This window comes from Nicotiana tomentosiformis, chromosome 4 (assembly GCF_000390325.3).
Source record: "Nicotiana tomentosiformis chromosome 4, ASM39032v3, whole genome shotgun sequence".
Classification (NCBI taxonomy): Eukaryota; Viridiplantae; Streptophyta; class Magnoliopsida; order Solanales; family Solanaceae; genus Nicotiana; species Nicotiana tomentosiformis.
In genome coordinates, this window is record NC_090815.1 from 105180175 (window position 1) to 105252263 (window position 72089).

The 72089-nt window shown below is 38.5% G+C and overlaps 2 protein-coding genes across 2 annotated transcripts; both read right to left on the bottom strand.

Moving 5' to 3' along the window:
- Positions 1 to 15936: 15936 nt before the first annotated feature.
- On the bottom strand, positions 15937 to 17840 carry LOC104097665 (serine/threonine-protein kinase-like protein At3g51990). The gene has a single exon (XM_009604269.4). It carries the CDS (start codon positions 17589 to 17591, stop codon positions 16098 to 16100), a length of 1494 nt encoding a protein of 497 aa, XP_009602564.1. The 5' UTR covers positions 17592 to 17840; the 3' UTR covers positions 15937 to 16097.
- A 14122-nt stretch (positions 17841 to 31962) lies between these two features.
- On the bottom strand, positions 31963 to 59449 carry LOC138910289 (uncharacterized). Its single transcript, XM_070201519.1, has 4 exons — positions 59393 to 59449; positions 58751 to 59275; positions 32808 to 32984; positions 31963 to 31983 (listed from the first exon to the last, which is right to left on the bottom strand). The coding sequence occupies exons 1-4, from the start codon at positions 59447 to 59449 to the stop codon at positions 31963 to 31965; spliced, it is 780 nt and encodes a 259-aa protein (XP_070057620.1).
- Positions 59450 to 72089: the final 12640 nt, after the last annotated feature.

The following is a 72089-nucleotide window of genomic DNA, read 5'->3' on the forward strand; positions in this document are numbered from 1 at the left end:
ATATATATTATAAAATAAAGACGGTAAAGTAAATAAATCGAAGACAAGTATAGAGAGAGATTGATATATTATTCAACTTCAAACTGATGTACATAATGAACTGAAAATTTCTCTATTTATAGAAGAAAGGAAGCAGTATATATATATGTCATTTGTGGAGCCTTGTAATAAATGAATGCATCCAAATGCATATTTTCCTCCTCCGAATTATATCAAATACGTGTTCCTCATAGAGTTGTGCAATGATTTGACATCTTTGGTCAAAATTAACTACTTGCCTTTGGTCAAAACTACTTGATGTAAGTGTTAATTGATGCGCTCAGTTACAATTTGTGTGAACCTGTTTGATTAGGTACAAAGTAAAAAAAAAAAAAAAAGATTTTTGAAATTTGTGATCATAAATAAATTAAAAAGGGACCCAGAGTATTTGTGTGATTATTAAAACTTTTCATTAAGGATATATTTGTAAGTTTAAGCTAAATTGTTTCCAAATTTAAAAATAGGTCATTTTTTTTAGAACGAACCAAAAAAAATAAATTCTAGAATGGAGGGAGTAGTATACTAGAAGAAATCAAGCAACTAGCAACTAGTTACATTTCTATAGTATGTAATGAAAACCTTTCAAAGGGCAAGAACCAGAGAGAAGCTTTGCTGGCCTTTTCTATCTGTGTGTTGCAATATATATATTTCTATACGTACCTGTTTTGCATTTTCCCGTATATATAACCTTTTATAAGTTTGATTAAATATAAATCTTTTAGATAGTAAGGCCACTCTACTTTTAGGATAATAAAACTAGGTATTTCAACAGAATCTCCCTAGGAACAAATTCATTAAACATACTTTTCATGACTAAATAAAAATTAATCAAGTACAAGAATTTGAGAGTTCGTCATAATTTAGTTAAATCTATTAAAAATTTAGCGGCTATTGTTGGAAATGAAAGAAGTAAAATACGAGTACACAACCAAGACGAAAAAACGGGTCAATTGGTTTTGTGGCTCTTTACAAACTTGTGTTTAGTTTTATGATCCTACATCTTTTTCTTTTTTATACATGAGAGATTTACTTTTATACGTAATAGATCTGTCTTTTACACATAAAAGATCTAAAAATGTCACTTTCTCAATTTTCAAATTGTAAAGGGGTGTGATGTACAAATAACACCTAAGAACTCCTACACAAGAAACCTCATGGAATAAATTGCATGAGAGAAGGGCGGCCATCTCTTATAAGGGTTTTAGGCCTTCATGGTTTTTTACAATGCTAAATTTAAGAAAATATCTTTTTAGATCTTTTACGTATAAAAGAAAGATCTCTTATGTGTAAAAGCAAATCTCTCATGTATAAAAAAAGAGATGGGGTCATAAAACTAAATACAAGTTTGTAATGGGCCACAAAATCAATTGATCCCTCTTATAATTTGGACAAATTATGCGTCGCTTTTTAAAAAATACAATCTTAAAATTTGGGGGGAGGGGAGGGGGGGGCGGTGTCTAAAGTTTTTAAAATAAAATTGAAGCTGTAAATGATTTCCACCCTTATATTTTAAGGTTATAAACCAAATGGGAAAATTAAACTGCAACATGAAATAATACTAAAAATTGGATAGTATAATAAAGTAATATACAGAACAAAAAAGTTATTCGATGATATATAAGTCTCTTCAATTTATTAGAGATTTTATTAATTAAAATTCAGACAATTTAATTGAGAACAATAGAATAAACTTCAAAATAAAAAAATATTTCAAGAGTAACAAAATATATGATAAAATATTAAACAAAATAATATGTTAATAAAAATTTATATTAACGATGAATAATACTAAACATTGGATAATATAATAAAGACAAATATAGAACAAAAATGTTATTCAATGACTATGTAAGTCCCTTTAATTTAATAGAGATTTTATTATTGGTATATCATATTGGCAAATAAAATGACAATTGAAACTTATTAAAGCAATACGATCTAATGTTCAAACAAGCCCGATCATTATTTAATTTAATTAATATTTTTTAATATTGACGGCGCATCGCGCGAGTATGACTACTAGTTAACATTAAATATTGTGGGGAACACAGAGAGAGAGAAAGGAGCATCTATTGCCTCCCATTCCTCAACTGGGAATCCATTCCAAATTTACTAATTTTGCTATTTCTTCCAGTCCAAAGAAATTAAACATCAGACAGACTTGTCCACAATTGAATATAGCCCTAGTAATATGTTTAACGACAAACTGCAGATAAACAAATAAAAAAAAAAAATAGTATTTCTAGTGGTTGTACAAACACATAAACAACAACAATCCAGTATAATCTTACTAGTGGGTCTAGGGAGGATAGTGTGTACGCAGACATTACCCCTATCCTGGAGTAGAGAGGCTGTTTCCGATAGACCCTCGGCTCCCTCCCTTAAAAAATTCCCCACCTTGCTCTTGGGGTGACTCGAACTCACAACCTCTTGGTTGGAAGTAGAGGGTGCTCACCACTAGAGCAACTGGTTGTACAAACACATATTGGTCAAATTTTGTTAAGTATGCTACTTGCATATAAACACCACATGTTGTAGGATTTTAGTGCAGGTAAGTCAAGAAGAATTAATAGCGGTCTTGGCTGATCTCTGATTTAGTATTAAAAGAAGTTTCTGGATTTCAGTAATAATATATGAATAAGGACATCCAATGATCCAAACTTCCTTCAATAACCACAGGCTCGTGATTCTTTCATGCCAGCTTATATATACACAAATTATGGATGTAAACAACACTAGGACAATCTGGCTAGCCTAAAGTTTTGAATATCAGGTCTACGAGGCACGATTATTCGTCAGTGGCGAAACCAGAAAATTTAATAAGAATATTCAAATTTTGAACATTCTTTACTATTGGGCTATGCAAGAGTATTCAAAGTCTAATTTCTAATCAATAACAAGTAATATTTTACCCTATATGTAGTAAAAAATTTCGGCGAAGGGTGTTCAATACAAAGCTTCGCCCCTGGTATTCGTCAATCAGTACGATATAGTATTTAAACATTTCGGTTCTACATTTTTCGGTATTTGATTACTTAAAATGTTATACCAATACCATACCTAATTAAATTCGATATGGTTCGATTTTTCTCCTTTCGATTTCGATTTATTCGGCTCGAATACTAACTAGAGAATAGAGCCATGAACTGTAATATTCTTAATTAAGATACTCACAAATACAAACATAAAAATGTTATAAGCTCACCTGACTGTTGACAAAAATTTTGTTCGAAACCAGCAAGTATTAACCCATAAAGAGAAAAGAGGTATATAAAGGAATAAATTTGATCAGTAAAAATTTGTCTAGTTATTTAGAGTTAATTTCTGAACTTTAGAGAATCCAACAGGGACTAATCCAATAGATGCAACAACAATACATGAGTAAGAAAACACCCTGAAATCGCAAAATTATTACGTTAACCTGCTTAGCAACCTAGAGAATAAGACTTAAATATGTAGCTTACCTTATTCCTCAATTTTCCAAAAAAGGTACCTGAGCTTCATTGTAAGCCTTTACATGAATGCTAACGATAATGGCAGTTCAAAGACCAAGAAACTCTGCATAAGGATCTCACAAATGAGCAAGGATCGAGTCATATAACTTACTCAAGCTTTCAAACCAAGTTGAACAAAACTAAGAGAAGCAAATGCCTTGCCCAAACTTTACATTCTCTTGAGCATTTTCTCAAGCACATCGCACTCACAGATCTCATTTATGGTCTCACATAACATCTTTTACATGTGCAATAGGGAGCATATATAATATACCATAAATAAAATTTGTATTATATTGTATACGGGTAAAATTGGGGACAATATTTTCCTCGATTCCCCAATAAGGAAACAAGAGGGAAGCATGGCTCAACGCAACTACAAGCAAGGCCGAAGGATCCCTCATATAGGAACTCGGGAGGAGTGAACGATGTATGTGGGATCGGGCACAATAAAATAACGGTCCCGGACCAAGTAAAGTTTCGTGATCAGGGAAAAGGAGGAACGGTTGGACATGGCAAGTAGGGAGCCGTAATATTCGTGCTCAATCGGATATTACGGCGCGAGTCCCGTCTGATATCAATTGTAGATCGACATTTATCGAAAAAGAAGATTTTTACCTTATTTAGACTTATATTAGGGATCAAATTCTCCTACTATATAAAGGAAAGATTTTTTTTTATTTTAACACACTGTTGACACGCATATCAAAGAAATAAAAGTTTATTTTTTTCTTCTAGATATTATTCAAAGTGTTCTTCAGTTATTCTCTTCTTTAATCGCAACCGAGTTTATATCGAGGGTCCGATCGAGGCCGAATTTCAGTGTTCAACTTAAGATCATGCTTGATAGTCACATTACGATTGGTTTGATTGTTCATTCTTTCTTTAATTAAATAACTTTCTTTCCTTAGATCATTCGTATTGATGTAAATCACGTATTCTTTAAACCGCATACAAATTTAATTGTTACTCATTTTTAAGAATAAACAGTTTGGTGCACACCATGGGGCTAAGGATAATAGTGGTGATTTGATACGAATCTCCATAACACACCCTATTTTACGTTTATTCTTTGAAGTTTTGATTTCAGGTTATCCTAAGGGTGTCAAATTCTCAGTCTGCTCACTTAAACATTGACGATGAGTAAGGCCACCACGGCGAGAACAATAACGTGATACCTAGCAATTATGTGCCCCCTGTTGATCCTAATGGTGTCCCAACCGCCGACCCAGCCGATGCTAACTCACATGTTACCATCAACATCAATCTACCAACTGACCCCGCAAATAGTGTTCGCGGGTCATCCTGACAAACCGCTCGACAAGCGCCGAAGGTGAAGGTGATGGGGTGAGCTTGCGGTTGATTTTCGAAATATTTCAAGCTCAGCAAGCAGCAATAACGTAGTTATAAACCTAAAGCCACGCCCCTAACAGGGTCGAGCCCGGGCGGACCAGAAAAAATACTCGAAGGAATGGACAAGCTGCCATGGAGCCGGGTGAATTTGGGCCCGGAGAAACTTTCGAGGTGATGAAGATGCTCGAAGCATTGATAAAACAAGTGGAGTCTAGCGAGAAAAAGATAGAGGCCAACGATAAGAAGGTGAAAACTTATAACTCTAGGGTCGATCAGATCTCGGGAGAACCCCCGATATTGAAGGGGCTGGACTCCAAAAATTTCATTCAGAATCCTTTCCCCCCCGAGCGCGGCACCTAAGCCGATCCCGAAGAGATTTCTAATGCCTGACATTCCCAAGTATAATGGGACCACGGATCCAAACTAGCATGTAACCTCCTATACATGCACAATCAAGGGGAATGACCTTGAAGACGACGAGATTGAGTCAGTGTTGCTGAAAAAATAAGGGGAAACCTTGTCCAAGGGAGCAATGATATGGTATCATAACTTGCCTCCAAATTCTATTGACTCATTTACTATACTTGCAGATACTTTCGTAAAGGCTATTGCCGGCGCCATCAAGGTCGAGACGAGGAAGTCAGATCTTTTCAACGTCAATCAGAGGGATAAGGAGATGCTTAGGGAGTTCGTATCGAGGTTCCGGATGAAACAGATAGATCTGCCCCCCTCCCCCGGCCGCGGATGATTGGGCCGTTCGGGCATTTACTCAAGGGTCCGACCCCCGATGTTCCGTGGCTTCTCAGCAATTAAAGCAAAACTTGGTGGAATACCCGCCAGTCATATGGGCTGATGTCCATAACAGGTATCAATCGAAGATCAGAGTCAAGGACGAACAGCTCGGGGGCCCTTTGGGTTTGTTTACCCTAACATAACAAATGACAGATCTAAGAGAATGATAGATCAGGAGCCAAGGCCAGTCCGAGATCGATACCAGCCATACGGTGCAGATCTAAGGGGAAATAGATTCAGGCACCACCCGACAAGGAACGACAAGAAAAATGATCAAGGACCGAGCAGCAAGAGCCTGATGAGCAAAAGCGATTTTGATAGGTCGCTCAGGAATAGGGAAGCACCAAGATTATCGGAGTATAATTTCAACGTAGATGTTGCAATTATAGTGTCGACCATAGGATGAATCAAAGAGACCAAGTGGCCTATGCCATTAAAGTCTGACCACACCTAGAGGGGTCATAACTTGGTGTGTAAATACCTCGGTACTCACAGTCATACTAAGAGAAGAAATGGCTAGTTTGTTCAACCATGGGCATCTTCGAGAATTCCTAAGCAAATGGTCCAAAAACCATTTCAAAAATAATGACGCCAACAAACAGGTCGAACAGGAGGAGCCCCAACACATTATCAATATGATCATTGGGGTAGTGGATGTCCCCAAAAGGCCAATGATAAAACGCACCAAAGTTTCGATCACGAGGGAAAAATGCACCCTGGATTACGTCCCGGAAGGAGCCATCTCGTTCATTGATGAAGACGCCGAGGGCATCATCCAATCCCATAATGACACGCTGGTGATATCCGTACTTATTAATAAATCTCGGGTTAAACTTGTGTTGATTGATCCATGTAGCTCGTCCAATATCATCCAATTGAGGGCCGTATAACAACTTGGATTGCTGGACCAAATCATACCGGCGGTCCAGGTATTGAACGGATTCAACATGGCATGCGAGACCACGAAGGGTGAGATACATTTATTGGTAAACACTGGTGGGACCACCCAAAAGGCCATGGATTCACAACATGAGAGCGGAGCCTTCGACCTTACATCAGGCGCTGAATATTCCCACTCCGGGAGGAGTCAAAATAATCTACGGGAAACAGCTAGCCGTAGAGGAAATGTTCACTGTCGATGAAGTAGTCCCGGTGCCCGTGGTTGCGACATCAAAAAGCAGGGAACTGACCGAAGAAAAAGAAACTAAATAGCAATCAATGATCTCGGCCTCAACTGGGCCGAAAAAATAGAAGGAGCATGGAACGGACGATGAAAATGATTATGGCATCCCGAGATCTTTCATAGAACCTGATGACACCGACGCCACCAAGTCGACGATCGAGGAGTTGGAGCAGGTTATACTGATAGAGCACCTACCGGATCGAAAGTTATACATGGGCATGAGATTAACCCCCGAGCTCAGAAGTTTCGCCTGGTCCCATCTAGACATGACAGGGAACCCACCGGAGGTAACAACTCACAAATTGAGCTTGGATCCAAAGTTCTATCCGGTTAAGAAAAAGTAAAGTCCACAGTCCGAGATCAAACACGCATTCATCAAGGACGAGGTATCTAAACTTCTAAAAATAGGATCCATCGAGGAAGTTAAATACCTGGATTGGTTAGTTAACGTAATAGTCGTAATTAAAAAAGGAAATAAACTTAGGATGTGTGTAGATTATAAGGATCTAAACAAGGCGTGTCCGAAGGACTCTTTCCCTTTGCCTAACATCGATCGAATGATCGACGCAATGGCCGGACACGAGATACTGAGTTTTCTCAATGCTTATTTCGGGTACAACCAAATTCGTATGGACCCGGGCGATCAATAAAAGACTTCTTTCATAATCGAATTCGACACCTACTGTTATAACATAATGTCGTTCGGACAAAAAGAATGTCGGTGCCACGTACTAACGCCTACTTAACCGGATGTTCGAAGAACAAAAAGGGAAATCAATGAAAGTTTATATTAACTATATGTTGGTTACGTCCCTGCGAGCAAAGGACCATTTGAACATTTGCAGGAAACCTTCGACATACTGAGGAAGTACAATATGAAGCTAAACCCGGAGAAGTGTGCCTTCGGGGTCAGCTCGGGCAAGTTGCTCGGGTTTATGGTATCTAATCGGGGAGTAGAGATCAACCCGAATAAAACAAAAGCCATCGAAGACATCAGAATAGTTGACAACGGTAAGACAGTATAAAGACTGACCGGGCAGATAGCCGCGTTGGGCCATATTTTTGATCGTCGGATAAGAGCCGTCATTTTTTCTCACTATTGAAAAAGAAGAACGACTTCTCTTGGACCTCGGAATGCCAGCAAGCTTTAGAAGAACTCAAGCGATACCTGTCGAGCCCTCCCTTGCCGCACACTCTGAAGGCGGACGAACAACTATACCTCTACTTGGCGGTTTTCGAGGTGACGATAAGTGGTGTCCAGGTCCGGGAAGAAGAAGGTACGCAATTTTCTATTTTTTATGTTAGTCGAACCCTAGGCGAAGCCGAAGCAAGGTATCTGCACTTAGAAATTAGCACTTACCTTTTTTCTAATGTTTTGTATATGTATTTAAAAAAATCACTAAATATATATATGAATTTGAGGACATTATAAAAACTTATAATCTTTAAATCCTTATTTCGCATGAGAGTTGATCGTATGAGTAGCGCAAGACACTGAACATTCTAACAAGTTAATGCACGACAATTATGATAAATGAAAAGCAAAATACATAAGTTGCCACCTGACCTATGGCCCAAATCCCCCTTACACACTTTCTGTGGACGATAATAATATTACACACGCAACCTTTCTAAAGTATATCTAGTACACACCTCCTTTGACCAGGTCTAAGCATGTGTAGCACAAAATGGTAGAAGCGCGTGAAAAGTAGAAGTAGACAATTTCTGACTTAAATGAACGGCCAGAAACAAATCCCTACAGCCATTTTCAAACAAATAAAAAGGCCCTCAACCCATCTCTTCTCAAATTGGATCCCTCTTCTCGTTATTCTTCCTCCTTGAAAGCTCGAAAGTTGCAGAAAATTTCTTCTTCTTGACATCTTCTTATGCGATTTTCTGTTGCCAATATTACCATCTTCTTCTACTTTTTCCTTCTCTTTTTCGACATTATAATTTCTAGGGTTAGAGGAAATGCATAATCTGAGAAAATATTATAATCGATTTTATATTCCTTAATAATTTTTCTCTTCGATTTTCAGAGGGACAGTCGCTCGGGATGTAATTTCTTTGTGTGGTTTGATCCCCAAACTCCAGAGCACTTGAAAATTATGATTTTGGGGATGCTTAAGAAGAAGTGGGAGTTCGATGCATTATTGAAGGAAAATAGGAATCAAAGAAATTGGAGGAGATTTTGTGTGTTGATTTTAATTATAATTGTATTGAAGTTGATTGTGTTTGGTAGTTCTAAAGATTGTTATATAATGCAAGACAATGAATGAAGCTTTTTGGTGGATTTTGTTTCCCTTTGTTAGAAATGAATGACATTTTTTGCAACTGTTAATGTTGTTTGGTTTGTGGTTGTTGCTATATGAGCTGAAAATGCAGATAATACAATGCTTATACAGTTAAATAGTGGCTGAAATTGCTGCCTGAAATACAGCTCAAATTCTTAAATACTGAAGTGGTAATACTAAAGAGATGAATCTGTCTAGGAATTTTCAGGGCAAAATGCAGATAATACATTGCTTACATAGTTAAATAGTGGTTGAAATTGCTGCCTAAAATACAGCTCAAATATTGAAATACTAAAGTGGTAACACTAAAGAGATGAATTTGCCTAGAAATTTTCAATTTAAAACACATAGCATCATAGAGTAAAGGTGTTCATTACAGTCACCTAATAGCAGACTGCCTTAACAAAAATATAGGTTGACATCTTAACATCATACCAAAATAACAGCAGCCTGCCTTAACAAAATAGCAACATTCAATACACCACTTAACAGCAGTTCCAAAATAACCTAACAGCGGTTCCAAAATAACTTAACATTGTTTTACAATAACAACATTCAATACCAACTACATATATTTGTTCTTGGATGGCTGGGATGATGAACTTGCTTGACTTAGATTGGAATGGGATGCAACAGTTCTGAAATGGAATGCAACAGTTATTTCAAGTTGTCTTCTAGTAATGGCTGGTCTACCATTTCATTTTACTCCACTTGTTGGCTTGAAGGCACATTCATGAATATCTACCGAGGACCTCTTTTCACCACCATGAGAAACAACTCTTAGTTTATCTCTACCAGACTACCAAAACAGTAAAGTATTTAGTAAAGTAGTTAAACAAAACAAGACATAAACTTAAGTTTGAAATACTTACAGAAAAACTTATGAACCCACTGCTTGATTAAAACAGTCCAAACCCAGAACTTCTAGTTCCTCTTCCACTGCCTCTACCAGTTCATCTTCCTCTTCCAGGGGCAGAAGTAGTTGAAGCTGAAGGTGTATTACTTCCTTTACCTCTACCAGTTCCTCTTCCTCTGCCAGCAGCAGTAAAGGAAGAAGTAGTTAAAGCTGAAGGTGTTGGAGCAGTTGTTCCTGTTCCTGTTCCTGTTCTTGTTCCTCTTCCTCCACTTCTTTCTCTATAAGAAGCATTTGCGGGAGTAGAATCTGCAGGCCTTGGTTTCTTGGGGAAGCTCATTTTGTTGTGTCCATAGCTACCTCAGTTTGAACATGTCATCTCTATACCCCTTCTTTAAAGCTTTCTAGACTTAGGATGTTCAGTTTCTTCTCTTCTTATTTTCTTCTTTGGTCTGCCAGGCATCTTTTTAATTGGTGGGGGTTTAATTAGTGGATTGGTAGATGTTGGCCACATTTGCATGTTTGGCACATGCTGGATAAATGTTGAATATGCCTTTAGATTAGTGGATTTGTGGTACCAGTAGGATATGTAGTTAATTGGCTCAATGTTCTTGAAGTGCATAGCGGCAATTGCATGAGCACAAGGGATACCCATTAGCTTCCATGACCTACAGGTACAAGTCTAGGTTAGCATATTCACACTGTTCTTCAATACCAATCTTAATAAGGTATCCTAAACCTCATAGCCATATTCACCATTCCATTTGATTGTACGCCTCATAGACTGGGCCATGTTATTCTGGTACACTTTCATAGCAATTGGGGATATATCACATATCCATGTATCTGCAAACTCCCTCAACTTTCCTATTCTCTTCATCATCTTCACTCTGATTTCGTCCAATATTGTGATCAATATCTTGTGTCTGGCAATAAGTATCCAAGCATTAAAGGTCTCACACATATTGTTGTCAATTATATCACATTTTCTGTCACAGTTGAGGTATGCTCTGCACCAAGTTTCCTTGTTATACCTCAATAGGTTTTCACATATCTCATTCCCAAGCATATTCAAGTTGTCCAGGTGAAATTTTAATTCTTTCACACATGTTGCTCTAGCACACCTCCAGAAGTTGTTTCTTCTCTCTAATCCTCTCCAATCTTTGGATCAGTTTGCTAATACATGTCTGGCACACCACCTATGTTCACTTTTAGACAACACTTCTGATACAACTTTAAGCAATCCCTGTAACATAAGAAGAATATATTAGTTGCCAACAGAAATAGAAATAAAAAAAATTAAATATTGACAGCAATGAAATCACCTTTTGCGTATCAGACATGATAGTGAGATCCTTTCCATCTTGAAGCTCTAAGTCATGAGTCACACATTTCAGAAACTATGTCCAAGTGAAACTGTTCTCACAATCTACAATGGCCCAAAAAATAGGGAACATCTGATTGTTGCCATCATTTGATAATGCTACAAGCAGTTGACCCTTACAAATGTCTTTCAAAAAGTATCCATCAAAGCCAATTATCCTTTTGTAACCTTCATACCATCATTTTTTCGTAGCATAGAAGCACACATAAAATGAATTGAACATAAGCTTTCCTTCACCTTGATCATCTACCTTCACAACACAAGTTGTACCTGGATTTGTCTGTAACAGAATATCTCTATAATCATAGAGTCTCTTGAACTCAGCATGCGCATCAACTATTATCTCTTTCAGAATTTTTACTCTAGCTCTATGGATAGTAGACCTAACAACATACATGTCCAGTTCATCCTTAATGAGTTTCTTCAGCTCTCAAACTTTCATATTTAGTTGAGACACAATCTTATCCATGTAATGCTTTGCAAGGTATCTGGAGTTACAAAGCTTGTTTTTATTTATTCTGTAACACTTGTGGACATGACAATACTTTTTTACCTTAAAATTATTGGATCTGCCATCTTTGCTTGCAGCCAACAACCATGGACATTTTGGATGCATGCATTTTACCCTCACCTTTTCCAGGTTCATTAATATACTTTTCAATTTGAACTCCTTTTTGAATTGTATATATAGTAACAGCCAACCTAAAATCATCAACACTCTAAAAAATCAGCACCAACTCCTAGGTTATTTTCTTGACAGTTGGATCAAATATCAGAGATTTTTTTCTCCTCTTGGCAGCCACTCTCTCCTTATGTTCTTCATCAAATTCATCTTCAGCATCTGAAGGAAAGCTTTCAGCATCAGAAGACCCAAAATAAGGCTCATCTATCCCTACTAAGCTTGTGTACCTATTTTTCTTGCTACCAGTTCTTAATTCATAAAAACCAATATCAACTCTTACATCACCTAGGTTAATATCACCCCTATATTTTGGCCTTTCACTCATTTTCCTTCTATACTTCCTCAGTTCATCCCTACACTCTGCAAATTCTTCATGAACATCAGATCCATAATCATTATCATCAGGAACATGTAAGTCTACTCTATCACTCTCATCACTATCAAGATTATCAAAGTCTGAATCATTTTCATTGCCATCCTCACTCTCATCATTATCTGATTCACTATCTACTTCACTCTCTTGTTCTCTTGAAGGTGCATGAGCAGGTATAGGGGCAGGGACAAGTTCATTATCTTCCTCTAAGATTAATGTGTTATTAAAATCTCCACTATTACTCCCACTAACCCCTTTACTAGCCTCATTTATGTCAACAACATTGAAATGGACAACATGAGTCACATAAATATCTAAGGTATCCCCATTTTCCAATTCATTACAAATGTCTAATATAACCTTGTCTGTGAGAATATTTATCAATTTATTTATCCTATCCATTGGAAAAATATACAGCTCAACCACATTTTTAAATTCCATTAACTTAGTGTAGTTCATCAGTTCAATAAAAAATAATAAATCCACATCTACATCTAAAGTCAAAGTTTGACTACCCTCACATAACGAGCAAAGTTACCAGGAACTAAGACCACATCATGGTACCACTTGAGTGTAATCAATTTAAAAGACATTTTTCTACAAACAAACAAGGGGACATATAAATCGACTGCCACATGCAACAATTGAAAATAAAAAAATATAAAAGTGGAGACAAAGACAAGAGTATATCACAAATTGTTCAAAGCAATGGTATTACAATAATTACTTAAACCCTAACTTTACACACGGTTTACAAACACAAAGTAAATCTTTTTATAAAAAACTCTCTGTAAAGGCAACAACACGACAACTTCACAGTAATATCGATAATGACAAAAGATTCCCCTTTTAAAAAGTCCGAAAACCCTAAAGCAAATAGAAGAAATTTCAAAAAAACCCTAGGTTCAACCCACCCACTGCTAAAACAAACGGGTAATGCAAAGGGAAGAAAATTACTAACCTAAAATCGCATAAATCCACCTCCCATACAAGATGAAAGTCGCGCTTGAGATAGTCGCCGGAATCGCCTTCACCAGAGCTACTTCGAGATGTATCGAGAAATGAGAGTTAATTTGGGATAAATTAGCTCTAACCCTTTTTAGCGATGAGTCGGGTAAGGTCGGGTTGGATCAGGTTAATTAATAAATATAAGGGGTTAAAAATAAGTGGGTCAAGTTTATAAACTATAGTTAAACGCGTGAAATACACGGATGAACTTTTTACGGGACCTAGTCAAAAGAGGTGTGTAGTAGATACACTTTAGAGAGATTGCGTGTGTAATATTATTATTGTCCAAGAAAGTGTATAAGGGGGATTTGGGCCATAGGTTAGGTAACTTATGTATTTTGCATAAATGAAAATAAATATGGGCGGGCTAGTGCCGCTATACATAAATGCTCTTAATTTCCATCACTCTTGAAGGGGTTGAAGCATTTATCAATAGTTACGCCTCGATCATTAAACATTTCTAGCATTCATCCATGTTCAGTTTTACCTTTATTGTTTTTAATCTTCTAATATTGCTATCTTTAATTTTCGATTTCCTTGCGAACATGACATAGATGGTGCCGTTTTGATACATCATAGTTCATACCATGTTCAACTGTATCTCAATCGTCACTTTTTAAAAGGACAGAAAAGGAGAAGCAAAACTCCAAAAGTATGTGACCTTAGCCATTGTTTATATTTCTATTTAACAATTCTAATGAATAAAAGAATGTTAAAGAGATGAGTTCTAATGTTGGGCGAAAATAAGAAAAGCCAAATACTTTAAATGAAAATTTTATATATCATAGAATCAGGACAAAATACATAGTTTACCCATTGATCTTGCACCAAAATTCATATTACACACCTCTCCATCACGGGTAAACTTTTACACACTCAACATTTATAGAGTGTGTCTAAGACACACCACTTTGCCCACGTGATCAGTGCATATCTTTACCATCAAATGAAGCGCGTGAACAGGAGAATTTTTGTATCATATGTCAAATTTTTAGTTTAAAAAAAAAAAATTAAATAGGGTCAACTTTTTCCATGTTTAAAAATCACCAAACCTACCATAACTGCTCCTTGACACTTAGACTCACTTCTCTCCATCAGATCTACTCTTCTCGAATAGATCTACCAAGAATTTTCATCTCTCTCCTTGTTGATCATTAGTCTTTAATTTTATAGATTTTTTTGTTAAGAAATTATAATTAGAATTCAACAATTTAAACTCTTTGTAGCTCCACCAACTATTAAAGCTTGGCTCAAGCGTATGTACAGAAAATTCTTTTCTTTTCTAGAAAGCTTAGCGCGAGCTTTTGTCATGGCTAAGTTAAAACTTTTGAAAGGATGGATTTTTCAAAAATATCCCCAGCCATTAAATCTTACCTCAAGCTTTTGCAGATTAACATATTCTTTAAATTTGTTAATGGATAAATTTACAAATAATTAAATTGTAAAATTCTTAATCTTCTTCGCTAAGAAATGCACATTCCTCTTTATTATTACTAGTTACTACCTCGCTATTTCAATTGTGAAAATCGAAAGAGCACGAATTGAAATTGAAAGCATGGCGATGGCCGTTATGGTGGACATGATGAAGAAGATATGGATAAAATTATAATTTTATGTGTTATCTTTTTATTATTAGTCAGTGACACGTGTCACGACTTTATTGGTGTGTGACAAAACACATGCTTTGAAAATTCGGAGAAGAAAAAAATAGTGTGTCTTAGACACTCAAAAAAGATTGGGCGTGTAAAAGGTTGCCCATGATGGAAAGGTATATAACATGAATTTGGATGCAAGGTCATTGCAATTATTCCACCATACGGATCACTTTATCCGAATGTAACAGTGTAGTAGCAACTGCAAACGAGGTCGGCATGAGACGTCGGTTCTTGATTAACCTCCTTTTGCCACTATCTTTCTTTCCGAAAAATGCAGCCCCTACCATTAGTCGTCTATGAAGATCTGGGATTCGATATTGAATCAATACAACATTTCGTTCGGTTACCTCAGCAGTCAAAAAAAAAAAAAAACGGGTAAACATTGTATTTTACGAATCAGCTAACACAATGGGAATAGTAGAGGCATGACTCATGAGTACATGGTATTGCAACTTTTCAGAGAAAGTGACCTGCATTTTTTGCTTCTTTTGGAATATGTCTTGTCTACATTAAATAGTTTGGGGGAACTGTAGCGACTTCCAATCCTATCTAAAAGTTTACTGATATTTGTAAAGTTTATGGATAAATTTTATATTTACTTAGTTACATTAGATATAAAAACATGCTCTCATGTGTGGATTTGATTCATTTTAACACGTGAATTTTTTCTTGCCGATAGATAACACGACTTGATGTATACTCTAATTCACACCATATTAAATTAAATGACCACTCTTCTATAAGATTAATATTTAATCGTCCTAACACTGCTTATTGTAATCTCAACAAATATATATTAGATTTTCAATTCCATAAGCAAACAAAATTTCTCTTTCAAGTTATAAATGAGTTTAATCATAGAGATCTCTTCCAACAAAAAAATCCTTCTCAAGACACAAGAAAATCTTAATGGTGAGAAAAGAAGTACAAACTAAAAATAGAAGGAAATGAATAAACAAGAAGCAAAAGTTTTATAATGCAAATCAATTACTCTCCCCTTTGGGATTCTTTTCCTACATTAACTAGCAATTTAGACTCCTCTAATTCTTTTCCATTTGGTTTCTTTACAAACTTTACCACAACCCCATTACTACTATTGTTCTTGTTCATTAACCTTGTACTACTTTGTATCATGCCCATTGATCTTGACTTGCTCAACCTCACTGTAGACATCTTCACAGCCAATCCACCTATCCTCCTAACCGTTTGATTATTGTTACCTACTTCTAACGGTTCAGATTCAATCTCATCAAGACAACCAATAGATTTTGACCTAATAACGGGTTGGATTTCTTGCTTTCTATTTCCACCAATCACAACATTTCTTAATTCTACGCTCGTCACATTGGATACTTTCCTGTTTCTTCTACTTCCTACTCTCGAGATCTTGACAATTTCCATACTATCATCCAGGGGCTCGTACTTAACCACGCGCGTTGATTCTCTCACGCGCCCCACGCGCCGCCCTATGTTATTCCATATCGGCGAGCTCATCCGTTTATGCACCAATTTCAACCACTCCACTACTTCCGCCATCGCTGGCCGTTTTGCCGCCGTCTTTCTAACACAGCGCGCCGCCACCACTGCCAGCTGCCGTAAAACTCCTTCGTCCTCCGGCGAACCGATTCTCGGATCACAAATCTCTGCATACTCGCCAGATTTAATCAGTGGTACCGCCCAATCCACCACCGACGGCGGACTATAATTAACATCAATTGCATTCCGGCCACTAATAATCTCCAGCAGCAAAATCCCAAAGCTAAAAACATCGGACTTTGTGCTGAGATCGCCCGGTGCAAGATAAGCAGGATCCAAATATCCTAACGTACCCGCCGGCGGCGTACTTTTTACTATAACGTCTTCTACGTGTCCTCTCAAAGACAAACCAAAATCACCAAGACGAGCACTGAAATTCCCATCGATTAAAATATTCGACGATTTAATATCTCTGTGAATCACCGGCGGATTCGAACAATGCAAAAAATGAACTCCCTTTGCAATTCGCAGAGCAAAACGGACTCGTCGGGCCCAATTAGGAGGTTTAGAAGAAGAATGAAGCAATTCATATAAAGACCCATTAGGCATAAACTCAACGACGATTAATTTATTCTGGTTGTCGTCCACTGCGTAGCCCAGTAAGTTAACGAGCCCAGGGTGGTGAACGCGGGAAAGAATTTCGATCTCATTTTCAGCTGGGGAGTTGGCAGAACTGTTACGTGGTTCAGTTTGTTTGGTTTTTTTAACGGCTACGGTATTGAGTTTATTTTGATGAAGATGAGCTTTGTAGACATATCCATGGCTGCCTTTGCCGAGAAGATTGTCTTGAGAGAATGCATTGGTAGCTGAGTGAAGATCAGAGTAAGAAAATTCTCTGATTTTGAATGGTTTTTTATGGGTGTGATTCTTTTTTGTTAAGTTGGGCCAGTTGTAAGAATCGCAGGTGGAAATTGCAGATTCTGCATTGCATGAAAAATAACCCATAAGTTAATAAGAGGAATTATAAAAGTGTTGTAATGTCGGATCTGAAAATGAAGAAATATTGGCGAGGAGAGAAAGGGAGAATAGTGTAGTGGGAAAAGAGAGAAGGCAGAGGCCATAACTGAGGGAAGAAGGAAGAGTGAGTGGGTGAAAGTTTGAGGTGGTCGTAAAGACATAAAAAGCGGTGGTAAAAGGACGGATCTTTCTCTTTCTTTTATTTTTACAGCTTTTTTGAGAATACCGAATTGAATGGAAACTTGTGAAATGTGTTACGGATTACAAATTTAAATTGAAAATAAAAACAGAGGGAGAATATCGAATTGCTGAATACGTCCTTCAAAACAATATTCTTTGTAACAATTCGTCAATGAGTAAGTTTTATGTATTATAATACAGTAAAAATATATCCAATTAGATCAGTTAAAAATAAATTTTACATAACTATATTACTAGTAATATTAATTGATAACTTAAAGTTACATTGATGGTATAAAGAAATCGTCAAACTGTCACTTAATTCTTTTGTCAATATTTGATAGAAATTTCATGCAATTATCTTTTGACTATGTTAATATCAAAAATGTCTTTTGACACTGCGCCTACAACTCGTTTTACTTTCCGTCCTTGGAAAATAAGAAATGCTTTCCGCATTTCACACTTCCAGTTTGATCTCCATATTCATGTGTTGTACGGTTTAAATTGAATATATATATATATACTTCCTCCGTTTCAATTTATATAAACTTATTTGACTGAGCACGGAGTTTAAGAAAAAATTAAGACTTTTTAAATTTGTGGTCCTAAACAATTCAAAAAGGAGCTAGAGTATTTGTGTGGTTATAAAAGTTTCGAATTGTAAGTTTAAGCAAAATTGTTTTCAAATTTAGAAATGAGTCATTCTTTTTAGAACGGACCAAAAAGAAATAGATTCACAAAAATTGAAACGGAGGTAGTATATATATATATATATATATATATATATATATATATATATATATATATATATATATATAAATGACAGTCTTTCGTTGAAAAATTATACTGTTTAGATAGATAAAAATATATATTTTTATGTATATATAATATATATTGTATTCCCTTGCTTTATTCCCGTATTTACTTCCTTAAATTTTGACACCCCCGAATGACAATTTTGTCTCCGCTACTGGTTCTGTCGAATCTAATAGTTTTGGTTCAAATTTTGTATTTGTTTTAAGAAATCTATTAAATATGTACAAATTTACAGTAACTTAAAAAGATTAAAATCTCGAACTCATAAGCTTTAAATTTTGCCTTTGACTCTAGTTGGAAAGAATTATTTTCTCAAATATCACCTAGCACATATAAAAAGTATATATTTAGAAAGAAAAATAAGAGGTATGTAAGCTACTTTCAGGGAGGCAGTGCTACAGCCAGGATTTATATGAGGAAACGGGGAAAATAATTCTGCTAGAATAAAGAGAAAGGAATAAAGAATTTTAGAACAGTTTTCCCATAAAATTTTCAAACTCTTAAGGGTTAAAGTTTAAATTACGGAAACTAAGGGGACGATTAGCTTGCATTCTCTTTTGGTCTCCGCCGAAAGATTTTATGAGATTAATTTATTTAAGAAAGAAGAGAAAGAGTAGCTCTTGAAATTTGCACCACGCATAAGTTACTTTTCCTTTTAGTAACGTTGACGTTATTTGAGAGGAAACGAAAGTTGCATGTCGATTACGTGATAGAAGAACATGTAAATGTAATTGCATTAATTAATGAGATAAGAAAATTTTAATTAAGAAATAGAGGATCCAAGATGTGCACGTTTCTCTGTACAATAGAAACAACCACATTACACGCTTTGAAGTATCTTGCTTCAAAGAGTGTAATGTAAACATTTTACCTATATTAGTGGATGATTTCACGAGTCTGAATTCATGACCTACACATCATAAAGAGATAAATAAATTAATTAAAATTTCTTCATTTTTAACAAAGATAGGATCGCATTTTATAAATGAAGAATCTTTTGATACATGATGTTTCATTCTAAAAGCACAAGAAAAAAATCAAAAGGTAGAAAGTTGTACAGTACTTTAAATATTATAGTAGCATTGTATTCAAAAGTTTAGTTTAGAGATGCGAAGCAGTGGCGTGAAATGGCTTAGAAAAAGGGGAAGAGGGGAATATCTCGGGGACGTGATCTTAATACAGTAGGGTCAAAATGTCCCCATTCCCTTATGCTTTTCATATTCATTTACTCATTTCATCTACTTTAATTATTTGGTTCTCTTCTGCTTTTTAGTCTCCTTTTTTAAATACTGTCAGTAGTGTTTCATTTTTATTATTAAAGTATTAAGTATCATATACTTTAACCATTTGCGACATAGTTTTATGCAACCCAGATGGCCAAAGAGAAGAAAATATGGTACAGTACTACTCTTTCTTTTGTATTTTCAATATTCCTTTTGAAGAGAGAATCATCAATTGGCTAACTCCAGCTTTAGGGCTTACTAAGATCTAGGTTTAATGCACTAAAGGAGTTAACCTTGTTTACCCTAAAAAAATAAAATGATAACAATTAAATTTGTTTTTCATTTTAAGGGTATGTAGATTAATTCAATACAAACGATAAATTGCGTAAGATTAAACGTATAAAGGGGGTAATAAATTATCAAACTACTTGCGGAAGGTGATACTGGACTTGACAACAACCTCACTAAAATATTCGCCCTTGATCAAGGACTCACAATGCCCAAGTACTGGTGAACAAGAACTAGAACTTTGAATAACAGATATAATAATAATATATTCCTTTGATATGCGTGTTACATTGTCTCTAATAAATAATCAGACTCACCTTTATATAATAGGGGAGTTTTACCCCAAGTACAATTCTATGAAAGGTAAAAATCCTTCGTTTAACCAATCATTCGTTCTGTGCGAATAAGTACCGAGATCCACGTCGTGATATCCGGCTGGTCACGGATATCACGGTCTTTTGTTGGTCATGCTAAGTTACCTAGTAGTGTTTTCCGAGGCCTTTGGGATTCGAACCAAACTCGGGGTTATGGCCCCAATACTTCTTGAGCTCGGGCATTTTGCCCGGACCCCGGCTCGAGGGGCTCCTAGTCTCGATTCTGGTTCCCTGTCGTCGCGTCTCTTGCTCCGTTTGCTTCATTGGAAGACGAGGCATCTCATGGGCTCGGTTTTACCCGTATACAGATAGTCTCCTCGTTTTTCGGAGAGTAAGTTTACGAAAACGATGGGAAACGACATGAGCACCTCGATTCATTCCCCAATACGCCGTAGAAGAAACGACAAAAGATTTGAAATGTCGTGTCAGATTCGTCATAATGACTTCAAATGCGTGTCAACCGTCGGCGGAATGTCCTTGGATATGAAACAGCGCGAAGCCCCTATAAATACTCCCCTCTTTCATTCATTTTTTACTTTTTGACCGAGCTTCTACCCTCGCAGCTTCAGAATATCACTGCCACTCTTCTTACCTTAACATTTTTACCTTCGTTCTTCAAGAGTTTTCAGCAAATTGCAAGTTTTCGTTTATCTTTTACCCAAACCAGCACGTTTGATTTTTTCAGCAAGCTTTTATCCTTCATCTCCTAATCTTTCTTTTCACTTATTCTAAATTAGATAACAATGGCGAAGACTTATAAGATTGTTCCCCAAATTACTTCCTCTTCAAGGCCGACCGCTGAAGTTGAGGAGAACTCTCCCGATATGGTTGACCTTGGAATGTCATCTCCGGGCACGGCTACCGATGAACTGGCAGCCGAACCTCCCTTGAAAATGTTCGTCCCCGGGTGGTGCTCGGTCGCTGCTGACTTTAAGGTCGAAAAACCTTCATCGGTGCAAGGCCGATGCGACGCGGTATCCCGGTACATCTACTCCATCACCGGGGTTGTTCTCCCTACGGTTCGCAAAGACTGTGGCTGGGCGGGTAAGGACATAGTAATCCCCGGGCCCGGCGATAACATTATTACCCATGTGGAGGGGAATCTGAGTGTTTACACTTACCCCTTCACACTAGGCTTGGTGGACTCAGTTGTTCTGGATTTCTATAAGAGGTATGCAGTGTTCCTCGGTCAGATCCACCCATCATTGTGGAGGATCGCAATCCTCCTCCGATTCTTCGTGAAAAAAAATCGATTCATGCTCGTTCACCATCGACCATCTACTCCGCCTGTACAGTCCCCGAATCTTTCAGGGGGTGATAAAGCTCGTACGACGGGCCAGCAAAGCCCCATTTTTAAGCATCAACGAGGATCGGGATCGGGGTTGGCAGGGACGCTTCGTTCGGGTGAAGACCGCCGACCTGATACCTGCCGAATTTAGGCCATTCCCTGAGAAGTGGAATGTAGCACGTAAGTGTCCTTTTCTTTTAGATGTCGATTTTACGTTTTACCTCCCTTTTTCTCATCGGTATTTGCTGCGGTGCAGCCCTTGCTCGAGCTCCAAATGCCATTACCAGGCTCAAGAAGTGGATCAGGGGCAGTTTTTCGCAGATGCCTTATGCCGAGCATTCGTGGCGCGAGCTCTCGAAAGGCCGCTGGGAGGCCCGTTTCCACGGTAAGGTTTCTCTTCCTGAATAAGTAGCAGTAGGCTTTCTTTTTCAGCATTACGTTTTCCTTCCTTCTCTTTTCTTTTTGCAGGCTTTCCTAAGACCATTGAGCTCAGGCCCTAAGTAGGAGGCGAAGATCTGCCCATTGATCCTTCTGTTTCGGGGCAGCCCGGGGCCGCAGCAGAAGAGAAGAAAATAAGGAGGGCTCCGAGTTCCTCGAGCACGGAGAAGAAGAATCCAAGGAGAAGGTTAGCTCGTAAGTCAAAGAAAAGTTCCAGCTCTCGAATTCCTTACTCGGACTCGCTTTACCGGCTCAGGGAAGATCCCGAGGAGGATGATTTTTTCATGTTCTGTGAGTCGTATGTCCCCAAGGTGAGGGTGGAAACTGAGTGGGGAAAATGGATGTTAATCCCCCTCACGTTTAGGAGGCTGGTGTAGAAGCGAGAGCCGAGACTTCTCGAGAAGTCAGCTCCGCCCCGCCCGGTGTTATAGAAATTTCGGGGTCGCCTTCCTTTACAGAGTCCATGTTAGATGAAGCCCGAGCGACGAAGGATTAATCGAACAAAGGGGCTCATGGCGCGGACGATCCCCTCTGTTGCTTTTTTTATGGTGTGGAATCAACCGCTATAGAAGACTTCTCCGGATTGGGTGATTTAGAGTTACCGGGGAAAAGCTCATCATCGGAGGTCGGTGGGCCGAACTCGAGCCCATAGTTGATCAACCGATTCCCTGCCCGAGCATTGATCCTAATCGGAAGCGGTCAATTATCATTACTGTCCTAGAGGACGCCCGGGTTCTTTCCGCCCCTATCGAAGTAGCTAGCAACCTCCGGTGCCTGGTAACTAAAGATGACCAGGAAACAATGAACGAGGTGGATGTGCCGTGTTTGTTCAACGAAGCACAGCAGGCGCTGAACCGGGTAAGGCATCATTACACTCTTTTTTCTTTGAATTTAAATTTTGATTGCTCTCATGCCTTTTCCTTTTCATATTTTTGCAGGGCTCGGTACTCCATCGTGAAGTCTTTCTCAAGTACCGGGCTGAGGTTAACTAGTTCGAGGATAAGTTCAAGTACCTTGCTGAGAAGAGGGACATATATAAGCTTCTCAGCGAGCAACGCGAAGAAGCAGTCAAGAACCTCCAGGCTGAGTTGGACGTAGCTCGGAAGGAACATGCCAACCTGGTAGAACAGGTAAAGATCTTTGAAGTTAGCAATGACGAGTTAGACATTGAGACTAACGATCAAAACCCACAGGTTCAGCAGAAGGTTGATATGATCGACCAACTTCGAGCCGAGATGGACGAGGTCAAGACCATGACCGAAGAGAGGAAGGGAAAAATGGACTGATTAGCTTTAGAGAAGGAGACTGCCCGGGAGCAGCTGGCCTCCGTGGAGGTCCAACTTTGGGTGGCTAGGGAGAAAGCCGAGGCTCATGCCTAAAAATTCGAAGACCTCCAGTCTCAACTAGGCTCGACCATCGCTGAACGGGATGCCCTTGGCTAGGAGCTAGAAATAGCCAAGTGAGTGACGAAAACAACCAGGGATGATACTGAAGAGATGGTGGCTCAGTACAGAGCTGATGCTAAGGCGGTCTAGGAGCGCTTGAAACTCACTGTTGAATACGTGAAGTGGCAGTCTCGAAGAGATGCTTTTGAGGACGTCCATGTTTGGGGTTTCGACCTGTCGATCGAGATCGAATTTGCTAAAAAGCTCGAGGCTGAGGCCAAGAAGCTATTTGACCCCGAGGACGAGGAAGGCTGTGAGGACTCCAGCGAATTCGAGGGTGGAGAAGACTCTGATGGCCCCAGTGACGTGGCTGGCTCCGGTAGAGATTAGGCCTAGGTGCCTTAGAGATTTTTCTTTTGTTTTTTTATTTTTGTTCATTTTGTTGAGGTTGTTTGGCCTTTGTAAATATCTTTATTGGATTGTGTATATATATAAGGCTCTCCTTTGGCAATTTCGAGTTAGTTATTTCGGTTTCCTCTTTATGATTGCAAAGATTTTCAATGCCTTAGCACGAAATAAAACTGTAACGATCCGACCGGCCGTTTTGAGTATTACAACTATGTTCCCCCATTTACTGCTCAATTTATGATTTAAAGTTATTATATGACTTGCCAGGGTAATTGGTTTAGGCCCGGTGAGGATTTGAAATGAATTGAGATACTTCGTCTCCAAGATGAAACTTAAGTTGAAAAGGTTGACCAGATATTTACTTATGTGTAAATAACCCCTGAATAGAATTTTGATGATTTCAATAGCTCTGTATGGTGATTGTGGACTTAGGAGCGTGTCCGGAAAATTATTTGAAAGTTCGTAGTTAAATTAGGCTTGAAATAGCGAAAGTAAGAAATTTAAGTTTGAAAGTTTGACCAGGGAGTTGACTTTTTGATATCGGGGTCTAAATCCAGTCTTGGAAATTTTCTTAGGTCCGTTATGTCATTTATGACTTGTGTGCAAAATTTGAGGTCAATCGGACTTGATTTGATAGGTTTTGGCATCGAATGTAGAATGTTCTGACAAGATTAAGTGGTATAACATTAAGAAAATGAGTTCAAAATTCAGTTTTTATTGAAGCATTAGATCCGTATTGAAATTTCGGAGCCATAGCAAAAAGAAACATCGAATTCGGACATCGTATGAGAGAGTTATGCCAATTTCCGTGTCGGAAAATATTTCGCGTCGTCGTCAGTGTCCAGGGTAGCGTGGGGCGCTATCCCTGGCGCTGGGACTGCTGGAGGTACTGGAAAGGGCGCCACAAGCAGTGCCCCATGCCACTTGTGGCGCCACAGACATAAAAAAAACCCCTAAAACGGGTAGTTTTGCCATTTTTACTTATTTTTGAGTTTGGGGAGCTCGGTTCAGGCGATATTTGGGCGATTTTCACGGAAAAATATTGGGTAAGTGTTCCTTATCCTATATTGATTCTATTTCATGATTCCATACTCATTTACATCATGAATCCGTGAATTTATGGGAGAAAAAAAAATCAGATTTTTATAAAATCTTCCAAAAATGTAAAATGAAGATTTGAAGGTCAATCCGATGTTGGAATTTAGTAATTTTTGTATTGTTGGACTCGTGGTTGAATGGGCGCTCATACTTTGTAAATTTTATTGAATTCCAAGACGTGGCCCCCACTGTTAAGTTTTTGAGTTAATTTCGGATTTTATTGTGAAATTTAGCATTTTTATATGGAATTGATTCCTATACCTCGTGCTAATTGTATCAAATTCTTTTGACTAATATTCGAGGCGCTCGGAGACCGAATCGCGATGAAAAGTCTTATTGGAATAAAGAATTGCTCGGATTGAGGTGATGCACATGCTAGGTGACGGGCGCGTGGGAGTGCACCGTAAGAATTGTGACTTGATCAAATTCCATGAAACCCTGTAGTTGAATAATCTGTCGTTATCTGTACATTCCCCATGTAGTAGGGAAATTGAACCACAAATCTTGTTTAGACTATGTGTTGGCACTGTAGGGACCCACAGAGGTCGCGTACATGTTGAATTATATGCTAAATTATTGTTTTGTACTAAGTCACAGTTTTACTTATTTATTTTATCTCACTCTCTATTGTTCATTATTGATGCATCATATTATTATTGTTTGAGCTGATTTTCATGATTATTGAGAGTCCGAGAGACCGGAGAGATTTATGTCTGAGTGAGGCCGAGGGCCTGATTGTAAGATATTATACTATAACACGTAAGTTGTCCGTGCAGCACGTGAGTTGTCCGTACGGATCCAGATATTATACTATAGCACGTGAGTTGTCCGTGCAGCACGAGAGTTGTCCGTGCGGATCCAGATATTATACTATAGCACGTGAGTGTTCCGTGCAGATCCATATATTATAATATAGCACGTGAGTTGTCCGTGCAACATTTGAGTTGTCCGTGCGGATCCAGATATTAATACTATAGCACGTGAATTTTTCGTGCAGCACGTGAGTTGTTCGTGCGGATTATAGCGCTTGGGCTGAAGAAGCCCCTCCGGAGTCTGTACACACCCCCAGTGAGCGCAGGTACCTACTGAGTGCGAGTGTTGGGTGAATGAAATGGCTGAGTGACTGTGGTCTTGAGAGGATACATATGATTTCATTCTTATTGCACTACAGTTGTCATATATTATTGTGTTGGAAATTTCTGAAAGATATTATCTTCTTCTTTTTTCCAATCGAACTTGATATGAAATTACTGTTGAGTGTTAAATGTTGAACATGAAAGCATGCCCTAAATCTTATGTTGGAAATTACTGTAATTGGACTCACCTATGAAGCTCGTCACTATCTTCAGCTCTTTATTTAGTATTGTTACTTGCTGAGTTGGTTGTACTCATACTACACCCTGCACTTCCTGTGCAGATTCAGGTGTTTCCGGACATGGAGGGTGTTAATTTCATTGCACTGTTGATCTTTTGGGAGATTCCAAGGTAGCTGCCCGGCGTTTCGCAGACCTTGTTTCTCCTTTTCTATCGTTTCATTTGTTGTATTTTGTATCAGACTATCATAGACAGTATCTTCTAGACTTATGATATATAGAAGCTCATGCACTCTGTGACACCCCGATAGTTGGGAACTTCCGCGTTATGTTTTGGGTTTTATCCCTGTTTATGAAAATTATTTTATTTTAACTACTTTAATTCATTTTCGGTTAAAAGAGTTGGGATTATTTTGTAATGTCGGCTTGCCTAATACTACGATAGGCACCATCACGACAGGTTAGGATTTTGGGCCGTGACAAAAACGTAGTAATAGGGTCTTGTTCGGAGGTTCGAACAAGGCTCGTTCTCGATGTAATTTTGTTTAAAACTTGTGGGGGATCGGTATGACCGGAAGCCTTTCCCGAAGTGCGTACTTAAACGTTTTTAGATTATAGTTTTGTCGAGGGTAGCCTTTGAACCGGTTTGAAATTTTTGAAGGCCTTATGTTTTGATTACTGGCCTCAGACGTCTCCGAGCCGTTTCTAGGATGGTCATAGCCTTTTAAGTTCGGGTATTTTCTAATAGGATTTGTACCCCTGGCCTTCGATACCCGAGTCATTCGGTCTTGCCTAGGACGACAATCCCCGAGTGGGGGTGATCTCTTGGATCCTGATAGAGGCGTCCCTTAGGCTCAATATCCATCCTTAAGGAATAAAATGTAATAGTCTTAAGGGACAAAATATGTATATGGAAGGTAAAAACTTTCTTTTAATTCTGTGCGCAACATACTAGATCGCAAATTTGAACAAGCTTCGTGTTATGGCTTAAGTGGTCTATGTGGGCACTGTTCATTTGATTGTTTGGCCCTTACAAGAAATCCTATCCACCGAGCCCAGACTGTTGAAGTGCAAAGTTTCCTTCCTTGCCAAAATCATTATCCGAAGGTGATACCCCCCAGTAATCGAGGTCGATCGTTGAGAGGGCTCGAATACTATTGATGTGACCCTCGACTCTAGTTCGCAACCAGTCTTCAATTCTAAGTTAGCAAGCTCTACTGTTGTCTCATTAAAAACTCTGCCAGAAAACTCATTTGGGACAAAATTGGTTCAAGGAAGAAAGAGTGCAGCGTGTGCTTTCGGGCCTAATTGCTGCATCATTTTTTGACTGTTGCCTGTAAGTGTTAGTCCAATTCGTAATATATGTAAAGAAAAGAATGGATGGAGTCATACCTTTGCAGTAGTATCATTTTAAGTGGGTTACGTTTTAGTTGTTCGGTAGTCGCTCTCCATTCCCTGCTTCGCGTTTGTATGATCCTTTGCCGGTAATCTCAATAATCCGATATGGACCTTCCCAATTCGATCCCAGCTTTCCCTCGTTCGGGTTTCAGGTGTTCAGTGTCACCTTTCTTAACACTAAGTCCCTGATATTTAAGTGTCGGAGGTTGGCTCTCCGGTTGTAATACCTTTCGATTTGTTGCTTCTGGGCGGCCAATCGGACGAGGGCTTCCTCTCGCCTATCGTATAATAATTCCAGGCTCGTGCTCATAGCCTTATCGTTTGATTCTTCGGTCGCATATCGGAACCTGAAACTCGGTTCTCCTACTTTGACCGGTATTAGAGCTTCGACATTGTAGACCAGCGAGAACGGGGTGGCCCCAGTACTAGATTTTGAGGTCGTACGATACGCCTACAAGACTTCGGAAAAAATTTCCTTCCATTTTCATTTGGCATCGGTCAATCTCTTTTTATGGTTCTGGAGTATGGTCTTGTTCGTAGACTCTGCCTGCCCGTTCCCACTAGGGTGATAGGATATTGATAGGATCATTTTGATCTTATGGTCCTCGAAAACTTTGCTCACCTTACTGCCGACGAACTGCTTCCCATTGTCGCATATGATCTCGGCTGATATTCAGAACTGGCATATTATGTGGTCCCATATAAAATCAATAACTTCTTTCTCCCTGACTTTCTCGAATGCCTAGGCTTCGACCCATTTAGTAAAATAGTCACTCATAAATAATATAAATTAAGATTTACCGGGTGCCATGGTAGGGTACCGACGATGTATATCCCCCATTTCATGAATAGCCAAGGTGACAGGACCGAATGCAGTAGCTCCCCGGGCTAATGGATCATCGGTGTGTGCCTCTGACAACCGTCGCACTTTCGTAAGAACTCCTTCGCATCTTTTTCCATATCTATCCAGTAGTAACCAACTCTGATTATCTTACGAACCAGTGATTCGGCACCCGAATGGTTCACGCAAGTTCCTTTATTAACTTCCTTCAAGACATATTCGGTATCTCCCGGTCCTAGATATATGGCGAGTGGGTCATCGAACGTTCTCCTGAATAGGGTGTTATCTTTTGGACAAACTGAACTTGGCCGCCTTTGTGCACAAGGCTCTTGATTCTTTAGGATCCGAGGGCAGCTTCCCAGTCTTTAGGTAATCTATATACTTATTTCTCCAGTCCCAGGTTAAGCTTGTCGAATTTATCTCAGCATGGCCTTCTTCTACTACCGATTTCATAAGTTGTACGACCGTTCTCGAGCTGAATTCAACGTCATCAACCGATGATCCCAAGTTAGCGAGAGCATCGGCTTCACTATTTTGATCTCGAGGTACATGTTGCAGGGTCCATTCCTTGAACCGATGTAGTGTTACCTGTAGTTTATCCAGGTACCTTCGCATTTGTTTCTCTTTGACTTCGAATGTCCCATTGACTTGGTTTACCACAATGAGGGAATCACATTTAGCTTCGATAACATCGGCCCCTAGGATTTTAGCCAGTTCGAGACTTGCAATCATGGCGTCATACTCGGCCTCGTTGTTAGTCAATTTTACAGTTCTAATAGATTGCCTAACTACACTACCCGTCGGTGGTTTCAACACGATGCCAAGCCCGAACCCCTTTGCATTCAAGGCACCGTCCGTAAGGAGGGTCCAGATCCACGAGGAAGTCCCCGAGTTCAACAACAATTCCTTTTTGACCTCGGGTATTAGCGCCGGCATGAAGCCGACCACGAAGTCCGCCAAAATTTAAGATTTGATGGCGGTTCTGGGTCGATATTCCATATCGTATCTACTGATTTCCATGGCCCATTTGGCCAATCGCCCCGACAACTCGGGTTTATGCATTATGTTTCTCAACGGGTAAGTATTTATGATACATATGGGATGACATTGAAAATACGGTTTTAAGTTCCTAGAGGCGCTTAGCAAAGTGAGCACCAAATTTTCCAGGTGAGGATACCTAGTTTCGGTCTCGCCTAGAGTCTTGCTAATATAATAGATAGGAAATTACGTACTTTCCTCTTCCCGGATCAGGACTCCACTTACCACTATCTCGGATACTGCCAAGTACAGGTATAACTGCTCATCCGATTTCGGAGTATAAAGCAAAGTCGGGCTCGAAAGGTACCACTTGAGTTCTTCCAGGGCTTATTGGCACTCCGGGGTCAATGAGAAGTTATTCTTCTTCTTCAATAACGAGAAGAACCGATGGCTCTTGTAGGAGGACCTTGAAGTAAGTCGACCCAAGGCGGCTATTCGCCTAGTTAACCTTTGGACGACCTTGACATTGTCCACCACGATAATGTCCTCAATGGTCTTGATCTTATCGGGATTTATCTCGATACCTCGGTTGGACACCATGAATTCGAGAATTTTTCCGGACCCGACTCCGAATACGTATTTCTCTGGGTTCAGCTTCATATTGTATTTCTTTAATATGTTGAAGGTCTCCTGCAAATGTTTCAAATGGTCCTCTGCTCGTAGGGACTTAACTAACATGTCATCAATATAAACCTTCATTCATTTTACTATTTGCTCTTTGAACATCCGATTTACTAGGCGCTGGTAAGTGGCACCGGCGGTTTTTAGTCCGAATGACATTACGTTATAATAGTAGGTATCGTATTTAGTGATGAAGCATGTTTTTCCTGGTCACCCGGGTCCATCCGAATTTGGTTATACCCGGAATAGGCATCGAGAAAAATGAGGATCTCGGGGTCAGCCGTCGCATCGATCATGCGATCGATTTTTGGCAAAGGGAAAAAGTCCTTGGGAAATGCCTTGTTCAAGTCTTTATAGTCTACACACATTCTTAATTTATTCCCCTTTTTAGGGACTACTACTACGTTTGCTAACCAATCTGGGTATTTAACTTCCCGAATTGATCCTATTTTTTGGAGTTTAGATACCTCGTCTTTGTTGAACGCATGTTTGACTTCGGACTAAGGCCTCCTCTTCTGTTTGACCGGGTGGAAATTCGGCTCCAGACTCAGCTTGTGAGCAGTTATTTTCGACGGGATCCCTATCATGTCAAGGTGGGACCGCGCAAAACAATCTATGTTAGCTAAAAGGAATTCAATGAGTTTTTTCTTGAGCTCGGGACTTAACCTCGTGCCCAGGTATACCTTCCGATCGGGCAGGTGTTCGATCAATATGACTTGCTCCAACTCCTCGACCGTTGATTTGGTGGCATCAGTATCATCGGGGGCTATGAAAGACTTGGGAACTCCGTAGTCTTCTTCCTCGCCCGTTCTCTGCTTTTCCGGCTCGGTCGGGACCAGTATCGGTGATTGCTATTTGGTTCCTTCCTTGGTGATCGGACTCAGATTCTTTGATGTCGAGAGTGCGGATATCAGGACCACCTCGTCGACTGTGAATATTTTCTTTGCGGTCGGTTGTTCATCATAAATTGTTTTAATCCCTCCCGGTGTCAGGAATTTCAACACCTGGTGTAGTGTCGAACGCACTGCCCTCGTATTGTGAATCCACGGTCTCCCAAACAGAGCATTGTATCTCATATCTCCTTCGATCACGTAGAACTTTGTTTACTGAACGGTTCCGGCGGTGATCACTGGTAGGGTTATCTCTCCTTTAGTGATCTCATATGCCATGTTGAATCCATTTAGAACTCAGACTGCTGGCACAATTTGGTCTCGTAGATCCAATTGTTCTACGACCCTCAATCTGATGATATTGGCCCAACTAACTGGATCAATTAACACACGCTTAACTCGAGATTTATTTATGAATACAGATATTACCAGTGCATCATTGTGCGGCTGCACGATGCCTTTAACGTCCTTATCGTTAAAAGATACAGTTCCTTCATGCACGTAATCTCGAGTCCGTTTATCCCTTGTGATGGTGTCACGACCCAAAATCTAACCATGGTCGTGATGACGCCTATCATGTTACAAGGCAAGCCTATTTCCCAAAATATTACTACTAAATTGATTATAAGAATTTAATAAAACATTTCCAACATTTGAATTTTTCATAAACTAAATCAACTCTAAATATAATTATAGAAAATACGGAAACGAGCCCCAAACATCGGGGTTTCACTAAGTCATGAGCGTCTAAATCTATGAACTAAGAAATTAAACTATCTAACTGTCAATATAGTCCAAAAGAATAAATGATAAAAGGAGTAACAAGGTCCTGCGGAATCTAGCAGCTACCTTGCAGTCTCCAACGATAGCCGGCCTGAACTCAACGATCGTCGCGCTCTAACTCACCTGGATCTGCACATAAAGTGCAGGGTGTAGCATGAGTGCAACCAACTCAGTAGTAACAGAAATAACTAAGCAACTGAGTAGTAGTGACGAGCTAACCGAATCATAAAAATCCAAGTCCGAACTCCTTTACTCATAAGTCAACTTCCGGTTGACTTTTCTAACTTAACTTTCTAACTAAGAGACTTAGTGTCTCCTTTCACTCCAAAACTACTCCGGACCCAAACCTACCAACTCGATACAACTCAACAACACATAAATAAGCAGAAATGGGGAAAATAAGGCTACAACTCTCGGAACAATCGACCAGGTCGTTATATCCTCCCCCTCTTAAACAAACGTTCGTCCTCGAACGAGTCTAACAGAAGTACATACCTGAAATCACAGCATCTGAAGCAATAGAGTCTGGCTTGGCTGGGAGGGCATAGAAATGGGCCTGACCACCCCCTAATCTGCCTCCCCCTATCGGGCGACTCATAGGTGACTGGGCCCTGCCCTTAGCTGGCTGAACTCCACCCCTAGGTGGCTGGGCGGGTGGTGGACGAACTGGTGCTGGTGCCGTTGGTCGAGTACTCCGCTGTGGAGTCCCACCCAACAGCCTAGGGCAATATCTCCAATGTGACCAAAATCCCCGGACTCAAAACAACCCCTCCTCTGACGAAACTGCTGCTCCTGATGCCCAAAAGAATTACCCGATGATACCTGAGCAGGCGGGGCATAATGAGAAGCCTGCGCTGGCAATGCACTAAATGATGACTGACTCTGCTGAAACTGGCCCTGCTGAAACTGACCTCCCTGAGGAGCACCACTGAAACCACCCTGACCACGAGGCTTATTAGCCTCCCTCTCAGCCCTCTCCTGACCTCGAACCATCTCAATCTGTCAAGCAATGTCGACAACCTCATCAAAGGTAACCCCATATACTCTCTCCCTCTTAACCGGTAACACGAGTCCTCACCATCTGTGAGAGAATGAAATAACAGATGTTTAGTTACTAGAATACACATAACTCACGATAAGAAACCAAGAATGTGAAATTTTTCTAAAGGTTCTGTAGCCTTTCGAAGATAAGTACAGACGTCTCCGTACCGATCCGCAAGACTCTACTAAACCCGCTCATGACTCGTGAAACCTATGTAACCTAGGCTCTGATACCAACTTATCACGACCCAAAATCTAACCATGGTCGTGATGGCGCCTATTGTGTTACAAGGCAAGCCTATTTCCCAAAATATTACTACTAAATCGATTATAAGAATTTAATAAAACATTTCCAACATTTGAATTTTTCATAAACTAAATCAACTCTAAATATAATTATAGAAAATACGAAAATGAGCCCCAAACATCGGGGTGTCACTAAGTCATGAGCGTCTAAATCTATGAACTAAGAAATAAAAATGTCTAACTGTCAATACAGTCCAAAAGAAGAAATGATAAAAGGAGTAACAAGGTCCTGCAGACGCTAGCAGCTACCTTGCAGTCTCCAACGATAGCCGGCCTGAACTCAACGATCGCTGCACTCTAACTAACCTGGATCTGCACATAAAGTGCAGGGTGTAGCATGATTACAACCAACTCAGTAGTAACAGAAATAACTAAGGAACTGAGTAGTAGTGACGAGCTAAGTAGAACAATTCAATTATTTCTTTATCACAATTTAAAATAAACATGAATAAACAGGTAAATTCCATAAAACCAACAAATGCCACAAAGAAATTAACAGGTAAATGCAGCAACAACAAACGTAAATGCAACCTCACAGCAATGTCACTCCATCACTCAGCACTCGACACTCGACACTCGCACTCATCACTCAATAGGTATATGCGCTTACTGGGGGTATGTACAGACTCCGAAGGGGCTCCCAAAGCCCAAGCGCTAAGTACGGACAACTCACATGTTTCATGGACAACTCACGTGCCATAATATAAATCCATGGATCTGCACGGTCAACTCACGTGCTATGCGGACAACTCACGTGCTACACGGACAACTCACGCGCTATGGTATCAATACCTGGATCCGCACGGACAACTCACGTGCCTCAATCAAATACCTCACAACAAGCCCTCGACCTCACTCAGTCATGTACCTCTCTAGCCTCACCATCATCAACAAATAAGGGAAACACAACCCACGTCAAGTATCATTGCATATTAGCAAAATAATAGAGACTAAGGTAAACATGTATAATAATATCTATGACTGAGTGTAAATAATATGAGCATGAATAAAGCCTAAGCATGATCTCTAACATGAAGGCAAACAAGTTCAATAACAAATAAATACATAACCACAGATAATAGCCATTAGGCCTCACAGCTTCACGGGACGGACTGTGATGACCTAAAATGTCATCTTTAAATTTAATAAGTAATTCTATATTCTAAGACCTCGAAAAGCACCATTTATTATTCCTCGACTTGCGTGCGCAGTCCATAAAATTTTCCGGAAAGTTTTTATGTGAAAAATAGATTAAAATGTGAAATAGAGCCTTAAAACTCAACTGAGTTGACTTTGGTCAACATTTTGAGAAAACGGTCCCGGATCAGTATTTTGACAGTTCCGGTAGCTCCGTATTGTGATTTGGGACTTAGGCGTATGCCGAAATTTAATTTGGAGGTCCCTAGCTCAAGTTATGACCATTTAACAGAACTAGCAATTTAAAGGCAAAAGACTTCCAAGATTGACCACGGGGTTGACTTTTTGATATCGGAGCCGGAATCCGATTCTGGAAATTTGAATAGCTCTATTATGTCATTTATGACTTCTGTGCCAAATTTAAAGTCATTCCGGATTCATTTAATATGTTTTGGCACAAAATTTGCAAATTAAAAAGTTTAAAACTCAAAGTTCAAATCGAGGTGTGAATTATAATTTTGATATTATTTGATGTGATTTGAGACCCCGAGTAAGTCTGTATTATGTTACGGGATTGTTGGGATATTTGGATAAGATCTTGAGGGGCTCGGGTGAGTTTCGGATAGGCCACATGATGTTTTGAACTTAAAAAATTTTGCTGGTATAACTGAACCTGTTGTAGGCCTCTAATCTCGCAATTGCGAGATCAGGCATCGCAAATGCGAACCAAGCAGGTATGGCAATTGCGAGATTTTTATCGCAATTGCAAAGAAAGCCTAGGCCAGTAGTTCTCGCAATTGCGAAGGGCCAATTGTCGCAAATGCGACATAATCTTCGCATTTGCGAAGGCAGCGGGTTTGTGAAGGGCATCACAATTGCGAGTATTTCTTCGCATTTGCGAAGCTCATGTCGCAATTGCGACATCTGCACCTGAACAAAATTACTTTTGGACGGGAGTTTTTATTTATTTCCCAAATCTTCAAAACCTAAAACCTCAAGAGACGATTTTGGGCGATTTTCACGGGAAAACATTGGGGTAAGTGTTCCTTAGCCTATATTGATTATATTTCATGATTTCATACACATTTATATCATGAATCCGTGATTTTATGGAAGAAAAATCTGATTTTTCTAAAATCTTCCAAAAAACGAAAATTTAAGATTTGAAGGCCCATTTGATATCGGAATTGGATAATTTTTGTATGGTTGGACTCATCTCAAAATGGGTGTTCGGATTTCGTAAGTTTTTTCGAGATTTGAGACATGGGTCCCACTGCCAAATATTTTAATGAATTTCGGATTTTATCCAGAAAATTAGTAAATTCATATGGAATTAATTTCTATGATTCGTATTGAGTATATTGAATTATTTGTGAATAGATTTGAAGCTTTTGGAGTCAAATTTAAAAGAAAAAATTGTGGTTGAGCAATTGATTGGAATTTGCAAAGCGACGTAAGTGTCGTCAAACCTTGACTTGAGGGAATATAACCCTTAAATTATTTATTATGTGAAATACATGTGAACGACATATAGGCGAGGTGGAGAGTATCTATACATCATCAAATTAATTATTGCATAATTACTTGAAAAATCATAAATTATTTTAAATCATGAATTAATTATTATAATAATTGTTTCTCTCATATTCTTTGTCAAAAATTAATTCTTGATTTCCTGCATTAATTGTTACATGCTATTTCAATTATGTGCGTTGATTATTATTTGACATTTAGCATATTAAATATTAAACTGCATATTTTCTCTCTGATTTCCATAATAATTTGCTATTTGCCTTTGTTTGTTTCATAATTAAATCATAATTATTGTATGCTTGTTGTCTTGTAATTTTATATTAATTGTTATATTTATTGGAAAAATTTCTTCTATAAGAATTGGTAAATGAAAATATTGGAGGAGCGGGTTGCACGCCGCAACAGGATTGATTATAATGAATAAATTGGAGGATCAGGTTGCACGCCGCAACAGAATTAATGATAATGAATATATTGGAGGATCGGGTTGCACGCTGCAACAGACTTATTAAAAGTCCATATTGGAGGATCGGGTTGCACGCCGCAACAAACTTATTTAAAAGTCGACATACATATATAAATATTGGGGGATCGGGTTGCACACCGCAACAGACTTGATTAAAATGAATATATTGGAGGAGCGGGTTGCACGCCGCAACAGAATTGAATGTGAATATATTGTGAGAGCGGATTGCACGCTGCAACAGAATTGATGGAAATGATAATTGGCTATGACTACTGAATTGTCTTCAATTATTATAAATGAGTTACCTGATTTATTTTTATTATTTGTTGTTGTTACTAATATTGCGTACAGGTTAATATAAGTGACCCGCCTTAGCCTCGTCACTACTTCGTCGAGGTTAGGCTCAGCACTTACCAGTACATGGGGTCGGTTATACTGATACTACACTCTGCACTTCTTATGCAGATTTCGGAGTTGGTCCCAGCGGCGTGCCATAGACTTGCTCAGATTTCAGCTATTCGAAGGAGACTTGAGGTATAACTGCATGGCGTCCGCAGTTCTGAAGTCCCCGTCTATTTTACTTTAGCTGTGTGTTTATTTTCAGACAGCTTTATTTTATTCAGACCTTTATTTATATTATTCTAGAAGCTCGTGCACTTGTGATACCAATTCTGGGATGGTATTTAGACACCGTTATTTTTATGGATTATTTTACTATGTTACAAACATTACTTCTGCTTTTCTTTCCTTGATTATTAATAATTTAAAAATGGTTTAAAGTTTTTTAATATTATTCTAACGTTGGCTTGTCTAGCAAGTAAAATGTTAGGCACCATCACGGTCCGAAGGAGGGAATTTCGGGTCGTGACAGTTGGTATCAGAGCACTAGATTACATAGGTCTCACGAGTCACGAGCAAGCTTAGTAAAGTCTGAAGGATCGGTACGGAGACGTCTGTACTTATCTCTTAGAGGCTATGAAGTTTAGGAATAATATCACTTCTTTCTTATTCTATCATGCGATTTTATTCTATCATCGATGATTAAACCATTCTACTTTTATTCTCTCGCAGATAGTGAGAACACGTAATACATCTACCGATGGACAGGGACCAGAACCCCCGGTGGCAACTATGGTCAGGGGTAGAGGTCGTGGTTGAGGTCGTGCTAGAGGCTGAGGCAGATACCGAGGTAGAGCTCAGTCCAGAGCTCGAGCAACTGCACTTGTTGTAGAACCTTAGATGGACTTTCAGGAGGAGGTTCCAGTTCAGAATGTATCAGTTGGACCAGTTCAGGTCCCGGAAGGATTCATAGCCACTCCAGTACTTCAGGACGCTCTAGTCCGTTTGGTAAGTCTTATGGAGGGCATGGCCCAGAATGGTATATTTCCAGTGGCACCAGCCATCTCACAGGCTGGGGGAGGAGCACAAATTCCCACTACTCCTGCTCTGGAGCAGATGGCTCCCCAGAATCAGGCTCCAGCAGCCCTACCAGTTGGGATGGTTCGGCCAGTTGTTGCGGCACAGATCGGTGATAGGCCCGCCATGTATTTTGAGGCCTTATTGAGACTGGATAAGTTTACCAAGCTCTTTCCAGTTCACTTCAGTGGTACACTTTCTGAGGACCCATAGGATTATCTTGAACGCTGCCATGAGGTGCTGCGGAACATGGGTATAGTTGAGACCAATGGGGTCGATTTTGCTGTATTTCAGATGACGGGTTCCGCCAAGAGGTGGTGGAGAGATTATACATTAACCCGACCAGTTGGATCGCCTGCACTTACCTGGGAGCAGTTCTCTCAGCTATTTCTGGAAAATCTCCTCCCTATCACACTAAGAGAGGAATTCTGCAAGCAATTTGAGCGTCTACATCGGGGCAGTATGACTGTTACTTAGTATGAGTCCCATTTTGTGGATTTGGCCCGTCATGCTCTCCTTTTACTACCTACGGAGGGAGAGAGACTGAGGAGGTTTATTGAGGGACTCACTCACCCTATCAGACTTCAGATGGCCAAGGAGACCGGAAGTGAGATTTCTTTTCAGGCGGTTGCTAATGTCGCAGGTAGGATCGAGATCGTTCTTGCATAGGAGAGAGGACAGAGGTCCGATAAGAGGCCTCGTCAGTTCGGTGGTTTTAGTGGTGCCTCGTATGGAGGCAGAGGTAATTTTGGTAGGGGTCATCCTCCCAGACTGTTTCATTCAGCACTTCATGCATCTCCCGGTGCTTCAGGGAGTCACAGTCCTATTATGCCTTACTTTGGGCAGCCAGTATTTAGTGCACATTCGGCTCCTATCAGTGTACCACCACTCCAGAGTTACTACAGTAGTTATCCGGTCCACCAGGGTCAGCTTCAGCTTTAGCAGCCACGACATCATGATGGGTGTTATGAGTGTGGGAACATTGGTCACATCAGGAGGTATTGCCCTAGATTGGCGAGTAACAAATCTCGGCAAGATTCTCGTGCCATCATACCGGCACCGGTTGGTTTACCGCCTGCTCAGCCAGCTATAGGTAGGAGTCAGGTTATTAGAGGTGGAGGTCAGGCCATTAGAGGTGGAGGTCAGGCCGTTAGAGGTGGAGGCCAGCCGGTTAGAGGCAGTCCCAGAGACACAGTTCAGAGTGGTTGGGCCCAGCCCTGATTTTATGCTTTTCCAGCTATGCCTGAGGCCGAGTCATCTAATGCTGTGATCACAGGTATTATTCCAGTTTTCCATAGAGATGCTTCAGTTCTATTTGATCCAGGATCTACTTATTCCTATGTGTCCACCTATTTTGCTTCATATTTGGTTGTGCCTTGTGATTCTAAGAGTGCTTCTGTTTTTGTATCTACACTGGTGGGAGACTCTGTTGTAGTAGATCATGTCTATCATTTGTGTGTGGTTACTATTGGTAATCTTGAGACTAGTGTGGATCTTTTACTTCTTGATATGGTAGATTTTGATGTCATCTTGGGTATAGATTGGCTGTCACCTTATCATGCTATATTAGATTGTCATGCCAAGATAGTGACCATAGCTATGCTGGGGTTACCTCGGTTAGAGTGGAATGGAACTCCTGGTCATTCTGCCAGCAGGGTTATTTCTTATATGAAAGCTCGACGTATGGTAGAGAAAGGGTGTCTAGCCTATTTGGCTTATATTCGCGATCCCAGTGCGGATGCTCCTTCTATGGACTCAGTACCAGTTGTTCGTGAATTTCCAGAAGTATTTCCTGCAGATTTGCCGGGGATGCTACCCGACAGAGATATTGACTTCTGTATTGATTTGGCTCCGGACACTCAGCCCATTTCTATTCCACCAAACCGTATGGCCCCGCCAGAGTTGAACGAATTGAAAGAGCAGTTACAATACTTGCTTGATCAGGGATTCATTAGACCTGGTGTCTCGCCCTGGGGTGCTCCAGTATTATTTGTAAAGAAGAAAGATGGCTTTATGCGGATGTGTATAGACTATCTGTAGTTGAACAAGGCCACTATAAAAAACAAATATCCGCATCCAAGAATTGATGACTTATTTGATCAGCTTCAGGGTGCCAAGGTTTTTTCGAAGATCGATTTGAGGTCTGGTTACCATCAGTTGAAGATTAGGGCCTCTGATGTCCCTAAAACAGCTTTTTAAACTCGGTATGGGCATTACGAATTCCTAGTGATGTCATTTGGGTTGACAAATACCCCAGCAACATTTATGGATTTGATGAATCGGGTGTTCAAGCCTTATTTGGACTCTTTTGTGGTTGTATTCATTGATGATATCTTGATTTACTCCAGCAGTCGAGAGGAATATGAGTAGCATCTTCGAAGTGTGCTTCACACCTCGAAGAATAATCAGTTATATGCCAAATTTTTAAAATGTGAGTTTTGGTTAGACTCAATTGCCTTTTTGGGGCATGTTGTATCTGCAGAAGGCATAAAGGTGGATCCTAAGAAGATTGAGGCTGTTCAGAATTGGCCTAGACCTATTTCAGTTACAGAGATCCGGAGTTTCCTAGGTTTAGCAGGTTATTATTGTCAGTTCGTGGAAGGGTTTTCATCTATAGCAAACCCATTGACCAGATTGACCCGAAAGGTGTCCCATTCAGATGGTCAGATGAGTGTGAGATGAGCTTTCAGAAGCTCAAGACCGCTTTGACTACGGCGCCAGTGTTGGTATTACCCACAGGTTCATGATCGTATACGGTATATTGTGACATATCTCACATTGGGCTTGGTGCAGTATTAATGCAAGATGGCAAGGTAATTGCATATGCGTCGCGGCAGTTGAAAGTTCACGAGAAGAATTATCTTGTTCATGACTTAGAATTGGCAGACATTGTTCATGCGCTGAAGATTTGGAGGAATTACCTCAACGGTGTCTCATGTGAGGTATTTACTGATCATCGTAGCCTTCAGTATCTGTTCAAACAAAAAAATCTTAATTTGAGGCAGAAAAGATGGTTGGAGTTGTTGAAAGACTATGATATCACCATTTTGTATCACCTTGGAAAGGCCAATGTGGTGGTCGATGCTTTGAGTAGAAAGGCAGTGAGTATGGGCAATTTTGCGTATATTCTGGTTGGTGAGAGTCCATTAGCTGCAGATGTTCAGAATTTGGCTAATCAGTTCGTGAGGTTAGATGTTTCAGAACCCAGTCGGGTTCTAGCTTGCACATTCGCTCGATCTTCTTTATATGAGTGCATCAGGGAGAAGTAGTATGATGATCCTCATTTACTTGTTCTTAAGAACACGGTGCGGCATGGTGATGCCAAACAGGTTGTTGTGGGGGAATATGGGGTTCTACGAATGCAGGGTCGTATTTGTGTGCCTAATGTGGATAGGCTTCGTGAATTAATTCTTGAAGATGTATACAGTTTCGGGTATTCTATTCATCCAGGTACCGCCAAAATGTATCAAGATTTGCGGCAACATTATTGGTAGAGGAGAATGAAAAAGGATATAGTTGCATATGTAGCTCGGTGTCTGAATTGTCAGCAAGTTAAGTATGAGTATCAGAGACCTGGTGGTTTGCTTCAGAAGTTAGAAATTCCTGAGTGGAAGTGGGAGTGTATCACTATGGATTTTGTTATTGGGTTCCCACGGACTCAAAGAAAATTTGATGCAGTTTGGGTCATTGTGGACAGGTTGACCAAGTCAACACATTTCATTCTAGTGGCAGTTACCTATTCTTCAGAGAGGTTAGCTGAAATTTACATTCGTGAGATTGTCTGCCTACACGGTGTGCCCGTATCTATTATTTCAGATCGAGGTACGCAATTTACCTCACACTTCTAGAGGGCTGTACATCGTGAGTTAGGCACGTAGGTTGAGTTGAGTATATCATTTCATCCACAGACAGACGGACAGTCAGAGCGCACTATTCAGATATTGAAAGATATGCTTCGCGCTTGTGTTATAGACTTTGGAGATTCTTGGGATTAGTTCTTGCCACTTGCAGAGTTTGCTTATAATAATAGCTACCAGTCAAGCATTCAGATGGCTCAATATGAGGCATTATACGGAAGGTGATGCCGTTCGCCAGTTGGCTGGTTTGAACCGGGAGAGGCTCGGTTGTTGGGTACCGATTTGGTACAAGATGCCTTGGATAAGGTCAAGATTATTCAGGATCGACTTCGCATAGCTCAGTCTAGGCAAAAGAGTTATGTCGACCGTAAAGTTCGTGATATTGCATTCTTGGTTGGAGAAAGAATATTGATCCAGCTTTCACCTATGAAAGGTGTAATGAGGTTCGGAAAGAAGGGTAAGTTGAGCCCTAGGTATATCAGACCCTTTGACATTCTTCAAAGGGTGGGTGAAGTAGCCTATAAGCCTGCATTACCACCTAGTTTATCAATGGTTCATCCGGTGTTCCATGTGTCTATGCTCCGAAAATATCATGGTGATCCGTCCCATGTGTTAGATTTAAGCTCAGTCCAATTGGACAAAGATTTGACTTGCGAGGAGGAGCCGGTGGCTATTCTAGCCCGGCAGGTCCTACAATTGAGGTCAAAGAGTTATCCTTCAGCTTGGGTACAATGGAGAGGTCAGCCGATAGGGGCATCTACCTGGGAGTCCGAGTTGGACATGCGGAGTAAATATCCACACTTATTCACCAACTTAGGTACTTTTTTCTAACTCCGTTCGAGGACGAACGTTTGTTTTAGAGGTGGAGAATGTGATGACCCAAAATGTTATTTTTTAATTTAATAAGTAATTTTATATTCTAAGACCTCGAAAAGCAATATTTATCATTCCTCGAGTTACGTGCGCAGTTTTTAAAATTTTTTGGAAAGTTTTCATATGAAAAATGGATTAAAATGTGAAATAGAGCCTTAAAATTCAACTGAGTTGACTTTGGTCAACATTTTGAGCAAACGGACCAGGATTAGTGTTTAGACAGTTTCGGTAGCTCCGTATCGTGATTTGGTACTTGGGCGTATGCCCGAAATTTAATTTGGAGGTCCCTAACTCAAGTTATGGCCATTTAACGGAACTAGCAATTTAAAGGCTAAAGACTTCCAAGTTTGACCACGGGGTTGACTCTTTGATATCGGAGCCGGAATCTGATTCTGGAAAGTTGAATAGCTCTAGCTCCGTTATGTCATTTATGACTTCTGTGCCAAATTTGAAGTCATTCCGGATTCATTTAATATGTTTTGGCACAAAATTTGAAAATTGAAAAGTTTAAAACTCAAAGTCCGAATCGAGGTGTGAATTACAATTTCGATGTTATTTGATGTGATTTGCGACCTCGAGTAAGTCCGTATTATGTTACGGGACTTGTTGGGATATTTGGATAAGGTCCCGAAGGGCTCGGGTGAGTTTCGGATAGGCCACGAGATGTTTTGAACTTAGAAAATTTTGATGATATAACTGAACCTGTTGCAATTGCGAGATCAGGCATCGCAAATGCGAACCAAGCAGGTATGGCAATTGCGAGAGTTTTATCGCAATTGCGAAGAAAGCCTAGGCCAGCAGTTCTCGCAATTGCGAAGGGCCAATTTTCGCAAATGCGACATAATCTTCGCTTTTGCGAAGGTAGCGGGATTGTGAAGGGCATCGCAATTGCGATTGTTTTTTCGCATTTGCGAAGCTCAGGTCGCAATTGTGACACCTGCAGCTGAACAAAATGACTTTTGGACGGGATTTTTGATTCATTTCCCAAATCTTCAAAACGTAAAACCTCAAGAGGCAATTTTGGGTGATTTTCACGGGAAAACATTGGGGTAAGTGTTCCTTATCCTATATTGATTATATTTTATGATTTCATACTCATTTATATCATGAATCCGTGAATTTATAGAAGAAAAATCAGATTTTTCTAAAATCTTCTAAAAAATAAAAATTTAAAATTTGAAGGTCCATTTGATATCGGAATTGGATAATTTTTGTATGGTTGGACTCGTCTCGGAATGTGTGTTCGTATTTCGTAGTTTTTTCGAGATTTAAGTTGTCAGTCCCACTGCCAAATGTTTTAATAAATTTTGGATTTTATTGACGTATAGGCGAGGTGACGAGTGTCTATACGTCGTCAAATTAATTGTTGCATAATTACTTGAAAAATCATAAATTATTTTAAATAATGAATTAATTATTATAATAATTTTTTCTCTCATATTCTTTGTCAAATATTAATTTTTGATTTCCTGCATTAATTGTTACATGCTATTTCAATTATGTGCCTTGATTGTTATTTGACATTTAGCATATTAAATATTAAACTGCATATTTTCTCTCTGATTTCCATAATAATTTGCTATTTGCCTTTGTTTGTTTCATAATTAAATCATAATTATTGTATTCTTGTTGTCTTATAATTTTATATTAATTGTTGCATTTATTGGGAAAACTTCTTCTATAAGAATTGATAAATGAATATGTTGGAGGAGCAGGTTGCACGCCGCAACAGTATTGATTATAATGAATATATTGGAGGATCGGGTTGCACGCCGCAACAGAATTAATGATAATGAATATATTGGAGGATCGGGTTGGACGCCGCAATAGACTTATTAAAAGTCCATATTAGAGGATCAGACTTATTTAAAAGTCGACATACATATATGCAACAGACTTATTTAAAAGTCGACATACATATATATATATTGGGGGATCGGGTTACACGCCGCAACAGACTTGATTAAAATGAATATATTGGAGGAGCGGGTTGCACGCCGCAACAGAACTGAATGTGAATATATTGTGAGAGCGGGTTGCACGCTGCAACAGAATTAAATGTGAATATATTGTGAGAGCGGATTGCACGCTGCAACAGAATTGATGGAATGATAATTGGCTATGACTGCTGAGTTGGCTTCAATTATTATAAATGAGTTATCTGATTTATTTCTATTATTTGTTGTTGTTATTAATATTGCGTACATGTTAATGTAAGTGATCCGCCTTAGCCTCGTCACTACTTCGTCGAGGTTAGGCTCAGCACTTACCAGTACATGGGGTCGGTTGTACTGATACTACACTCTGCACTTCTTGTGCAGATTTCGGAGTTGGTCCCAGCGGCGTACCATAGACTTGCTCAGATTTCAGCTATTCGAAGGAGACTTGAGGTATAACTGTATGGCGTCCGCAATTCTGAAGTCCCCGTCTATTTTACTTTAGCTGTGTGTTTATTTTCAGACAGCTTTATTTTATTCAGACCTTTATTTGTATTATTCTAGAAACTCGTGCACTTGTGATACCAATTCTTGGATGGTATTTAGATACCGTTATTTTTATGGATTATTTCACTATGTTACAAACTTTGCTTCCGCTTTTGTTTCCTTGATTATTAATTTAAATATGGTTTAAAATTTGTTAATATTATTCTAACGTTGGCTTGTCTATCAAGTAAAATATTAGGCGCCACCACGGTCCGAAGGAGGGAATTTCGGGTCGTGACACGGACCAAGTCTCAATCCTTCGCGGTTCACACCCACACGCTCGTCACCTAGCATGGGTATCACTCCCAAACAATCACGTGATGTCAAATCTCCGCGTTTATACCCTCAAAGCCAGAGTTAAAACTGTTACTTACCTAACAGCGTAAAATCCTACTCCGGGATACCCTCGTCTCTAGACTCGGTCTCCAAAAGCTCCGAATCTAACCAAAACCAGAAATCTAATATCAGTATAGGCTAAAGAATAGAATTCCACAATAAAGGCTATATAAATAGGCCATAATCCGAAATCAACCAAAACCTGACCCACATCTCGAAACCAGTCAAAAATGGCAGAATAACAAACCTCGCCCTCACCCGAGTCTAACCATATAAAATTTGTCAAAATCAGACTCCGTTTGGTCCCTCAAATCCTCACTTAAAACTCTCCAAAACTCAAACCCTAACTCCCTCAGTTTCACCCTAAACCCCTACTAATTTCATGGCTAATCAGTGGAAAAATATCGTAAATGCGTGTAAATAAACCCAAGCAACTTACCTCACTGATGTCTCGTAATTCTCCCTTGAAACACACCGCCCCAAAGCTCAAAACCGTTCAACAATGGTGGAAAAAGGGCAAAAACTCATGAAGTGTGCAATATATACCTTCTGCCCAGGCTTCTCGCACTTGCGGCCTTTTAATCGCCCCCGCGCGACCGCACCTGCGGTCCAAACCACCGCACCTGCGCAAGTCACTTAAACGCCCAGACTCCGCACCTGCGCCTTATTCCTTGTACCCGCGGGCTTGCAGGTGCGGCCAAGCTTGCGCACCTGGGCTCGATCCCCAGCTTCCAAAATTCCGCATCTACGACCACCTTCCGCGCTTGCGACCCTCGCACCTGCGGCTCCCATTTCCGCAGGTGCGGAAACACTAGAAAACTCACACTAGTAGATTTTCAGCAACTCACCAACACCAAAACCAATCCGCTAACCATCCGAAACACACCCGAGGCCCTCAGGATCTCAACCAATAATACCAACGAGCCACATATCAATATACGAACTGAGTCGAGCCTTCGGAACACTCAAAACGACATCAAAACACCAAATACACCTCGGATTCAAGCCTAAGAACTTCTAAACTTCTAAAATTCGCCAACGACGCCGAAACCTATCAACCACGTCCGAATGACCTCAAATTTTGCACACACGTCATAAATAACACTACGAACCTAATCCAACTTCCGGAATTCTATTCTGACCCCGATACCTAATTCTCCACTACCGACCAAAATCGCCAAATTTCTAACTTTTGCCAATTCAAGTCTAATTCTACCACGTACCTCCAAATTATATTCCGGATGCACTCCTACGTCTAAAATCACTCAACTAAGCTAACCGAATCATAAAAATCCAAGTCCGAACTCATTTACTCATAAGTCAACTTTCGGTTGGCTTTTCTAACTTAGCTTTCTAACTAAGAGACAAAGTATCTTATTTCACTCCAAAACTACTCCGGATCCAAACCTACCAACTCGATGCAACTCAACAACACATAAGTAAGCAAAAATGGGTAAAACGGGGCTACAACTCTCGGAACGACCGACCGGGTCATTACAGATGGACACTTTGGTACGATTTAACATCAGCCCCTAGGGGACGTCGACCCCACCGATAATCATGTTAATGACGTGTTGGTTCCTCCTGCTCGATCTACTTATTGGAGTCCCTATTCCTGAAATGATTTTTGGCTCGATCACTCAGGAATTTTCGGAGGTGTCCGTTGTTGAATAACCGGGCTACTCCCTCTCTCAGTTGTCGACAATCTTCAGTTTGATGGCAGATACGATGTCAGCATCATCGACGTTGAAGTTGTATTCTGATAACCTTGGCTCTTCCTTAGGGCCGATGGGCCTGTCAAAATCGCTTTTGCTCATGAGCCTGTAGTTATTTTGTCCTCGGTCACCTCACATTTCACTTCTCACAGGGTTTTGTCCAGGCCCATTACCTCTTCGATCTTCATTGTATAATTGATACCAGCCTCTATTCGATCTTGGTTCATGATCAACGTCTCTTTTTGATATGTCATTAGCTCTGACGGGATAAACAGACACGGAAGGGGACCTAAGCTGATAATCTTCGATCTTGATTTTTGATTGGTACCGGTTATGGACGTCGGCCCAAGTTACCGCCAGATACTCTATCAGGTTTTGCTTCAACTGTTGTGAAGCCAATGAGCTTTGAGCATTGAGTCCTTGAGTGAAGGCTTGGATGGCCTAATCGTCCGCGACCAGAGGTAGGTCCATTCATTCCGTTTGAAACCGGGACAAGAATTCCCTGAGCATCTAGTTATCTCTTTGCTTCACTTTGAAAATGTATGACTTTATGGTCTCGACCTTGATGGCTCCGGCATGTGCTTTCACGAAAGCATCTGCAAGCATAGCAAACGAGTCAATAGAATTAGGAGATAAGTTGTTATACCATATCATAACTCCTTTTGACAAGGTCTCTCCGAATTATTTTCAGCAGGACGGACTCGATCTCATCATCTTCCAAGTCGTTCCCCTTGATGGTGCACGTGAAGGAGGTCACGTGCTCATTTGGGTCAGTTGTTCCATTATATTTAGGAATTTAGGGCATGCAGAACTTCTTTGGGATCGTCTTCGGAGCTGCGCTCGGAGGGAAAGGTTTTTGGACAAACTTTTTGGAATCCAGGCCCTTCAATATCGGTAGTGCTCTTGGGATTTGGTCGACCCTGGAATTGTAGGTTTCTATTTTTTTGTCATTGGCTTTGATCTTTTTTCTCCCCATTCCACCCGTTTTGTTAGTTCCTCAAGCATTTTTATAATCTCGGGGTTGGTCCCAGGTTCAGATTCACTCGACCTTTCTACGATTGGTTCATTTCTGCGAGCGTTTTTCCGGGATGGTTAGGGCTCGACTCTGCTGGAGGCGCGGCTCTAGTTTTGCAACTGGGCTATCGCTGCTTATTGAGCCTGCAACATTTCGAAGATTACTCGCAAGTTGATCCCATCACCTTCACCGTCGCATGTATTTCGGACTACCGATCGGACTCCCCCATGGATGTTGTTCTTAGGATCGGTAGACAAGTTTAAATTGATAGCCACATGTGAGTTAGTGTTGATCGAGTTGGCGGCTAGAACTCCGTTGGGGTCGACATGAGGCACCTCGTTACTGGGTGCCATATCGTTGTTCTCACCATGGTGTCCAGACTCAGCATCCACATTCAAAGGGGCAGATTGGGAGTTCAATATTTTAAGCCTTGACCTAAAATTAAAGACTTCAAAGAGCAAGTGAAAATAGGGTGTGTTATGAAAATTCATATCAAATTGCCACTATTATCCTTAGCCCCACGATGAGCGCCAAACAGTTTATCCTAGAAAACGGATAACAATTAAATTTATTTTTGGTTTTAAGGATACATGGATTAATTCGATTCAAATGATAAATTGCGTAAGATTAAACGGATAAAGGAGATAATAAATTATCAAACCACTTGAGGAAGGTGATACTAAACTTGACAACAGCCTTACGAAAATTTTCGCCCTCGATCCAGGACTCACAATGACCAAGTACTGGTGAACAAGAACTAGAACTTTGAATAATAGAGCTGGCAGGATATAACAACTTTTCTCATGGAACTAGTTGGAGTGTGCATAACCTGGCTCGGACACTGATTATTAAAAAAAAAAAAGGAATCTTGGTTTAATATGTCATTAGATATAATGAACTTCTTTAACAGGCATTTAGGCAGTACGTTCCCGTGCATGTAAGTTTTACTTCTTCTTTTTTTTAACGCGAATGCGTGAAAATTCTTTTTGACAAAGAACTATGATAAGATTTGAATTCAGAATTACCTGTGTGGCCATTGCTTCTAAAAATGAAGAAAGTTCACTGAAATGAACTCGTCAAGGAAAACATGAGATAAAATCTGATTAATTCAAACTTAGGATTTCTGGTACCAAGTCCAGCTAATTTTCCGGCATCCATAAATAAAGTCATAAATTCTGTCCAACTAGAACGACGACTTATTGCACTTATAGGATATAAATAATTAGTGGTAATAATCTATGAATTCTTAAAGAAACAGGCTATGAATTTGGGAAGAAAATAAGAATAAAAGTAGCTAGGGGTTAGTGATTTTAGACTATAGACATAGGTAAATTCACTATCAATTCCAATAGGTGAGTAGTTCACATTAATTGTTACACATTTCGTCTTTTTATTTTTCTTTTTTCTTTTTTCTTTTTCCTATATTTATCCATATATCCCTTTAGAGTTTAGTTCAAACAAAGATAAAAGCACTCCTAACTAGATTACAAATTTACAGTTGTCAAATCCAAATTTTGGGATTAGGTAGCTTTTCATTTCAGCTACCTAACTTAGTTTGGCCCTTCAAAGTTCAAAATCATAACTGCACAATAGTTTGGTGTAATTTGTAGATCCACTTAACTATTTGATTGAGCAAACTCATGAAGTAGTATGTCGTCTATAAAAACTTGTCCTTGTCCTTTTCGACAAACTATATATAACAAAGTAATTAATTCGATGGCCTTAAATTAGATATCGGTGATTTTTTTTTTTTGTCTTGTTTTATTACTTAAATTAAATACATGATCTAAATCAGATCGTCCAAGTTATTCATTGCTCTACTTGATAATGTAAAACGAGTGCAACCATGAATACAATATGCGTATCCTTAATTTTCCCAAAAAAAAAGAGAAGAATGAAATGAAGGTCAATCAATATCAACTTATGCATTTATAATTTGACATATAAAGGATTTATGCCATAAATTAGAGCTCGTTTGGATTAGCTGATTATAAATAGCCGATAAGTTTGAAGTGCTGAAAAGTATTTTTAAGTGATGAAGCTGATTTTTTAAATAAGCATTTACGTGTTTGGATAGACGGGCTGAAACTGATAATAAGCAGTTGATGTATTTGGTAGAAAAGTGCTAATAAGTTATTTTTTTTATTAAAATGACTAAAATATCCTTAAAAAATTACAAAAGGTTATAAATTAAAAAGTTTCTTTGTAAAGAAAAAGATGAACAATGAATATGGAATGAAAAGAAAGTTAGAAAATTTATTTTGGGAAAAATATTTTGTGAATTAGAAAATATTATGAAATATAAACTAGTAAAAGCCTTGGTCAAACTAAAAGTGCTTATAAGCTAAAAAGCCATAAGTTGGGGGTGACCAACTTATGACTTATGACTAATTTTAGCTTATAAGCATTTTGGGTATTTACCAAACGCGTAAATAAGTTAAAAAGTACTTGTAAACTAGTTTGACCAGCTTATAAGCTTAGCCAAACACCCTCTTAGTTTAATATTATTCGGATCTGCTTCGGCTGAAGTAACTGTTAGTAATTTTTTTTTTTTGGAATATAGTGATTAATATGTTTTAGCTTGGAGCTTAGCAATCAGAATAGGAGCAAAAGGGACTAATTGAACTTATAACACATTCCCTTAATTAATTAATCCGCCTTTGTCTAGTCTTTAAAGCTTAATTACTATGACAACTCTTGTCGATTTAATTGTCAATTTGTCACGACCCGAAATTTTCATATTTGAGACTGTGATGGCGCCTAACATTTCACTTGCTAGGCAAGCCAATGTTAGAATAATTTTAACTATTTTAAAGCAAATTAAATTAAATGGAAGTCAATTAATGAAATAAAGTGCGAAAGACCATAACTACTGAATCATCAAAATACATCCCCGAATCTGGTGTCACAAGTGCACGAGCTACTAGAATAATACAAATAAAGGTCTGAATAAAATTCAAGCTGTTTGAAAGATAGTACACAACTAAGATAAGATAAAAGGGGACTTCAGAACTGCGGTGTACAGTTATACCTCAAGTCTCCTCTGGGTAGCTGAATCCGAGCAAGTCTATGGTACTCCGCTGGGACCAACTCTAAAATCTGCACAAGAAGTATAGAGTGTAGTATGAGTACAACCGACCCCATGTACTCCGTAAGTGTCGAGCCTAACCTCGACGAATTAGTGACGAGGCAACGACAAGAAACGTACGTAAACGACCTGCACAAGCATATACAAATACGAAACAACAATAACACAATAGTTAACAATTTATAAATTTGGGAGCGAACATGCGAAGGGGAATGATATAGAAATTTCAGCAGGAGAAGTGTCACATATTAACCAATTAATTCATCAACAATAAAATGAGCAGCTGATAATATGAAAATGGTACGGCACCACCCTTCGTACTTTTACTCTCATTCTTTCCATAAATTGATAAATAAGTAATAATATTGGCACGGCATCACCCTTCGTGCTTTAACTCTCTTCTGGTATGGCATCACCCTTCGTATTTTTACACTATTTAAAAATGGCACGGCATCACTCTTCGTGCTTTTACACTCTTTCTTACCTTGGCAAGGATAATATAAATGGCACGGAATCACCCTTCGTGCTTTAACACTCGTCTTTACCATGAAAATAATAATATAAATTCAGAAGAGTATTTAAATGCGGGGATATATACTTATCAATCAATTCAATACCAGAATACTGATCTCACCTTCCAAAATATTCAACAACAATTAAACTAGCAATATTCTTATGAAAAATGATCAAATAAACAATAATAACTTAAGCAGGAATATATTAATTAAATAGGCAATTATTCACAATAACCAAATTATACCCGCATGCTTTGACTCAACCACAACGCATAAATACTCGTCACCTCATACATACATTGTGCTCACACATTAAATCAAGTAGCAAATAAGTCTTACTCCCTCAAGTCAAGGTTAACAACGACACTTATCTCGCTTCGCAACCAAATTCAAGATTCCAATACACCTATGCCTTGCGAATTAGTGTCTGAAAGCTTCAAATCTAGTCACAAACAATTCAATAGACTCAACACGAATTGTAGAATTAATTCCATATGAAATTACTAATTTTCCGAATTAAAATCCGAAATTTATCTAAAAAATTCACAGTGGGGACCATGTCTCGAATCTCGAAAAAACTCACGAAATCCAAACACCTATTCCGAGACGAATCCAATCATACAAAGTCGAAGTCGTGAAAACCCCCTTTGAAATCGCCCAAATGCGAGACTCAAAACTCAAAAATGAGTAAAAATGGCTAACACCCGATTTTTATGTGTTCTGTCCAGTATTTTCATATTTGCGGACAAATTTTCGCATTTGCGGACTCGCATTTGCAAGACAAAGCTCGCATTTACGGAATAGGGCAGCCAAGCAGAGGACTGCACCTGCAATCCTTCACGTCGTAGAAGCGACTGCGCAAAAGCGCGAAGGAAGTAGCAGAAGCGAGAAAGATCGCAGATGCGATCTTGGCACGGCAGAAGCGGGCATCGCACCTGCGTCCCAAGCTTCGTAGAAGCGAAGTTTTTCCACTGGCCTCAAAGTCGCAGAAGGGACACTGCCTCCGCAGAAGCGGTCACGCACCTGCGGCCAAAAATTGCGCAGGTGCGGCACACCAGAACTAGACCTGCAAATTTTTACAAAAATGATCTGAAACACGTCCGAAACTCACTCGAGCCCCTCGAGACCTCGTCCAAATATCCCAACAAGTTCCGCAATATAATACGGACTTACTCGGGGTCTCAAATTATATCAAATAACATCGAAATTATAATTTACACCTCGATTCAAATTTAGGAGTTTCAAACATTTCCATTTACAAAACTCGTGCCGAAACGTATTTAACGAATTCAGAATGACTTCAAATTTTGCGCACAAGTCATAAATAACATAACAGAGCTATTCAAATTTCCAGAATCGGGTTCCGACCCCGAAATCAATAAAGTCAAATCCGCAGTCAAACATGAAAATCTTTAAGCTTTCAAACTTCTAATTTTCAATAAATGGCGATAACTCGAGTTAGGGACCTACAAATCAAATTTCGGACATACGCCCAAGTCCCAAATCACGATACGGACCTACCGGAACTGTCAAAATACCGATCCGAGTCTGTTTGCTCAAAATGTTAACCGAAATCAACTCAAATAAGTTTTGAAGCTCCATTTCACATTTTAATCAATTTTTCACATAAAAGCTTTCCCGAAAAATTTATAATTTATTTTGTGCACGCAAGTGGAGAAAAACTGAATGGTGCTATTTGAGATTATAGAATATATAATTAATTATTAAATTTAAAGATACCTATTGGGCGATCACATAATTTCACATGCATCATTTTTGAAAGCGAGAGAAAGAGATATCTTTTCTGCAACTAAAAAAAGGGTGAGAAATAGTTTTCGTTTCCTACTAAAAAGGATATTTAAGGGAAAAGGGTGTGGGAAAATTGCGAGCGTACACAAGGACGTTTTAGAGCATTTAATTTAGTGAGACATGCCATGAACTATTTTCCACTTTATTATCTGTCAAAAAAGTGAAGAATTATTTTACTCGAATTTAGAAAGCTACCCAACTAATTAATTTCTAACTAAAGATGGCCATTTATGTCTCCTCTAAAGAGAAAAAAAAAAATGGAAAACTATTTTCTATATCTTCGAAACCAACCAGAATTAATGGCCACATGCACATGTTTATTTGTCCAGTTATTTCTTTACGTGAGAAATATAGTAAAGATAAAAAGTAATCTTAAATATCGTATTTTCCCCCATAGAATATATCTCCGTTTGATTATGTAGTGACATTTGATTCCTCTATTCTATATTTGCCGTTGATGTTTTACTTCGCCTTTATTTCCATGTATTTTCATGAAAAATAATCCAAGTTAATTATAGAAGAAAAAGTTTAGGGAACTACTATATTGATCTAGAGATTTAGATGTGCAAGACTAATTTAGACTATTACTGGAAAACGTTGATCCACTTCCATCGTCGAATTTTAGGACATGAGATATGAGATTATTTAATTGGACATATCGTTGTTTTGTGTTAAATGCCAAATTAGTGTAACACAAGTTTATTCAAACATATTCGGTGCTCTATTATTTATCTTAATAATTTAAATAAACGCCAACTTGCATGCACTAAAATCAAAGTCATGAAACTAATTTTTATAAGCAAAAAGTAACTCAACTATGTATATTTGTATCCCGAAAAATGAAAGTCTTTGAATAATATTAAATTTTATCCTAAAAGTACGAGTAGGCTGTGACATGTATTAAGTTTTCTCATCTTTTATTGAAGTGGAATTGATCTTAAATTAAAATATCTGCTGCCAAAATGGCAAGGTAAATGATGCTGATTTCTTGACTCATTCCTATGTATTTCAGTGAACTCTTCTCCAGTTTTTCTTTTCCCTTAAAAACAAAAAAGAAAGGGATATGTGTTCTGAAGAGAAGTTGGCTAAACAAGAATTTGTAGTTGAGTTTGATTAGTCCAACCGACAGAATTTATGTACGAATTCGTGCTTATATTCTTCTTAACGCCAATAATATTAGTATTTTTTTTTTTTTTTTAAAAGAGGGATGCAAAACGAGGACTTTCGAGGGTCACCCATCCCAGTACTACTCTCGCCCAAGCACGCTTAACTTTGGAATTCTGATGGTATCCCGTGGTATGATCGAATCCATATAAGCAGTTGTATATTCCAAACGAATTTATTTTATTAAAGTCAATCAGAGTAGGCTCCCATTTCTGCCTTTTTCATAGGTTTTGTCCTCATTCCTGAACAGTTGCTGTGTCCTTTTCTTTGGAAATTTGGACTTTAGGTGCATCAAATATGAATCTACATGTCGCTCTAGTATATATAGTGGTGTGGGACTGCCTAAAATTTACGGTAGACAATATATTTCAGCTATATTGTAAAACAAAAGATTCATAGTAGTTATGGTGTAAAGGACAGTCCAGTGTACTAAGCTTTTGTTATGTACGGAGTCCGAGAAAGGGTCGGACCACAAGGGTCTATTGTACGCAGTCTTACCATGCATCTCTACAAGAGGCTGTTTTCACGGCTTGAACCCGTGACCTCGTAGTCACATGGCAACAACTTTATTAGTTACGTCAAAGCTCTCATTCATCGTAATTATGGAGTATTTAGTAAATTTATCCACGCTTCTTGCTGTCATAAACAAATGAATTGACGATTTCTTCTTATATTTTTATAAATTTAATCGATATAGAAATAAAATTTGCAAGCTTTCACGTGCCAATTGTGTCCTCTTTCTATCTACTTCCTAAACTTAAGGAAGATTTCGACGTAGGGTTGTGTATAATTTGGTAAATATCGAATTACCGTATCGATATCGAAAATTTTGGTATTCGGTATTCGATATTTTGGTATTCGGTATGGTATTTGGTTTAAGTTAAAAAAAATGGTATTAGGTATGGTATTTGGTATTTTAAAATGAAATACCGAAATACAGATACCGTATCGAAATATCTATTATATTACACAATACATATTTTATTAATTATTATATAGATATAAGAAATCTAAAATTTTACTTTCCTTTATTCTCTAAGTTCATCAATTAACTATAAGCAAGTAACAAGATATTTCTCTAAGTTTTTTCTCTGTAGGTTGGTATTTGCTGGTTTTGGACAAATTTTTTGTCAACAAACATTTTTAGTTTTGTATTTTTGAGTACCTTAATTAAGAATATTACCGTCTATGACTCTATGCACTAGTTAGTATTCAAACCGAATAAATCGAAGTTACCGAACCGAATAAATCGAAACCGAAAGGAGAAAAACCAAACCATATCGAATTTAATTAGGTACGGTATTGGTATAGCATTTTACGAAATCGAATACCGAAAATACCGAACCGAAATATCGAAATACCGTACCGTACTGACCGACGAACACCCCTACTTCGATGCCTTGAGTGGAGAAGGGATTTCTTTCGCTCCTGTCGGGATTTGCTCGAAAAAAAAAGCACCTGTTTTAGCGACATAGGCCAATTTGGCCGAGAATTAAATTTGAATGTATTGTATAAAAATTAATTTTATATCTAACACTTTCAAATCATTGATTTTACAGAAGCAGGGGACAACAAGAACAAAGCCAATCAGAGTTTAAGATGTTTACCCTAAAGCAAATTGAATAACATATTTAAGATGATACTGTATGCAGTTGAGATGTAGTTCCAAAGTTGGTCATCATATGTTTGATTTCTGCATGTAAAGCATTTGCAAAAACCTTTGCATATTAGTGTTTATAAACTTCTTTAAAAAAGAACTTTTAAACAAAATCCTTAAAACCTATGAATTATACAAAAATTAATTCGCTAACATGCAATATAAGAAATGCTAATTAAAAAAGGAAAAAAGAAAAGAAATACTAATTCATATAAACATTAGGACATGCGATTCTAATCTTTGTACACAGTGATGAAAGCTATTCTCGTGAAGCTATACGTCGAACAAATCAAAATTCAAAATTTGCATTTAAAGTTTAATCCAACTTGCAAGTTTAGGATTTTTTATAAGCAAAAACGATCATGGGAACAGACATGCATCTATTAGAAGCAGTCCATTCACAACAACTCCTTATAATCCTCCACTCCATACCGAAGGTCAATAGCACAAAGCATGTAAATGGACACTGTAAACAAGATAATGAAAATGGAGGTGAATATCACCGTCTAGTGAAGTACCAAAATTTCTTGCACTCGAATTTGAAATTTCAAGAAAGATTTTGATGCCATTTATGGGTTGGATGTCTGAGACGAATTCAACCTTGGAAAATTGCCACTTTTTAATCCCGACGAGCTAGCCATAGGTTTTTATCATTGTTTTATCTGAAACCAAAAATAATTACGGTTAGAAGTTTAGTTCCAAGCGTATACGAGTAAAACCGGACTAATGAGCACCCCGATTTTTCGGTGGGGGCAAACGAAGCAAGGATATAACTACATGGAATCGGAATTGAAGCTAGGAACCTCTTGTACTAAGGCCCGAACTAAGCGCTTGCTACCAGAGCCATCGAAACCACGCCTCCCGGATCCGGTTCGAGCTCCAAGACCTCGGAAAAACATTACCAAACGGTTGCACATGACTAATAAAGGGCTATGATATCCGCGCCCAACCGGATATCACAGCGCGAATCTTGACCCGTATCGGCAACAGATCAATGATTAACGAAAAAGATGATATTTACCTTTTTTAGAATTGTACTAGGGATGAAACTCTCCTACTATATAAAGGAGATGATTTTTATTCAATGGGGATACTCTAACACGCATATCAAGGCAATATAAATTTGTTTTCTCTGCTTTTAAGTTATTCAAAGTTCTTATTTTTGCTCATAGTTCTTCATAAGTATTTGGTTTCGAATCGATGGCTGAACAATCACTAAGCTCAGATCTGAGCTCGGACTTAACATCACAAATGATTTGGTTATTTATTCTATCTTTAATTTACTTATCTAGCGTCATTGATCACTTGTATTGAATTGATCAACATATCCTTAAAACTACGTATAAATTCAATTGTTATCCATTTTTTAGGGTATGCAGTTTGGCACCCACCGTGGGGCTAAGGATAATTGTGGTAGTTTGATACAAATTTCCATAACACACCTTATTTTACGCTTGTTCTTTAAGATTTTAATTTCAGGTCAGCTTGAAAAATGTCAAACTCTCAGTCTGCTCACTTATACGTTGATGCTGAGTTTGTCCATCATGGCAAAAATAACAATATGGTACCTAGCAATGAGGTGCCCCCTGCTGATCCCAACAGAGTCCCACTTGCAGACCCAGTCAATGATAATTCACATATGGCCATCGACACCAACCTACCGCCGACCCTGAGAACAGCGTTCGTGGAAGAGCCCGACCAACGGCTCGAGGGGGGCCCGAAGGCGAAGGTGATGGGGTCAGTCTACAGTTAATTTTTAAAATGTTAGAGGCCCAACAGGCAGCGATAGTGCATCTGCAAAATCAAAGTCGCGCCCCCAGCAGAGTTGAGCCTGAACCATCCCGAGAAAGCACCCGAAGAAATGAGCAGATCACAGAAAGGCCGAGAGAAACTGAGACCGGTGTCAGCTCCGAAGTAATGAAAATGCTCGAGGCATTGACCAAATGGGTGGAGTCAGGTTAAAAGAAAATTAAAGCAAATGACAAGAAAGTAGAGACGTATACTTCCCGGGTCGATCAAATCCCAGGAGCGCCTCCGATATTGAAAGGCCTGGACTCCAAGAAGTTTGTCCAAAAGCCTTTTCCTCCGAGCGTGGCACCGAAGCCAATCCTGAAGAAGTATCGTATGCACGAGATTCCGAAATATAACGAAACCACAGATCCAAATGAGCACGTGACCTCTTACACGTGTGCCATCAAGAGGAACAACTTGGAATATGATGAAATCGAGGTTTTGTTATAGAAGTTCGGAGAAACTCTGTCAAAATGAGAAACTCAGGTTTGGATCTCTTCGAGGGTCTCCCTTCGAAATAATTGCCTCATATATTCGGCCTTGGTCTTCAGGCGGGTATCTACTTCTTCAACGTCGGCTTTGTATTGGGCCACCATCTCTTTGGCGTCGGCAGAAGTTGTATCCAACTTGGACTTCATTACCACATACTCTCTACCGAGGGTGTCCCGCTCTACGACAGCCAAGCTCAACTGTTCTCGGAGGTCATCATTCAACTGGGACCATTTGTCCGCTTTCTCCTTTGCCACCCGAAGTTGGACCTCTACTGATGCCAGATTTGCCTGGGCGGTTTCCTTCTTCGAAGCCAGCAAGTCCATTTTGCTTTTCCACCCATCAGCCATGGCTTGGACCTCGTTCATTTCAACCAGGTCGGCAGGTTGGTATTTTGCTAGCTCATCGTTTTTAACTTCAAAGACCTTTACCTTTTCGACCAGGTCGGCATGTTTCCGCCTCAGGGTCGAAGCTTCCTTCTGAGCCCTATCTAGCTCGGCCTGAAGATCCTTCATGGCCCCGCCTTGTTGCTCACTGCGGAGCTTGTACATATCCTTCTTTTGAGCCTGCTCCTTGAACTCGAACTCAAGCTGGTTGATCTCGGAGCGATATCAAAGACATATTTTATGGTGAAGAACTGAGGCCTGCAAAATGACGAGAATAGTGAGTGACACCAAAACCTAAGTGAAATTCAAAATGGAGTATTGGTGCCTTACCCGGTTAAGTGCCTGCTGCGCCTCATTGAAGAGACTCAATGTGCCTACTTCATTCATCTTCGCCTGGTCCTCTTCGGTCACCAAACATCGGAGGTAACTGGCTATACCCACTGGAGCAGATAAAACCCGAGCATCCTCCCGGACCGTAAGAATGACTATTCTCTTGCGACCAGGGTCCACACTCGGAGCAGGAAATTACTTCACCAATTTTGGGCTCGAGCTCGGCCTGTCCATTTTCGAAGGCACGTCCTTCTTTGTGACCTCTAAGTCACCCAGCCTGGTAAAGTCGTCTAAATTGGACATGTCCATGCCATGAAAGAAGGAACTGAGGGGGTTATCTGCACCTCATCCCCTTCCAAAGGCCTAAGTTCTGTGGTCTTAGGCAAACCTATAAAAGAAAGAAGAAAGGGCGGTATGATGTGAGGTAAGAGCACGGTAATACTTATTCAGAGGAGAACCTTACCGTGAGAAAGGGCCTCCCATCGACCCTTCGAAAGCTTGTACCATGAGCGCTCAAAGTATGACATCTGTTTGCAGATACCTTCGATCCAATCCTTGAGCCAGGGGACCGCATTTGGAACCAGGGCCACAACTGCACAACCATAAATACGAATGATGAGAAAGGAAATGAAGAAAAATTGACACTTAAGGAAATGCTGCACTTACAAGATGCATTCCACTTCTCGGGGAATGGCATGAACTCGGGAGGGATCAAGTCTTCAGCCTTCATCCAAATGAAGCGCCCCTGCCAGTCTCGGTCTCGATCTTCGTCAATACTCGAAAAGGGAGCCTTACTAGCCTGACGAGTGAGCTTAATTAATCCCCCTTGAAAAATTTGGGGACTGTATAGACGGAGCAGATGGTCGAGGGTGAACTGACAAGACTCGGTGTTATTCACAAAATAACGGAGAAAGGTCATGATCCTCTAAAGAAACAGGTGGATTTGCCCGAGGCACACTTTGTACCTCTTACAAAAGGCCAAAATCACCGGGTCTACCAAGTCTACCGGGCCCAGCGTGAACGGATAAGTGTAAACACTTAGGTACCCTTCCACGTGGGTAGTAACATCATCTTTAGGCCGGGGGACTACTACGTCATTGCCTTCCCATTTGCAGTCCTCTCGGACCACAAGAAGGTCATCTACGGTAATGGAGCATATATATTTGCATGCGCTTTAGCCCCGGTCCTGTTTGGATTAGGGCTTCTTGACTTTGATGTCGCCCGCAAATGAGCAACCCCCAGGTATAAAGCTTTTCATGGGAGGCTCAGAGGCAGCCACCTCGGGAGCGTCCACCTCAGGAACAACCGCCTCGAAAGCAGCCACCTTGACATTTATGACCGGGTGGGAAGATGGAGAGGCAACCTGTTGAGGAACTGATTTGAAAGTTTTAGCCATTGCTATCTGATAAAGTTTGAAAATGTAAAGAAAAAGTATGAAGGTTTGAAGGAACAAGTTTGAAGGCTGAACAACAGAGTATGAAGATTTGAAGAAAATCTAGGTAAAAACCTAAGAACAATTATAAAGATTTGAAGATCAAAGATGAAGATATGAAGGTTTGAAAGAAGTTGATGATAGCTAGAAAATTCGAAGGTGGAAGCTTGATCGGAATGTGGAAAAAGAGCAAAGGGTAATAGCTTTTATAGGGGAAGTATGCAACGCTTCACATTCAGAGGCAACCAACCGATGGTTGAGACGTGTCCGAAGTCAGAACGACATGACTGATGGGACGTTTCGACTTCTTCGTCGTTTAAGTTGTAACGTACAAAGTAAGGAACCAGAGAACATTTATCGCTTCTCATCATTTTGGCAAACCTACCCTCTGAGAAACGAGGGGACTATCTGTATACGGGTAAAATCGGGGCTAATGAGCACCCCAATTTCGCGGTGGGGGCAAACGAAGGAAGGACATAACTACATGGAATCAGAATTGAAGCTAGGAACCTCTCGTATTAAGGCCCTAACAAAGCGCTTACCATCGGAGCCATCGGGACTACGCCCCCTGGATTCGGTTCGAGCTCCAAGACCTCGGAAAAGCATTACCAAAAGGTTGCACACGACTTAACGAAGGGCCGTGATATCCGCGCCCAATCAGATATCACGGTGCAGATCTCGGCCCGTATCGGCAGCATATCAGTGATTAATGAAAAAGATGATTTTTACCTTTATTAGAATTGTACTAGGGATGAAACTCTCCTACTATATAAAGGAGATGATTTTTATTCAATGGGGCACTATAACACGCATATCAAGGCAGTATATACTTGTTTTCTCTGCTTCTAAGTTATTCAAAGTTCTTATTTTTGCTCATAGTTCTTCAAAAGTATTTGGCTTCGAATCGAGGGCAGAACAGTCACTAAGCTCATATCCGAGCTCGGACCTAACATCACAACTGAATTGGTTATTTATTCTATCTTTAATTCGCTTATCTAACGTTATTGATCACTTGCATTGAATTGATCCACATATCTTTAAAACTGCGTACAAATTCAATTGTTAATCATTTTTTAGGATAAACACTGATGTTTATAAGGAGGATAAAGAGAATAAATGAAGGAATAATTATGTCCAGATGCTGAGCTTGCTTCACAATAAGAATCAGAATGCGAGAAATAGAGTCCCCGGAGTCGGAGGAAGAAACGACATGCTTGACGAATATATCAAAAGAGGAATTGACGGACGTTAGTTTGAGTTTTTTATGAAAATGAATTACAACCTTTAGATGTTAGTCTGCTGAGTTGGCACAATATGAAATAATCACCGAAGAATACTGGAGCAAAAATCACTGGACCAGATCCCAACCCGTATGAATTACTGGTCAGTTGTAAAAAGGAAATTATAAGATTTATAAATATCATATATATTATGTCCAGATGTGTTTATCTGTCTAAATCTATATTTATACTATATTAAAAGTACAAAGGCCCTTAGCGAAATATCGTTCGCCTTTTTGTCCTTTAAAAATAAATTTCACACTAGACAAAAGTGTAATTTAAATTTCTTCCAATTTTTTAGGAATTTAAATTAACTAAAATTTTAGTACATATTAAATCCTTCCATGTTTTGAAAATTTAAATTAACTAAAATTTTAGTACATATTAAATCCTTCCATGTTTTGAACTCCTAGCAATTAGTCCTAACATATAGGGCTCACGCAAGAATGGAAACAAAATATTTCTATGAGGAAAAGAAAACTTAGGCTCACCAAGATTACAATTTGCTTCGCTGACCAATAAAAGAAAGATATCATCTTTGTGTCCATAGTTTAATAGAAAACGTATTGAACTTATTGACAAATTCTATTCTAACCGAATTGTCTTTCAACAAATGATAATTTTCTATAGCAATAAATCTCTTAGCGAAATATCATTTTTTTTTACCTTTTAAAAATAGCTTTTACATTGAATAAAATAATTATTAAATTATTTCTTTAAAATTTAGAAATTTAAAATTAATTAAAATTTTGCGTATTAAATCATTTTATATGAAGAACCAAAACAAAATATTTTCATTTATGAGAAAAAGAAAACTTAAGGCTCAGCAAGATGCAATTTGCTTTGTTGACCAATGAATGAAGAAATATATCATCGTTGGTGTCCTAATTTTAATAAAAAAATATATTCAACTTATAGACGAAATCTATTCTTAACGAATTGTCATCATCTTTTTAATTCTTTCAACAAATAATAATTTTCAATATTTCTATATATTTAATTGTTTGTTGTAAAATATTAAGCCAACATTAGTAATTTTTAGCCGTTATCAGCATCACTTATCAAATTTTTTATGAGCTATAAGCCAACATCTTTATTCCCAAAAGATCAAAATATTTAATATTTAAATTTATTTTATTTGAGAAATCTTATAATTTGTTTGCTTAAGTCATAAATATATCAATAATTTTCATGAAATATTCTCCCAGAAGTCCTCATAAATCATAATTATGTATCTGAGGACTTCTATGGCCAAGATTTTTTCGCAGTCAATATTCGTCTTTTTAGTAGCTTATACTTTTTTTAACTTTTATTTTACAATATATCTAATCAGATTATTTAATAATAGTTTATATATATTTTAAAATAGTATATTCATTTATATTGGGTACACGCGCAAAGCGCGTACCCAAAAACTAGTGAACTGAAGAGAGCATGATATACATAAAGGTAAAATCTGAAATTAAAAGAAACAAATCTACTTAAAGGAATTGCTCATATATTAGAAAAAAGCAAATCCGAAAAAGAGAAGCACAAAGAGCAAGAGATCAGTTGTCTGCGATACCTTAAAGGAATTGTCTATCCAAATTCGTAACAGAATAGATTCAAGAGATGGGGGAGTTATCTTATTTTCATTGCATCGTTCAGTTCAATTCAATAATTAGAAAACTAAAAATGAGAAATGCTACGGTTGGATAGGAGTTGTAGGATTGTAGGAACATGGGGTTATAAAGTTTTTAAAGAGGCTAAACAATTTAATGGGAAAAGGGAAAAAAAATGGATTTCTTAGCCTAAAAGAGGTGCTAGGTCATCACTACTATGACCATAATAATTATTTTATAATAATGAATACTACATCAGAGAGAGACCGACACTACATTTTACATTTGGAGGAAAATTATAAATTGCATACCCCAATCTGATCTGTGTTTGTTACAATCCAGCTTATATGGTTGTGTACTAGTATAACTGCCCTAACTAACTAATGGAATTCTTACTAACTATTTCACACGTGTGAAATAGAATGAACAAATAATACAAATACAATGTGGAAACTAATATGATGTACATCTGAATCCTACTAAGCATTGGAACGGTCGAGATCAACTAGTTCCAATGAGTGGCATTTCAGACACGTTGCGACGCACATTATAATCGACCCGTATAGAAGCAGGTCTATAGACCACTTGTCTTCATTTCACTTCTCTTGAACATATTTGAGACACAAACCCTAGCCGCCGATTAACTCAACCTGGATCCGGTATCTCTGAAGCTTCACCGGCAACAGTCTCCCTCAAGTTGGAGAGTGTAGAGAGAACCCTCTACTTGCCCAAAAGATCCCGGTGAAGAGGACCAGATAAGGCCTTAGTGAAGATGTCAGCCGACTGAGAATGAGAAGGCACGAAAGAATGCGAGATCAAGATGGACTGGAACTGTTGACACACAAAGTGGCAGTCAAGTTCAACATGTTTGGTGTGTTCGTAGAACACCAAGGTCTTGGTGATAGGAATCTCTGCACGGCTATCAGAGTATAACGGAATAGGCAAAACCGACAGAGTAGAGAGAACATCAAGAAATCATATCAACCAACTGATTTCAGAAACAACACGATGCATGGAGCTATACTCGGCGTCGACAGACAATAATGAGATAGAGGGATGCTTCTTGTACTTCTAAGAGACAGGGCACCCACCAAGACTGATAAATTTTTTACTAACAGAGCGATGAGAATCTGGACACAGACCCCAATCGGAATCACAAAAGGCAAGTAAATCAAAAGAAGGTGAGGCAGCCATAAAAATCCCCAATCCTAGGTCACATAAGAGATAACAGAGACAATGTTGGAGCGCAGAAAATAAGCATTCCTAGGGTCCTACATAAACTGGTTGAGATGCTGAATGACAATCAATAAATCTGGCCGTGTATGAGTCAAGAAATTAAGTTTGCCGAGGAGCCTGCGATACATAGTGGGATCATACAAAAGAACACCATCATCAGCTCGGATTTTGCAAGAGGGATCCAAAGGAGAGCTAGCAGACACCATGTCAATATATCCAAATTCATGCAGAAGCTCAAGAGCAAATTTGAGTTAACTCAGAATGATCCCAGAAGACTCACGAAGAACTTTCCTCCCCAGAAAACAAGATAACTCCCCAAGATCCTTAATTTTGGATTCAGAATGTAGGAACATTTTTAAATAATGCAATTCCTTGTGATTGTTCCCCGTAAGTAGTATATCGTCAGCATAGACAGCAATGCCACAATCCAAAATTCTAACATGTCGTGATGGAGCTTAACACACTGGCTAGGAAAGCTGAAACATAACAATTAAGAACCAGAATATCGAAATTTATAGAAATAGCATAAGTACGGAATCGCAATGTAAAAAAAATTGGTAAGACAAGATAAATCCCTAGAAACTGATAAATACAGAGTCATGAGTTCTACAATAGAATACAAGTCTGAAAACTAAATAATAATACTGTTTGAAAACTAAATAACAATACTGTTTGAACAAAAAACAACAGTACATAAGAAAAGACAAGCCAAAATTGCGAGCTGAAATGCAACTCTACCTCATCTCTCGATACTCAGCTCAACAAGCAACACTACTACTGATAACTGTACCGACACCTGGATCTGCACAATTAAGTGCAGAGTGTAGTAGAGTGTAGTATGAGTACAACCGACCCAATATACTCAATAAGTATCATAACAAACCTCGGCGAGGTAAAAGAAGCAAGAATTATAAATGATACATGCTATAACCTGTACAGTTTCATCAATTTATTAAGTACAGAACAATGATGTATTCAGGTCATAAAGCACAAAAAGAACCCTATGTCTGTGTGTGCAACTAGTCAAGTTCTCTATTCATCCAATGACACAACATATAAAGATTATATGCAAACAAATCAGGTAATTAATCATGAAAATTTGCAAGTAAAGATGAAATGCAAATCTAAAATAAAACACTGGCCAGACTTTCCTCTATATCCATAACAAACCACTGATCAGTTTATCCTCAATATCCACGTGTACACCATCAAGAGAGAAACATGAGAGGGTGACCCTAGAGGGATGCATTCATATCCACACGCTACACGGACAACTCACGTGCTGCACAAATAACTCACGTGCTAATAAACTCACGTGTTGCACTGACAACTCACGTGCTAATAATATCAATATCTCGATCTGCACAGACAACTCACATGCTGCATGAATAACTCATGTGCCAATAATATCAATCGCATGGACAACTCACGTGCTAAAATCACAATTTGCTCAGCGTGGTCACATCCTACCAGTTTAGATCATAACTCACAGAAAAACAATATACGAGAATACATGTATATTATCAATGATTATCAAGTTTCAAACTTCTGGACTGGTATAATTAATATGCTATAGTGTAGGCATGTGCAATGTGTGCTATCACAGCTAAAACATAGAATTTCATCATGAAATAGCAGTTTATCATGTCCAATCGGGAAAACAATCTCAATGAAATCTCAAATATGATACAAATAGCTCACAAAGGGATATAAATAGTAGAAACATCTCAGCTTGAAGCTTAGCAGTCAATTCAAGGTATGCCATAGCCTAAGCACTACCCCGAGCATGCAAATAGTACCCCCGGTGCACACATATGGGCTCAGCCCCACACATAAACACAACTCATAACACATAGATATCACAAATAATTCAAGCAACTAGTGCCTCAACTAAGTTTAGATAATATACTTACCTCAAGCAAGCCAAATTACTCCTCTAACAAGCCCTTCCCGCGCGGATCGACATCCAGATGATCTGAATCTAGTCAAAGTAACACAATACCATCAATAAAAGCCATAGGAAGTAATTCAAAAGATAAAGCTAAGATCTTTAACTCAAGTCAAAAAGTCAACCCAAAATTCAACCCTGGGCCCACACCTCGGAACCAGATAAAATTCATAAATTTTAAACACTCATTCAATTACAAGTCCAACCATATCAAAATCATCCAATTCTAACTACAAATCAACCCTCAAATTTCACTCTCCAATACTACAGTCCAAAAATCCCCAAATCCGATCTTAGATTCATGAAAATTAGGCGTAATAATTAATGGATAATTAATATCTAATACCAAAATCGAATAAACATCACTTACATCTTCAATTGGGATGAGAAATACTCCATAAATCGCCTTATACCGAGTTCCATAATTCCAAAAATGAGAAAACAATGAAACCATTCGATTTTAATATCCTATCCAGCAGTCCCGCACCTAAGACCCATTTTCCCCCTTCTGCGGGGCCGTTTATGCGGTCCCAATAGCGCATATCCACATTCCACTTAAACTCCACTCATTTACTCATGCGATCAAAAACCTACTTATGTGAGTCCGCACGTGCGGAAGGTTTTCGCATCTGCGGTCCTAGCCCTGCCTGTCCTCTTCCGCTTCTGCGATCACTCATTCCCACAGATGCGGTTAATTTTGGCACCTACGACTAGGGGTGTTCATAAAAACCCGAAAAACAGAACCAAACCGAAAACCAAACCAAATCGACCAAAAAAACCGATATTTTGAGGTTTGGTTTGGTTTTGATTTTAAATTTTAAAAACCGATCAAATTTAGTTTGATTTTGGTTTAAATAAAAAAAACCGAACCAAACCGATTATAAAAGTAGCTATTTAAATTTATTATTACACCTATATATATGTATAGTTTTATATAAAGTTTCTAAAAATTTATGGTACATATTAGTCATTTGTATTTTTAGTCTAGTTCTTTGCTATTATAATAATCTAATTCTTTGCCTTCTAGTTTGATTGGTAGTTTTCTTTTATTAAGTACAAGAATTTATTTCATGTTAAAAATAATCGATTTTTAATTGAGTACTTAAGTTATTCATCACTATTTGAGTCAATTATCATCAATATATCTTGGTAAATGATAGATTTCTCAAAGAGCAATTGGTTTGATAGCGTTACGTTAAAAATGTACTCGCCGGAATATGCGTTTGGTAGTGTATGCCTCATATTTAAGAAAAAATCGATAAATAACCGAAAAAATCGAAAAACCGACAAAAACCGAATCGATAAAAAATCGACTTAATTGGTTTGGTTCCAATATTTGAAAAACCGATTAACTTGGTTTGATTTCTTTTTAGGGAAAAATCGACCCAAACCGAATCATGAACACCCCTACTTGGGACCTTCACTAGTCCAGCCCAAATACGCACCTCCAGACTTCCCCTGGGCTCTCCCACTTCGCTTTTGCGACCCCTCAGGCGCACCTGCGGCTTCGCATCTGCGGTCAAGCCCACCGCAGATATGATTATACCAGAAATTGAAGACCTTCAACAATCCTTTCCAAATTTATCCGTACTCCATCCGAATCACACCCGGCCCCCCCAGATCCCGTCCAAACCTATCTACAAGTCTAGATGAGTTGAAATCTTGCACACAAGTCATAAATGACACAACATGCCTCTTCCAACTTCCGGAACTGAAATCCGAACTCGATATCAACAAAGTCAACTCTCTGTCAAATTTCTCAACCTTCTAAACCTTCAACTTTTCAATTTTCGCATAACTAAGAGGCTTAAAGAAGTGATGTTTCCGTAAGGAATTTTTTTTTGGCATAATAAGTTGCTTAATGTTAGGATAAGTCTACTTTTTTGAATTTAAATTTCTGTTAGATTTGTTTGGGTTGTTGAGATATTTTAGCCTTTTTGAATTATTTTTATGCAGATTTTCCTGTAAATTATGTTCTTAAGTTGGCTATATAAAGATATCTATTTTAATAAAAAAGCAGAGACATTTTCAATCTAACATTTTTAATCTTCTAGCTGCCCATCCTTTAAAAAATCCAACATGAAAAATATATGTGTGTACTACCTATATGTTAGGTCCTTCTTGTATTGGCCATTTATTTCATTAATTTTTTTACTTTTGACATTTTTATTGGCCGACACCGGAAGTCATTTTCCTGTTAGATGGTGTGAATGTTATTATTAAATCAATCTTTTCCGTGAAAGGTAAGTAGATTTATTGGTTATAAAAAAATCTGTTAGATTTTTAGAAGGATGGAGCAACAAGAAGAATAAAAATATTGATTGAAAATGTCTCTACTTTTTTATTAAACATAGAGGGATTTAAATAGCCAATTTGACAACATAATATGCAAAAAATTCTGCATAACAAGAATTTTAAAAATCAAAAATATCTCAACAACCCAAAAAATCTAGCAAAAATTTAAATTTTAAAAAGTAAATTTATCCTAAAACTAAACAACTTATTATGCTTAAAAAATACGGCAGTAACTGAAGCAAATATTCAATACTCCTCCTTTACATCACTTGCTGAAATCTTAAAAAATTGCTCCTACTCAATTAATGCTTCTCTTGTATGTACGTGAGGATTTTATGAGCATCTTTGAACACATGACCTGTTTCTTTGAAGATACCACATAATGCATCTGGTCTCTACCAAAAAAAAATTCTAGAAGTGTTTTCTTTTTGCAGTATTTACAAAGAGGATTATTGACCTTATATTTTTTATATTTTGCATAAAAAGCATCCTCAATAACCATGTCTTGTCTGAAGTAAAAATTATAGGGGCGCCCTATTTGGTCTTCCTCATTTAACTTGTATGCATTATTTAATTTTTTTTAAGCTTGTACCCACTGTTTAAATAACTTCATATATTTTTCTCCTCTTTCTTCTTCTTCTTCTTCTTCTTCTTCTTCTTTGGGTAACAACTTCTTCTTCTTCGGGTAACAGTATTTTATATGGTATTTGTGAATATATTTTAAGGTAGTTTATGATATTTTACAGTGGTGAGTTGTCGTGACACTTTATTTTTTATTCTTGCTTAGGATTTCTTCTTTTTCTTTTTCTTAATTGCAAAATGGATTTATTAGATTTATTATTCTTTTAACAAATTGATGATTGATGTTTGTTCTTCATAATATTTGGAGATTATGTTTCAAATTTGAGCTCATTTGGAGTAGATTTAGCTATTAAATCGTATATTGGATTGTTAAAATTTGAAGAACAAATTTCTGTTTCTGGGCAATTTGTACTTCATACCTATTTGACCTTAAGTGAATGAAAACGTTGGTTGTACTTCAGACATTTTGGCCTTATATGCATCTGAAGTATAATTTTTTACTTCAGACTTATTGGCCATAAGTGTAGAAAAATATTTGTTGCACTTCAGACCTTTTGGCCTTAAGTTTTCAGACCTATTTGGCCTTAAGTGCATCTGAAGTATAATTTTTTACTTCAGACTTATTGGCCTTAAGTGTAAGAAAATATTTGTTGCACTTCAGACCTTTTGGCCTTAAGTGCATTTGAAGTGCAACTTTTCACTTTAGACTTATTGGCCTTAAGTGCATGTAACAATTGGTTGCACTTTAGACTTATTTGGCTTTAAGTGCATTTGAAGTGTAATTTTGTCACTTCAGACTAATATTTAGTAACTTCATACTCGATAAGTCTGAAGTTGATCGTAAAGTGAGTAGGGCTGCAAACTTTTTTGCAAAGTGGGTATAGGTTCAATTGTGACCCCAAAATCGGGTATATATGCAAAAGCCCCTCGTCTGAAGGCTCTTCTTTGCTCTTTTCTTGAAGAACACTTATTAATTATGTAATAGAGATAGTAAAGAGATCTTTAGACTTTTCTAGAGAAGAGATTTTAGACTCGAATCTCTCTGGAATTGCCACAAGAATTTTTTCTACTACTATATTATCTTTAAATCCTCGCCGAGCAACTTGATTCTATTAATAATAGAAGAAATCCTAACAAAATAGCTACTGATAGTCTCATCTTCTTGCATCCTAAGAGATTCAAAATCCCCTTTTAAATTCAAAATTTGCATATGTTTAACTCGATCACTTCCTTGATACTCAATGTTGAGTTTTTTTCAAGCTTCTTTTGTCGTCTCACATGCAATGATTATAGAAACAATTGAATCTGCTACTGAATTCAGAATCACAATTTTGGCTTTGTACTTTTGGGTTATTTCTTCTAAATGAGCTTTAATTTGGACAAGGGTAGGATTTGGAGGGGGTGATTGTAATAGTCTCTCTTCCATTACAACTTACTATAGATTATAAGTTTCAAGATATGATTTTATTTTTACTGACTAAATCTTATAGGATTTACAGGGGCATTCAAAGAGAGACTGTTTGCTTGCCCTATTTAAAAACGGGTTTGAAATTGATATTGGTTAAAAATTATTTGAAAATGGTTCTTTGAAAGAACACAAATCCCCTAAGACCAATAATGTTCTAATACCACAGTTGAATTTTTTAAAAGGATAGAGCAACAAGAATATTAAATATTAAAAATATTGGTTGAAAATATCTATACTTTTTTTATTAAACATAGAGGACTTTAAAATAGTCAATTTGAGAATATAATATGCAGAAAATTCTGCATAACAAAAATTCAAAACCCAAAAAAATCTAATAAAAATTTAAATTCAAAAAAGTAGATTTATCCTAAAATTAAGCAACTTATTATGCTAAAAAAATACAACAATAACTGAAACAAATATTTAACACTATCAGAGTATGAAAAGGCCCCAAATTTTCATCTCACGTTTTAATAGAATCCCCAAACGTTATTTCATGAGAACCCATTACAATACCCAATATAAATTGCTTACAATAGTAATTGAACATCAACAAAGAAAGAAAAAAGAATGAACTTTAAGAAAAGAACTACCTTCTCGTGCTTAGAGTGACTGAAATTCTCATGGATTAGATTTTTCGATCCAAAAGACCAAAGAGAATGCCCTATGACACTAATATGACAACAATAAATTCACAATGTCAACTTTTTTGCCATAGGAATCTGACTACATAAAAGTTTGATATTCGTCATTATTTTTCCTTATGCTTACTTGAATCTTCTTTGTCCTTGGCCTTCATCTTCTCTTCAAATATGAAGAGCATACGCACCATTTTTGAAAATTGAGTGGAGGATG

What these genes read in the sequence shown, in the direction of transcription:
- LOC104097665 (XM_009604269.4), bottom strand. Translation starts at nt 17,591, where the DNA reads ATGGGTTATTTTTCATGCAATGCAGAATCTGCAATTTCCACCTGCGAT.
- LOC138910289 (XM_070201519.1), bottom strand. Translation starts at nt 59,449, where the DNA reads ATGAATGAAGTAGGCACATTGAGTCTCTTCAATGAGGCGCAGCAGGCA. An exon ending in CGCAGCAGGCACTTAACCGG is followed by an intron (nt 59,276 to 59,392) that starts GTAAGGCACCAA and finishes TATCGCTCCGAG; the next exon opens with ATCAACCAGCTTGAGTTCGA. An exon ending in ACAAAGCCGACGTTGAAGAA is followed by an intron (nt 32,985 to 58,750) that starts GTAGATACCCGC and finishes ATTGCTTGACAG; the next exon opens with ATTGAGATGGTTCGAGGTCA.